This window comes from Onychomys torridus, chromosome 4, assembly GCF_903995425.1.
Source record: "Onychomys torridus chromosome 4, mOncTor1.1, whole genome shotgun sequence".
Taxonomy (NCBI): domain Eukaryota; kingdom Metazoa; phylum Chordata; class Mammalia; order Rodentia; family Cricetidae; genus Onychomys; species Onychomys torridus.
This window is the reverse complement of record NC_050446.1, coordinates 34,111,606-34,183,389: the sequence shown is the minus strand read 5'-3', so window position 1 is coordinate 34,183,389 and position 71,784 is coordinate 34,111,606. Positions and strand designations below refer to the sequence as shown.

Below are 71,784 nucleotides of genomic sequence, written 5' to 3'. Positions count from 1 at the left end.
CCTCCCTCAAGAACTTGTATTTCTCCATGCGTAGGGACATAGGCATCTTGAAAGTGGAGGCAGGAGGATCAGGAGTTCAAAGTCAGACTTGACTACCAGAGACTCTGCCTCAGAAAGGATGTGTGTGTGTGTGTGTGTGTGTGTGTGTGTGTGTGTGTGTGTGTGTGTTGTAGAATACTTTGCCTACCATGCACAAAACCCTGTGTTCAATCTCCAGAACCACTAAAATAAATAGATATTAATTTTATAAACAGTCTACATGCCATACAATTCACCCACTTGAAGTATACACATCAGCAGTTTGAATTTTATTTATGAAGTCATGAAATTATCAGCTTTATATCTGGAACTAAGCAAAAGTTTTATGGAGGCTGAGGATGCTCTGGGGCTGGTATGTAAAGAATTCCCTTCGCCTGCCCCAAGAATGAAGATGGAGGCGACAAATCATTGCATGCCATCACCTCCTCTGCTTTGCTGCACTAGTAGGCTTCTCCTAACCGATGTCCTCTACTTTAGGAAAAGGCTGAGATACTAGAGAAAACACCAATGTCACAGCATGGAATCTTATTCTCCCCGAAAGCTGGACAAGCCTTGGCCCTGACTGTCTAGTCTATGATTAGAAGTTCATGAGGGGAAATGAATCTTGATTTGGCTAGCTGGGATAGTCCTCAGCTCCTCCATAGGCTGTTTCTAATTTAAAGGTCTTTCTCTGTTTTAAGAATGCAGGATCAATGAAGCTTCCTAATATCTTTGGACAGAGCTGATTGACATTTCAGTTTGTCAGCTTCCAGAACTTGACTGTTGACTCAGTTCTACCTCTGTTTAATTAGAGGGGACAGACTGTTAAACAGAAACAGTTAATTGTGCTCATAAAGATAAGTGTGGCAGGACAATGGAAGCTTTGGAGAATCACAATTGTTTAGGCTGGCAGTGTAGATGTTTTGAAAAATCCATTTCTTACTCTATGGGGAGAGAAATGTTCTAGGGAGAGCATTACTGGAGAATCTAGGCAGTGCTCTTTCCAGTTTTTCACTGAGAGGGCATCTGATTTTGTGGGACAGTAAATATTTCTTTTTCTTTATTCTTAAATACCCATTCAGCAAAACAACAGTAGTAGCTTCCTCATTATGGAATGGCCAGTGTGGTAAATTTCCGAAGTATGGTATTCCTTTGTTAGTATATTAGTATGGGTGGGTGTGCCCAATACACACCCCTAGCCTTCCATCTCTCTATTGGAACTGACAGCTGCTCTAGGAGAAGTCATATGAACAACATCTGAGCTTAAACAAACAACGTTGTCTGTTCTCTGTCTCTCGTGTGTGTGTGTGTGTGTGTGTGTGTGTGTGTGTGTGTGTGTGTTTCTCTCTTGTTTCAGGTAATCAAGTCCTTTTTATAATGCTAGCCACTCACACCAAAGAAGCTGGAATGTGGGAGAGATGGAACAATAATCCCCAGAGCAAAGAAAATCCCCTGTATTTATAGACTTCAGAGGTGAGGGGGTCCCTGAGTTTAGCAGATCAGCCAGGGTTCTGGATAGGATATAAGACTCTAATTTAGAAGCCAATCCCATTGCCCCACTCTACCTTGGGGCTGCTACAAATTAGGAACTCAACTTAGGGAAGGTACTACAGAGAATACAAGGATCCTCTTTGCAAAGGCAACCTCTGTGATAGCTATTTAATGAGATTGCTCCCCAGAGGCTCAGGCATTTAAACACTTTGTTCTCAATGGATGGCACTGTTTGGGGGGAAGTTTGGAAGGTGTGGTCTTGCTGAAGGAAGTAGTCACTGGAGGCAGGCTTTGATAGTTTTAAGCCAAAAGCCATGGCCAGTTCACTCTTTGCTTTGTGTGTGTGGTTGAGATGTCATCCCTTACCTTTCTGCTTTTGCTGTCAAACCTTGTTAAAATGATGGACTCTCATTCCTCTGGAGCCATAATGCCAAATAAATTCTCCTTTCTCTGCAGTGTCTTGGTATTTATCTTAAAAACAGAAAACTAATGAATACACAGCCCTTGACTTTCACCATACCCTACAACTTTATGGATCCAGAGTGGGAGGGAGGAGGGGCTCAAGGAGTTTGAGAGCATTGACTTCAATTCTGGAGACTGCCTGCTGAAATGAGGCATTGTAGAGGTTAAGGCCAAACCCTCTCCATGTTCCTCTTGAACTAGTTGGCCAAGTAGTTTCGTTTGAGTCAGGGGCTATTATCTGTATTCGTACAAAAAAGAGTGTTGCCTGTGTGAGTTTATGTGGCACATTGTACCAGGATGTGAATGAATCAATAGACAGATTAGAAAGGGGTCTTCAATCACCCAATATAATGGCACCAACACACTATATATGAAAGGAGAAAAGGCCTGTGTAGTAGAGTGATGGTTTGCTATTAAACAGACATTGTGTTTTTCTTTCTTTCTTTCTTTCTTTCTTTCTTTCTCTCTCTCTCTCTCTCTCTCTCTCTCTCTCTCTCTCTCTCTCTCTCTCTCCCTTCTCTTCGTCCTCTTCTTTTTATTTTATTTTATTTTATTTTTTTATGGAACCCAGGTTAGCTTTGAACTCTCTACTGCTTCTGCTTCCTGAGTGCTGTGAGTGCAGCTCTGTGTTACCATCCTCAGGCCACTTCCCATAAACTCTTAAAGAAGATTTAGACCAATCCTTTCTTTTACAGATGAGAGAGGAAAAAAAGGGGGGGCCAAAGTCTGGTAGAATTTAACTGGAGCTTTTTTCCTTCTCAGTGTAGGTGGTTACACCTTTAGAGGAAGCTCTCTTTAATTAAAGTTTACTGCTAAATTAAATACTGTGTTCAGGGTAAGACTCTAAAGCTGTGATGAAGAAGTCCTTAGCCTCTGTTAACAGCCCAAACATTTTATTTTAAAAGATCATGACGTTAAGTGAAAACAGAGTGCAGACTACGTTTTAAAAGTGGTTATTTTCCATGCTGTTAAAATAAAAGCAGACCACAAGTTATGCTCAAGGTTGGTTATTTTCCTCTGCTGCACACATGGCTGTCATTTTCATATAAAGCTCAGTTCAAACTATCTATGAATGTTTTCCAGACTCCCAAGAGCTCTATCTGGGGACATCACTCAAGGAATTGGTAGCATGTCTCCATAGCCATGGCCTCTTGTTTTAAAGCTCATGACCCCTCCATAGTACCCTCTGGTATGACCTGAAGCCTCCCTGAGTGCCAGGAAATACCTTGTCATCACACTCTTGGCAATTTTGGGTTGCCATCAGCCACGTCACAAATAGCACTCAGCTTTCCCAGTCAGTCTTTCCAAGGACCCAGTTCACCTCTTTCTGTTTGGGTTTCCAGGCTGACATTTAGAAAAGCAACAGTCACTCAACTCCTAGAGCCTTTTCTTTATGCTCTGTACTAATTTTAATATTGACTTTCTCCTAAAAGCTCCAAAACATTTTAAGGATCCCCCCCCCTTTTTTTTTTGCAAGATTAAGCTTCCAAGCCTGTATTTTTAAAGTGCTTCCAAATTTTTTCTTAACATATGTTGCACGAAGTCTGTCCTATTAACAGAACCCAATCCTCTTCCAAATAGTATAAAAATCCAAAGATTTAGCCTTTCAGATAGCATTTCTAGGCTGTACAATTGCTTTGAGCTTTGTGTTTAGTTCAGACCATCTTGATTCGGTTGGGTTCTCCCATGTCTCTTGTCTATAGTCATCAAAGATTCTGAGTACAAATCCATTTCAGAAACACTCACTTTGGTGTCTGTCTGGGTAAGGACACTTTTCACTGTGCTCAGGAGGACAGAAAAAGATTTTTAAGAAATGAACACAGCAATATATCATTTGATTCTAACATTTTTTTTTTTTTTTGAGCAGTTCTCCTTTACCTCCCCCTCCCACTCAGGAAACTCTAAAATCACAGGATTTGATAAATATGTGTAGCAAATTAAGGATTTTCGAGAGGTGTTATGTGAGTGTGATTAAGCACTTTGATGCCGGAAACACAGTGCTTGGGCTTGGAGCTGAGCTCTGCCACTTCCTTCCTCTGCAACCCTGAGAAGGTCATTAGTCTCTCTGTGCCTCAGTTTCTAAAGAGGAATAACAAAATAGAAGTGAAGATAAATATCAAGTATATGCAAATCTATTTGGACATGCCTAGTGCACAGAAGTAATAAGTATAAGTAATTTCTGTGTTACTGCAAATACCAAGGATAAAGCTACTCTAGGACACTGCAAACATGGGTTCCCAGGACATAGGCTATTTTGGGGGAATTTGAGATAAGTTCCATACATTTTTAATCATTGCTTTGAAGTTTTATCTCACTATTTATTTTATTAGAACTGTTATGAATTGTTAGAATTTTTATGTCCTGCCTTGAATTTCAATTTACCTCATAAAGAAATAATCTTACAGTAGGAAGTAATTAAGGTCCTTCTGTGGCTGTTACTTGTGATTACATATGGTTTTGACATCCATTTCACAAGTGGTTTAGGAATCAAATGAGATATTTTTGATTGGTTTTGACTAATCTGAGCCACTGACATGCTGGGATGCTGCTGTGAGAAATGTACTGGAAAATCCTGAGGGCATGTGGGATTAAATGTGGGAGAGGGCAGGAGTGCAGTGCCATCTTCTAGAAAGGCCCTTTATGAACTCTAGCCAGATCTCTTACAGACTCTTGGCAAGGCTTGAAGCTGAAACAAATATCCAAGGTGTGATTTAGGTGCAATGCATACTTGATTTACTTTGTTGTTGGTAGGTTCAGGAGCTCAGTTCAGGCTGGGCCTAGTGGCATATACCTGTAATCCCAACAAACTGGTATCTAATGAAGGAGAATGTTAGTCTGAGATCAGTCTAGACTACTTGGTGAGGCCCTGTTTAAACACCCCCAAAAAGTTCAATTATATTAGGAATGAACCAGATAATATGAAAAATATAATGCTCTAAAAATTTCAATGTCTTACTTTGTACCAAGTCTTCCTTGGGTTGTGTATAGCCCTGAACTCCTTGTGTTCTATGCCAGACATAGTGATTGTTTGCTATCATGTAGTTGTCTAGTCCTTCCATCTTGGCAAATCTCAATGTCCTAAGCAGGTGTCTGAACAGGGGTGCGCAGCAAGGGCTGTGGATTCAACCCTAGTACAGCTTCACAAAGGGATCTCAGTGCTTGCTTCCAGCTCACACCATGTTATCGCTAACACTGTCCAAGACCATTCCTCAGTTCATCTGCATGCATAACATAGCAATAGAGCTCCCCAAGGATAGTATCCTGTGTGTGTTCAATTATAATCCACACCAAAGGTCAACTCTCTGCTCAAGAGTATGGGATTCGAGGAGTTAGGCTATTGTATCTCCTTTCTGAAATGTGGTACCAGTTTAACCCAGTTTGCCACACTCAGCTTAACACACACACACACACACACACACACACACACACACACACACACACACCTGAGAAGACAAACTAAGAGGACTCACAAGGAAAGAGAACAGAGGTTGCTTGGGGCCACACATGCCTTTGAAAAGTGTATTTTCTCTTAGTCTGTTCAAGCAAAGCAAGATAGGTTGCAGCTTTTCAACAGCAAAAATGTATTTCTTACAGGTTTAGAGGCTGTGAAGTCCAATATCAAAGCTCCAGCAAATCCATTGTCTGATGAAGTCTCCTTTCGTGGTATGTAGATGGTAGCTTCTTGTTGTGTCCTCAGATCTTGGAAGAGGTAATTGTTTTCCAGGTCTTACTTTTTATACATGACTAATCCCACTCAAGAAGGTGCTGTGTTTATTATTTAATCAACCCCCCAGTGGTTCTCATCCTTCCTAATGCTGTGACCCTTTAATACAGTTCCTCATGTTGTGATGACCCCAACCATAAAATTACTTTGTTGCTACTTTATAACCGCAATTTTGCTGTTATGAATTGTACTATAAATATCTGATATGCAGGGTACCTGATATGTGACCCCCAAAGGGGTCACGACCCAGAAGTTGAGAACCACTGCCCTAGAGGCTCTACCTCCTTATACCATCATATTGAAAGTTAGGATATCACCACATGAATTGGGTGTTATAGGATATCAACATAAATACTCAGAACATATCATATTCATATTCATATCATCATATAAAACCATGATAAAAATGTAAGCATTGGCTAAACTATTTACGAAGTTGTGAGCCACTTGGAAGAGTTATTATAGCTCCGTCCTTTCCTCTCAAGGAGTTGTGTGCAGTAACAGCATGGTCATTTTTATTGCTTAGAAATGTGAGTTATGAGTTTCCACATCTTTAAAGCTCATATTGATTACCTGAGTCATTTTTTTAATTGGGAAAGACTAATAAAGCATCTAGTGGTAGATATTATCTGTCATCTAAGACAAATTAATGTTTGTGTGTTAATTATGCTTAAAATACAAGTATAAATAACTTTGCCACAAGTATGTAAAGCAAGTATTTGATGCATACTGAAAATTAGAGATGATGTCTCCGTAAGATTTCGTTTTTTTTCTCCCTTGTTCCCTTCCCTCCCCCTGTTTCCTTCCCTTCCTCCTCCCCACTTCCCTTTTCTTTGTCTCTTACATCTGTATTTTGTTGTTGTTTTGTTTTTCAAGACAGGGTTTCTCTGTGTAGCTTTGTGCCTTTCCTGGAACTCGCTTTGTAGACCAGGCTGGCCTTGAACTCACAGAGATCCACCTGGCTCTGCCTCCTGAGTGCTGGGATTAAAGGCATGTGCCGCTGCCACAACCACCCAGCAACATCTGTATTTTTCTAGTCTTAAAACTTGACTAAGCTGGGCGTTGGTGGCACACGCCTTTAATCCCAGCACTCAGGAGGCAGAGGCAGGTGGATCTCTGTGAGTTCAAGGCCAGCCTGGTCTACAAAGCAAGTTCCAGGACAAACACCAAAACTACAGAGAAACCCTGTCTCAAAAAATAAATAAATAAATAAATAAATAAAATAAATAAATAAAACAAAACAAAAACTTGACTAAGTCTGGGTGAGGTGGCGCTTGCCTGTGATCCTACAGACTAAAGCGGGAAGATTTGAGTCCCCCGATGGCCTGAGCTACACAGGAAGCTACACAAACCGTTGTAATAGTAGAAAGAAAGAAATCCTAGGCAAACATTTCTCCTATAAGGCACAGAAACCTTAAGTAGTGCAAAGCTCAACTTAAAAATAGATGATAACCATATATAATTTTATGGATAACATAAACATGTATACAATAGAGTCAATAATACATTAAGTTTCAACATTGATTATTCTCTCTAGCAAGATAATAAGCTTTTAACTCCTCTCTAGCTTTCTATGTACTTCAGGCTTCAACAGAAATATTTTTATGCTTCTAAATATTAAGCAAACATCATTTACAATTCCATTAAAGACAACATTGCCAACATCATGGCAAATGAGGCCATTGATGTTGAGTGGTATCAATGAGCAGTGTGTGTTGATTCTATTTATTTATTTATTGTGTGTGTGTGTGTGTGTGTGTGTGTGTGTGTGTGTGTGTGCTTTTCCCCTGTGTCTTAGTTAGGGTTCTATTTCTATGAATAGACACTGTGACCATGGCAACTTTTTTTTTTTCCCAAGACAGGGATTTTCTCTGTGTAACAGCCCAGGCTGTCCTGGAACTTGCTTTATAGATCAGGCTGGCCTTGAACTCACAGAGATCTACCTGCCTCTGCCTCTGGGGTGCTGGAGTTAAAGGCATGCACCATCACCACCAGGCAACAGCAATTCTTATAAAGGAAAACATTTAATTGGGGTGGCTTACAGTTTCAGCGGTTTAGTCCATTCTCATCATGGAACAACTGGGACTGGGAAGATTGTAGTTCTAGGTGCTGATATCTGCTCATCTTTGTTGGGTGAGTGTTTCATTTTTGTTTCTGTTGCCTTCTCTGGTTCTTAGAAGGATATGGTGGCTGTGTGTTGCCTGTTGGGGAATACTAGGATCCTGCTAAGTGTGGCGACTGAGGGTTCCATGTAAAATGTGTTTCTAGGTATTGGGGGTTGACACTTAGGAATGGGGATGGGCTCTGGGGAGGTTATGGGGGAGGGGCCCAAAGGTGAGAGGAAATGGGGTGTTCTACCAGGATTTGCTTGGTTCCCTAGGGATGCGGGCAGAGAGTGAAGAGAGACCACAGGAGATAGCCTGCCACAGAGGTGGGGATGAGACTGGGCCATGGATGCGGAGGAGAGGAGAGGGGGAGACCTCTGGAGGTGGTCTATCTGCTTTGCTGGCCTACTTGCTTCTCTGGCAGGCTCTGCTGGCAGCTCACAATGACGGCCTGTGGGCTTTGGGGGTTGGGATAACAGGATGATTGTGGAGGAAGGTTGGAGGAGACCTGCGTGATCCACGGGATCACTGGTCACAGCAGGTGGTCTGCTACAGAGTTGGGGTGTTCCTGGGGCACTGGATTTGGAGGAGAGGAGGGAAAGGTGAGAGGCTGCAAGTAGGCTGCCTGCTTTCCTAGCCAGAAGGGCTTTGGGTTTTCAGGGAATGCCTGATGGAGTTGGAGGCTTGGAGAAAGTGTGGGAGCGAAGTCTGGAGCGGGGGAGGGGAGGCTGTATCAGGTGGTCGCTACAAAGCTTGGGATGAGACTAGGGGAAGGTGAAGGTCTCAAGTTGTTCTTTCTGATCCCTGGTTGGAGTGGCAGGTTTCCAGAGAATGCTTGCTGGGGTTAGGGGCCAAGATAACTGCAAAACAAATAAAAATTAAAGCCATATTTTAATCCAGTAAGACATAAATAAATCTGCTTTTCTAAAGCACTCCGGGTAACTCTGATAAGCAGTCACGTTGGAGGCGGTCTGACCTGCAGACACAGGGTTGGCTTCTGTGGCTCTAGTCCCTTTGCATTCTTTCACCAGAAGTTTCTTTACAGCCATCGGATCTGCTTCTCTGTGCCGCAGGCTCCACGCCCACACAGATCTGCACATTGTCTCTTCCGGGTCTATTTTCCTATTTTCTGACACCTATCTCGTGATATTTATCCCTTTTTCTTTCCGTTTAGAAAAATTATTTCTTTTATATTTTGAGAATCTACCATAATTTCATTTCTCTCTTCCCTTTCCTCTCTTTATGACCTCCTTGCTCTTTTTCTATTTCCTGGCCTCTTTTTTCACAAATTGTTGTTTTACACACACACACACACACACACACACACACACACACACACACACACACACGGGGGATGATGGTGTTGGGGAACAGTGGCGTTTCTTTCCGCTGCCCAGTTTTCCAGTTTCGCTCTTGCTTTCTTCTTCAGAATGGCCCAGGGAATCTCATACTTCAGAGACTCTGAAAGCTGGGGTGAACATCATTTTATGACTCAACTTTCATCCATAAATCCGTGAGAATTTACTATCATCTTTGGGAGACGACTACTTTCTAAAAGTAGATTCACTGATTCCTATGAGACTGATCTGAGTGATGATGGTGTAGCCTAGGCTGCTAAAAAACGTTTTTTTGAGAACTGATACTCTCCCTCCTCCCAAGGTTAATACTTGGGGCGTTCATTTCTAGAGTGCCCTGGTTGCTGGCTGTACTTTCATTCTCCCTCTGGCTCCCCTCCCGCCCTTCCTGAGTCCTTTGGCAGTCCGCCACTGATGTTTTTGGCACCTGTTCTTCACCTTCTCAAGGTGAGCAGACCTGATTGTGGTGTTTGGCATTACCAAACAAGGTTCCTTCTTGTTGGGCAGGTGCTGCTGGCTCAGGTGCTGGTGCCTTGGCGCAGATGTTGGTCCCTTGCTTACTCACCAGCCATCAATGTGGCCGGGCTGGTTTCACCACAGGCACTCAGCTCAGGAGAACTGGAGCTGCCAAATCTCATGAGACTCCATAATCCATTGAGTAAGATACAGTTTAGTGAAGAGCTAAAAACAAAAGTCTCTGAACAAGAGATGGAGGGGGGTCTCACAAGCAGTGTCTGCCTACCTCTTCCCATTTTCTAGTAGAGTTGATGGCTTGAAATGCCTAGATTTCCTTTTTTCCTCCTTTCCTTTCTCCTCTCCTCCCTTCTCTTCCTCTCTTTCCTCTTTCTTTCTTCCTGTCTTTCTTCCTGTCTTCCTTCCTGTCTTCCTTCCTTCCTTCCTTCCTACTTGTTTATGCATTGAAAGCCCAAAAAGACAATCATTTGCTTCTTTAATAATAACCTTAGGGAAAATAAAAAGCCAAGAAACAGCAGAATTTGATTCTCCACTTCTATACTACCTATATGGCGTGGCTGCTGTTAACCTCACAGTCTCTTCTCACTTCTCTGCCTGTGAATGATGCAGCGCTGTAACTGTTTACAGTTCTCTGGTTGCTCCATGCACTTGCAGAAACATATCTCTGCCTGTTCACTTTCCAACGTCTACTAATTGGCCACCTTCAAGTTGAATTAAGGCACAATATGAGACCTTACTTCGTGAAAACTCTTGAATGTGTTTGGTAATTTAGGATTTCTGTTGCTGTGACAAAACATCATAACCAAAAGGCAAGTTGGGCAGGAAAGGGTTTATTAGGTTTACACTTCAGCATTTCTGTTCATTGCTGAAGGAAGTCAGGCCAGGAACTCAAGTAGGGCTGGAACCTGGAGGCAGGAGCTGATGCAGAAGCCATGGAGGAGTGTTGATTACTGGCTTGCTCAGCTTGCTTTCTTATAGAACCTAGGACCACCAGCCTAGGGATAGCACCACCCACCATGGGCTGGGCCCTCCCCCATTGATCAGAAAATACCTTACAGCTGGATTTCATGGAGGCATTTCCTCAACTGAGGCTCCTTCCTCTCTGATGACTCTAGCTTGTGTCAAGTTGACACACAAAGCCAGCCAGTACACTAACCCAATGTAGTGTATTCTATTTTTGACTTGTTCAATCTCTCTCTATTTCCCCCTCTTTTACTTCCTCTTTTTAAGACAGGGTTTTACTATCTATCACAGATTGGCCTGAAACTCATTCTGTAGCTCAGGCTGCGATTGAACTATGTATTCCAAGCTGGGTGATCCTCTTCACTTTCCCCCAATGAGTACTGAGATTATGGACATGCCCCACCATACCTGGTTCAGCATTATCTCCCTTTGTAGCCTTCCAAATGGACCTTAAATTTGCTTAGAAATTGGATGAGAAAATCATCTCTGGGTCTTTGGAAAGCCAATTTTAGCAATTGACCTAGGAACTCTCATAGGCAGATTGTAGCCCGTGGGACACAAAGAGAAGTCTGTTGGAGAGTGGCAAGGAAAAATTTTCTTCTCTTAATCAGAGGACATCATACAAAAAGAAACTCCCTAGTTCAGGGCAGGTCCTGGCTCTTGTACTTGGATACTGCCTTTTTGCAAGAACAAGTAATGAAGACCACTACAGTGTTGCAACTATCATTTGACTGAGAGGGAAATTAGTCTGATTGCATATGCCAACAGTGTTGCCATTGATTCTCTGCCTGAATCTCAGAGGTTCATGAAAGCCACTGTTGGCTGCTTTTTTTTCTTGCCTGCAGTGAAAACCATTCCTAGCCATTACCTCTTTTCTGTGAACAAACGCAGCTGCTCCAGAGCCCCTGTCATCTGCTTGGGATTGGCGCTGCCAGTGAGCAAAAACATCTTCACTCTTAAGCACTGCCATATTATTGGTAACAGGCAAGCATCTCTAACTTAGTGTATTTGGACACATACTTGCTATGCCAATAAAAATAAGGCAGCTACACTGGCAGAAAGATCTCATGCTGTCATTGAGTGATAGAGATTAGGAGAAGCCCACACTGACCAGGCAAATTGTCTTTGCAGTAGGCTGGCACACTGAAAAACAGAAAAGAAAACTTCTTTCAGCTCAGAAGAAATAAAAATAAGTTCTGGTCTAATGATCTTCATAGTCTCCCAATAAGACAACCAAACCACACATTCTGAGAGCCAAAAATCATCCATCATCAGCTATATATGTTTCTTGGTCTATATTATTTCTGTCCCAGACACTGGAAGCCTGGACTTATCCCAGAGAAGAGAACTGTCATCCTGTCATGTGACTGCAATTGGCAAGTCTTACCAAGAAAGTTTGGCAGATCCTAAGAACAGGACTAACATATGTTTTATATATGTGTGGGTAGGTGTATATATAGCCATCCATCTACATACATATATGTATACTTATTTATTTATAAGCCTTAGTTAAAGTTAGAAAAATTAATTTTGCATATGGATAAGTCCCACATATTAACACTGCTTTAAAAGGGATTAGTAGAAGCCTAAAAAATATCATTTTGATTCTTTAAAAGTAAAAAATGCCACTGCAAAATTTAAATGTAGATATCATGCTAATAACTTTTATCTTTAGGTTATTGCTCATTTTTAGCAACCATTCATTCATTCATGCAACAAGTGTTTATCAAACACCAGCTATAAAGACATACAATTCACAAAGACCTTTACCCTGGAGAACCCTCTGATCTGTAGCATACAGGAAATGGAAATCCTCCATTCCCCAAATCATTTAAAGAACATTACTGAGGGTCTTCATGTGCTCTGAGAATAAAGACATATGACACTGACTTCCACAGAGGTTTTGTAATATTGATGGGAAAGAAAAGACAGTAAGCAAACATCAGTGACTGTATATGTAGCAGAGTGATAAAGGCGATGTATAAAACTGCAATCAAGTGACATATGAAAATGTCTGGTGGCTGTGTTTACATGGACAGAGAAGACTCTTCTGTGAAGACATTTAAGTTGGGCCCCAAGAGACCATAGGAAGAGTATTATCTGGTGGAATCAATGTTAATGATTGTTGCTATCATTAACAATTATGCTTATGGGTGGTGTGGTGGTGTGTTCCTATTATTCAGCACTCAGGAAACAGAAGGAAGGAAGATTTTGAGTTCAAGGTCAGCCTAAACTATATAAAAACTTTGTCCCCAAATAGAAAATGAAATCAACAACATATTAGTGTTTTAATAATAAGTATATATATGACTCCATGTCTGTCCATGTACCTGCATGCACTTCAGGAAGGAATCACAAGTGGTGTATGATGCTGAGGAAGATTTAGGAGAGAATGCTTCATGAGTGACAGGGCAACACATTAGAAGGTGAACCCTTGAAAAGGACCCTGCAAATGGAACTTGGTGTTCAACTATTGGTAGCAGCAGATGCACTTGCTCTGTAATATAAGGTAGGCAGAGAATGATACAGAGTAAGGAAGGTAGGTGGTTTTAAGTTGAAAGGGGATGGAATTCTTGTTAAGCCCGTTTTCTCAATGTTTTAAAAATAAGGTTATACACTGAGAGTATGAAAGTCAAGGAGCTTCAGAGACTTAAGGAGTGAAGACATGATATGAAATGATCATTTTGGAGACAGGGAATGCCAGAGTGCTGTGGGAGGAGTCACTGCTCTTGATTACTCTTTTGCAAGTTATAGACTAGATTTGAAACAGTATTAGTAAGTGCCATCCTTACATCCCCATCAGAGTCAGGTTGTGTTGGGACCTATTGCTTTAACCAGGTGAAGGGCAGTGGCAGAGGTCAGAGTAAAGGGTGTTATTACAGATAAGCTTAAATATCAAAGACTATTCTTAGAAGAGAAGGAAGGGAGGACCCATAGAAGGCAAACTAATAATGATATAATCATAAAACACACTGGCTCAGAAAGTTCAAAAATTTTGATTGAACTTCATTATTCTTGCTATTTTGTATTGTGTCTCTGATCTGTGTGAGTGCAGGAGCATGCATGCATGCCACAGGGCAAATGTGGAGGGCATAGGACAACTTTCAGGAGTGGTTTCTCTCGTTTGGCCCTTGTCTTTTTCTGTTTGTTTGTTTATTTTTGTTTGTGGAGAAATGGTTTCCCTGTGTAGCCTTGGTTGTCCTAGAACTCACTCTGTAGACCAGGCTGGCATTGAACTCACAGAGATCTGCCTCCCTCTGCCTCTGAGTGCTGGGATTAAAGGCGTGTGCTACCACCGCCCAACCCTTTGCCTTTGTTTTGAGGCAGGGTCTCCCTTACTTCTGTTGCTAGCTGGCCAGAGTTCCTTGAGGAGATTGTGCTGTCTCTGTCTCCCATCTCACTGTAGGAGTGCTGGGATTATAGAAGCTTGTCATCGCATCTGGCTTTTAAAATTTATTTATTTTTTGAAATGTTCATATGTTTCCTTATTGTTCACTCATCTCTGCCAACTTCCCTCAGGATTCTAATCCATCACCCTTCCAAGCTCATGTTCTTCATTTATAACTTTTTAAGTTATTTGTTTATTGTTTCCACCTACTGAGTCCATTTAGTCCATTTGGCTTTTTTGTGTGGGTTCTGGCATCAAACTCAGGATGTCAGGATTGTGTAGCAAATATTTTTACCCACAAAACCATCTCCCAGGCTCCATTTTGAAAAATTTTAATGAAGTCAAGGTGTTAATTGTGTACTGGGGTAGGGGACACTAGGCAGAGAACTGCATGCTTGAATTTGAGATGTGGGGGATGATCACCAGGTCAAGAGTATGACTATAGGAGTCTGGCTGCTTTGTTCTCGTGTAAAGTGAGGAGATCTGGAAGTTGAGAGTGAATGGCATTCAGTGTGTTATCCTTGTGGGCATTGATGTCAGCAAGGAAGCCAGTGAGAGTAACAAAGAGAAAATGATGGGGAGGGGGGAGGAGGGAGCTGGGGTTGTCTAAAATTATCACAGATAATTCTCTAGACACCAAGGAAGCAGCAACCTCTGCTGTCATAAACCTCCACGGAGCTGGTTTAAGAGCATGAAAAGAACAGGCTTTGTCCAGGAACTAGAGAACTTGCTGGGCTTGTAGTTACACAGGCTGCAGAAGCATAATGTCCTCCTTTGCCTCTGGTTGCAGTGGAGGTGATTTCAACAGGCCCCACTAGATTTCACCTAGAGGAAGACAGCAAAGGGGCCATTCCAAGATGGCATTGAGGATGAAAACATCTTTGCTGCTGATTGACTTACCCTATGGACTGCAGAAGTGAAAGTCCAGGTCAGATGCTGGGGAAGCCCAGAATAGAGATGGATGAATAACCAGTAACCAGGTGAAGGGGCAGAAAACTTTCTACAATAGGCCAGAGAGTAGGGATTTTAAGCTTGACAGCCTCTTTTTGAAATATTTAACCCTACCTCTTAGTGTGAAAGCAATATGCAAAGGAATGGGTATGGTTATGCTCCAGGGAAGTTGTATTTACAAAGACAAGCACTGGGCATGCCATGGGTAATAAACTGGGCCTGTAACAGAGTTTGTGCTCCTGATGATTGGTGAGATAAGGAGTAAAAATTTGGGTCAAAATATGAGTGTTTGGGGCCCAGGAAGATGGCTCAGTTGGTAAAATATTGTCTCATGTATGAGGGCCTGAGTTTGTTTATTGAGTAACATCTAAAAGTGGTAAAAGCCAGGCATGGTTTCTCTGTAACTCCAGAACAGTGGACCTCACAGGCCAGCCAGTCTAGTCAACCAGGGAGGCTCTGCGTTCAGTAAGAGACCCAGTGTAAAAACGTAAGTTGAGAAACAACAGAGGAAGCTACCAGATATGAACCTCCGGCTTGTGCACACACATGCACATATGTACACGCACATCCTCCCCTGCTCATTCCCCACAGTGGGAGATTTGACTGTTTCCTTAAGAGGGAAGACAGCTAAGATGGAAGGTGAAAAATTGCCAAGTGTGCTGCCCCGGTGTGGTAACCCAGAATGAGAAGAGTCCTGGCATGAACCTGCTGATAGGGAAGGAGAGCAGCAGCTTGGGGATGGGATGTCAAGTATGATAAGAGTTTAGAAGTTTGGGAACACCTGATGCCAGGTTGCTCAGCATTGTGACAGCGCAGGCCTCACTTGGTGGTGAAGGGCCACATAGAAACAAACATTTTAGATTTTTAAAGAAAGCCGATGCAAGCACGGTTAAATATGGGAACAGGTAAGGCTTTCAACACAGCTTCTGACTATGCCTTACAACTCTATCATGACATGGGTTAATTCATGTTTCCCAGTGTATAATAAAATGTGAATGATTCTATAGCTTCCAGCCCATCAGGCTGTTACATATCAAATTGTGCCACTAGCTGCATGGTATGGGGATTGACCTCACCAGGTGACCGGGAATGCACAAAAGGACAGTGTGTACAGAAAAGTTGGGATCAAGTGGCTGCTGAGCTCTGGTAGAGACTCACTGCACCAGTAGCCCAGAAACTCAGCCTGTCTTTTCGACACAGCTGAATGAGGAGGCAGGTCAGTTAATCTCTGTAAGGGTCTCGATAGGGAAGCAATCTCAGGCTGCAGTTCATCCTGGAGGAGGAAGCTGCACACATTGTCAACATCCATCAAGATCCGTACTTGACCACGCAAAGCCTTGCTGTTTCTATGGGTCTGAGGCATTGGGTCTTTAACATGATTTTTCTCATGCCATGAAAGCTCATTCATACAGGGGTTCACATGCTCCCCACAACATTGTCTCTTTGAGCAACAGGTGTTTTGTTTCAGACACACGTGGAGCCATTCCCAAGTCACTCGCTGACAGCACAGGGAAGTCAGTCTGCAGAATCAACTTCAAAAGAGCTCCGAGTTGAAGCCACTGTGGGTGTTGAATCAATACTATCCTTATACAGAATTTCAGCACCTTACATCCCCCCTGCCCACTTTTTTTTTTTTTTTTTTTTGAGGTAAGGTTTTGCTCTATCGGCCTAGTTAGCCTTAAAGTCACAGCAATCCTCCTGCCTCAGCCTCCTGAGTGCTGGGATTACAGGCATGAATTGTTAGGCCCATCTCATGTTGTTTTCTGCTTTCTGTTCCACACCACTGATTGTAACCCCCCACAGAATTGGAACAAACAGTATCACCGCTGTTGTTATTTTAAAAATTCTCCAAGTACTTCAATTCTTTCCTGATAATAAACCAGGCTGTACTTTACAGGGTGATATTAACTCTTTCAGACCTCTGGAGTATAATTTGGTAGTTTCCTGAGCAACCTGAAGATACTAACATGTTTCTTGATGGTAAATGGGGCCCTGGGATACTAATTTATTGCTCATAACTTATGAGATCCCTGTTGTACTAGTGACAAAAAGGGTAGGCATGTCTTTGAAGAGAACGTTTCATTTGCTCTTGACTAAAAGAAACACAAAAAAGTAGTTTAATCTCACTGAAACATATTAATATATGGTTTGGTTTAATTTCTGTTACTGTGATAAAAATACTCTGACAAAGCCAGGTATGGTGGCACATGCCTTTAACTCCAGTATTGGGGAGGCAGAAGTAGGTAGATCTCTGTGAGTTGAAGGCTAGCCTGGTCTATATAGTCAATTTTAGGCAAGCCAAGGCTGCATGGTGACATGCTGTCAAACAGACAAACAAAACAATAACCACACTGATGAAAAGCAGCTTGGGGGAGAAAAAGTTTATTTCCATTTACAATTCCATGTGACAGTCCCATCAAAGCAGGGAAGCAAGGCAGTGGAATGTAACACAGCTAGGCGTATCACATTCACACAATTCAAAGATGAAGAGCAGAGAGATAGAAACGTATTTATATTTGTGTTTGGTTCATTTTCTTCACTCTTGTGCAGTTCGGCATCCAAACCCAGGGAGATGTACTGCTCACAGTGGGCTGAGTCTTCTCATGTCAATTAATGTACTCAAGAAAATCCCTATGGCCATACCCACAAGCCAAACTGATCTAAGCAGCCCACCATTGAGCCTTCCTTCTCAATGTAGATTTTGTCAAGTTGACAATTAAAACTAACCAGGGCACTGTCCCAGCCTCACCTTTCCTTTTATGCAACCTATTCTTGTCTCACAGGAAATACACACTGTCATGAGAGTCGTTTTACAGTGGATTGACTGAAACTTGACATTCATTTAGCAACTACTATGAACAGATTTTGTGCATTATACTGTTGGACAAAATCAAGTCTTCATGCTGTGGGTTTTGTTGTTGTTGTTGTTGTTTGTTTGTTTGTTTATTTGTTTTTGAGACAGGGTTTCACCGTGTAGCTTTGGAGCCTGTCCTGGACTAGCTCTGTAGTCCAGGCTGGCCTCGAACTCACAGAGATCCGCCTGGCTCTGCCTCCCAAGTACTGGGATTACAGGCATGTGCCACCACCGCCCGGCGCTGTGGTTTTTCTTAGGTGTGTATTTCTCTTGCATAGGATGCAAATATTCATGGATATGTAAATATGTAAGATTTACATTCAAATAAATTTAAAAAATCAACATTTTCAAAAAATGCTCTAATTAAGTAATTACAAATTATATAACTAATAGCACTTTATGATGACTGAACTCTTTGCATCTCTCAGCCTTTCAACAATAATTTTGTAGGCACTGACCAAATTACCTCTCACAACAGCCTGGCAAGGTGGGTAACATTATTCTATCCTAGACAAATAAATCCCACTAACCGCTAGTAAGTGGCAGAGTTGAGTTTTAAAACTAGGACTGCCTGACTGCAAAGCCCTTGATCTTAATCGCTATCTCATTATGCTTCAGAAACACACATTTTAAGCTGGGTAGAATCGATAAGTAAAAGCCGGTTATTGTAGGATATGGATTTTTGCCACTCTTGACAGACAGAAGATGTGACATTTCAACTGCTGGCAATAGGTCTTCAAGAGTTCTTCTTAAAAATGCAAATCTGTACTCCCAGGAGGATAACATATTTAAAAAAAAAATAAACATTCCAGGCTCCTTAACTTGCATGTCCTTGCAAAACCTTAAAGGAATGGTTGAGCGACAGGTACGCTTTGAAATGGGTAAGGAATAGCAGGTGTGGAAGAAGAGATGCAATCCGGAGTAGAAGGAGAAAGATAATTTCCTTGGAGGAAACATGCATCACCAGAGAATGGGACACCCACAGTGGGCACGTGTGTATGGGCACAGGAAAAGAGAACATCTAATGCAAAATGTTGCTACTACTTAATTTTGTATAAGGCCAGTGTTACTGCCCTTACAAAATTCAATCATATATCATTAGCAACTGAGCAAATTAGCAAGTACACATTAACAAGTAAGAATAAAAAAACAAAACAAAACACATTATTTGCCCTAAGCAATGACTGAGATGCCATTTCCGTTGTCTAAAAGTTACAAATCAAAGAAGCACTTTCCTCTTCTTTTATATCTTTCTGCACCGCCATTCTTTCCATAACGTCGTATTTCTATTCTTTCCATGATCACCAGCAACACGATTGTAAATTACCATTATACCCAGAACGGGGATGCTAATATAATCAATCGCTAATTAGTTCTGTTGCTCCTTTTCATCACAATTATGCTCCTATGTTAGCATAGTACTTGTCGATATATGACTCACTTACAAAATTTAACTGTGATGTTAGTTAAATGCTTAGTTTCCACCATCATAATGCTAATAATTATAAGGATGATGATTATAATAATAATTAGCTCAAGTAGTTTAAGGGTTAGAAATGGGAGTCTAAAAATGATATCTTCAAGATCTGCGTTTATCCTACATCAATAATTTCGAAACAAATTCACCCAATTTACAAATCAAAAATAGATTCTTCTGTCAGCAAAGTATCAGTCTTCTATCTGAAAATCAAGCACAGCTTGTTCATCGTCAGAAACCACAGAGGCTCTGAAATCAGAACTTAGCTGCCAATTTTGTTGATGATGCAGAAGATGAAACCGGGTACAGCTGGCTCTTCTCTCCTCTGCGAGCTCTGCAGCACTGACATTCGTGAAAAATCTGTTTGTTTTTTGTTTCAGGAAATTAAATAGCTATGACTAAAATGAAGCAGAGGGAACAGATATATCTGGGTAATAACCAGGTGCCATTTTTATTTTTAAATTTATTTATTTTTCCTGTAGATTCACGTGGTTAACTGAGATACTACTTTAACGTGACCGGTTGGCACGAATGACCTCAAAGAATGCAGGTGAAGCTCCTGCTACAGACAAGCCAGAGGACGCCATGTTTGATAGGTGGAGAACACACAACTTAAGTAACTCGTAGCTTAGCAGCCATCATGAATACATACATACCATGTCCTCAGACTGACTACTCCCTCCAGCAGGGTGTCACATTTCACATTTTTAAAAATAGCTTCATTTGCTGACATGTAAACTGCTTTTTCAGAATGAACACTTCATGTAGTTTGCACCTAAGCTTAAAGCCTCGTTTTACAGAAATACGTCTATTTCTAAATATTACCCTACAAAGAAGAAACAAGAGAATTTGAAAGACTGCAACATTAAGTTAATGGCATAAAGCAACATTTTACATCTTTAAATCTACTGGAAGCTTAGTGAACTAGGAACATCCATTTCTTTTCCCTCTGGCAAACCTTAAACACGTGCTGCCTAGTTCAGTGTTAAGGAGAGGGTTGAATATACTCAATATCCGTCAGCATCCTGAATCTATCTATCTATCTATCTCTCTATCTCTCTCTCTCTCTCTCTCTCTCTCTCTCTCTCTCTCTTTCTTTCTCTCTCTCTCTCTCTCTCTTTCTCTTCCTCCTTCCTTCCTTCCTTCCTTCCTTCCTTCCTTCCTTCCTTCCTTCCTTCCTTCCTTCCTTTGTTGTTGTCTTCCATGTAGCTTTGGAGACTGCTGTCCTGGAACTCGCTCTTGGACCAGGCTGGCCTCAAACTCATGGAGATCCGCCTGCCTCTGCCTCCTGAGTGCTGTGATTAAAGGCGTCTGCCACCATCGCCTGGCTCATCCTGGATCTTTCTAAGGTTATCATGAAGTCTAATTTTTTTCCTTAGGTGTGTGTGTATGTGTGTGTGTGTGTGTGTGTGTGTGTTGTTGTTGTATTCATGTATGTATGGGATGAACTGGCCCATACTTGCCTGTGTGGCGGTCAGAGGACAATGTTGAGTCTTCACACTAGATTTTTAGACCAGATGTCTCAGTAAACCTGGAGCTTGCTGTTTTAGACTCCCTGTCTGGAGAGCTTGTCTGACCAGAAAGCCCTGAGGTTCCTCCTGTCTCTATCTATCCCTAACATTGGGGTTATAGACCATGCCACTATACCCACCTTCATATGTGGGCACTGAGGGTACATCCAAACTTCAGCTCTTCAGGTTTGCAGAGCAAACATTTTCATCTACTGAGCCCTTTCCCTACACCCCTTGCCACCCAAAGGTCTTAAAGATACAAAGAGAGGAAGGACTCATTCTTCATCAAGAAAAGGTTAGTTTGGGTGGTGATCTTGGTGGTAGAATATAGGCTTCACATACAAGAGACCCTAGACAACCCAGGCACAGCAGTGCATACCTTTAATCCCAGTACTCAGGAGGCAGAAGCAGGCAGATCTTTGTGATTTGGGGGCCAGCCTGGTCTATGTAGTGAGCTCCTGACACCAGGACTACAGAGAGACCTTATCTCAAAAAGGCTAAAGTAAATAGATAGATAGATAGATAGATAGATAGATAGATAGATAAGCAAGCAAATGACAAAGAAGTGGCCTTTGGTTCCATCCATAGCATCATCAAAATAAATAAATGAAAATTTTAAAATCAAGCATTGTATGAAATTTGAAGGGCAGTTCTATCATGGAAACAAGATACTTAAAATACTAAACCCAATTTGTAGAAAAGAATATTAGCTAGAAAGAAAGAAATTCAAATATATTAATTAAACACATAATCATACATAAAATATATATGAATAATATATACAAGAAAAATATTAGTCTTGAAAAAAGAAAAAAATAACAAAGTATTACAATGAATGAGGATCTTTTTAAAAATAACTACAATGTAAGTGAAAAAAAGATATGAAACACTAATGTTTCTAGAAACATTAATTACAACTACCAAAATGGAGTAGCAACATGTGTCCGTCAACAGATGAGTAAACGAGCATAGTATATACATAGTGGAATGCTGTTCATTCTAAAAAGGAAGCAAATTCTGGTGAGCTCTATAACATGGATGAAGATTGAAACTATTATACTAACTGAATTAAGCAAGTTACAAAAGCATAAACATTGTAGGACTTCACGGAGTTTTAAAAATTATTAACTATATGTGTATGTGTATGTGTGTAGGTGTGTACACATGCATGCACTGCCTTGGGAGTCTAGAAGCAACAGCTGAAGGGTTGGGGGTGCAGACAGTTGTGAGCTGCCTGATGTAAATGCTAGGAACTGAACTCAAGTCCTTGGAAGAGCAGATGAGCTCCTCTCTGAGGAGCCAGCTCGCCAGCCCTGGCTTTTATTACTTGAGGTAAATTCATACCTTAAATGATTACACTGAATCCCTTCAGCAAGCACCTTGGCATTTGCTTGATGATGGCATTTGCCTTCTCTTTTATATAGACTACAATGCAGAGGAAAATAGAAATATACCTGCATAAATCAAATTCCCCCAGAGTGTGTGTGTGTGTGTGTGTGTGTGTGTGTGTGTGTGTGTGTAAAGATATATGAAAACCAACATATTTGCTCCTGGGGAAAAAGAAGTATAAAGTTGAACAAAGGTATTAGCTGAAAAAGATTTATTTTTCAAAGTTTACCCCTTTGTTTTGTTTGAATTTTAAAATCACCATTCAGATATGTACAAATTGGCCTGGTGAGATGGCTCAGCAGGTAGGGGCATTTGCCACCAAGCCTGATGACCTGTGACTGATATCTGGAACCCACGTGGTAGAAGAGGAGAGAACCAACTCTTGCAAATTGCCCTCAGTCTCCACATATGTACATAAATAAATGAATAAATAAATAAAATAAATATATATAAGTTAAAATTTTTATTTAAAAACCATAATATATAGCTTTAATCAAGGAATTCTGTAGTTGGAGAGCTTCTCTCCAGGTTCCACCAAGCCCCAGCAGTCCCACAACCCACATATAAAATAATCATACAGACACTTATATTATTTAAACTGCTTGGCCATTAGCTCAGGCCTACCATTGTCTAGCTCTTACTCTTATATTTAGCCCATTTGTGTTAGTCTATACTTTGCCACATGGCTTGTGGCTTGCCAGTGTCTTTACATGTTGCTTCTCATGACAGCGGCTGGCAGTGTCCCCTCCCAGCCTTCCTGTTTCCAGCCTTCTCCTCTTCCTTGTCCTACCTACCTTATCCTTCCTGCCTGGCTACTAGCCAATCAGCACTTTATTTATACAGAGTGATATCCACAGCAGAATTCCACTTCTATGTGTTTATTCTAAAGAAATACATACCCAAAAGCAAAATAATGTAGGTGTGGGAAAATCTTGCAAACAAATATCCATCCATTAGGAACATATGAAATAGATTATATTTATATTTGCAATGGAGTAGTATACAACCAGAAAAATTGGGAAGATTTTTCCCCTTCCTTCCTTCCTTCCTTCCTTCTTTCCTTCCTTTCTTCCTTCCTCCCTCCTTCCCTCTCTCCCTCTCTCCCTTCTTCCTTCCCTCCCTCCCTTCTTCCCTCTCTCCCTCCCTTCATTCCCTTCTTTTTTGTTTTTTTTTTGACACAGAGTTTCTCTGTGTGGCCCTGACTGCCCTGGAACTCACTCTGGAGACCAGGCTGGCCTCAAACTCAGAGATCCACCTGCCTCTGCCTCCAAAGTGCTGTGATTAAAGGCGTGCGCCACCGCTGCCTAGCAAGAAGCTTTTCATGCACCAATATAAAACTATTGTGAAAGCAAGTCATTAAGAGAAGATAGACAAGACAGAATAAATGTGCTAACATTTCCTTGAGGGAATGTATATATATATATACATATATAATCTATCTCTATGAGGAAACATAAGGGATAAATAACGTTGATTTAGCCTGGCAAGAAACCAGTGCAGGGGAACATAGGGGCAACAAAATTACCCTCTGTCTATGGTGTTGGACCTTTTGAGTTCTGAGCGTTTGACTATGTCAAACCTGTGGGTTCCAAATGTGGTTTCCACCTGTGGAAACCAAATTAAATTACAATTTTAAAAATGTGGGGCATTTTAAAATACCCTTCATTATTTTCATCTCAAGTCTTACTTTTCTCTCTATTGTAAAACCAGTATGAGACCGTCTATGTATTGCTAGCATTCTGGTTTAATTCTGCAATGCTTAAGAAATCAAATCTGTTATTCCCGCTGGGATGGGAACAGTTGTCAGCATGTGTGGGCAGCAATGGTGAAGGGCTTTTGAATATAAGGATTGTAAACCAAATACTGGAGCCGACTGTATTATAAAGTCATGGTTGATATAGGAGACATTTTATGTCAATCATAATTATGAAGACGTCTTATGATAGAAATAGGGGCAAGTTCCAGACACAGCCTCTTAGACCACTCTGCCATCCTGACTTGGGGTCAAGAATCTGTAATCCAGTTTGTGTTATTTAACAACAAACCAAGGATCTGAACGGACAGAGGAAAGAGACATATGTCTGTCCAAACTATCTCACTGGGATGGATAGAATGAGCATGTTCATGGTCTTTATTTTATTGTGTAGAACTGAAATCTGGGCATGGACTTAGCTTCATGAAAATTTTAAAAGTAGCCTTCAGGGGCTAGGGAAATAGTTTTGTTTAAAAACACTTGCTCGCCATGCAGGCATGTAGCTCTGAGTTCAACCCCCAATACTCAAATTCAAAACAAAAGCCAGGATTGATGGTGCGTGTGTGTTCTCAACACTGCTTCAAAAAAAACCAGGTGGACTGTTCCTGAGGATTGGCACCTGAGGTTGACTTCTGCCTCCTGCCCCCCCCCCCCAATACCTGCACACGCACATGAATATCCACATAGAGAAGGTAACTTTCAGAAAATGGAGTGAGCTGCACACACGGTAAAGACTAGATATAAGTCCACTTCCATCTGAAGGCTCTGTTGTACTCTATCATGCTGTGTTATTATCGTTTCTCTTGACCTAGATTAATCTAGAACCAGAAAGTTGTGATGGTTATAAAATTATCCAAGATGTATGGCTCACAAACCTAAATGATAATTATATGAAAAGTTACTTTCCCTAACAAAACCCACAGCTTTTCAAGAACATCACAACTCCTACTGTGGGGCCTTCTGTCTTCGTTTTGAAAATTTGGGTAATATTTAAGTGGGTAAGTCTTTAAATGGAATCTTCTTAGTGTGACAAATGACTTCAGTGGCCTTTCTTAACTGAGGAAAAACGGCATTTTAAATGGCTCTACAGGAGGCCCAAGCCAGTAGCTCTGCACACCTAAATCTCCAGATACAGGGGCAGCCTCTGCAGCTCCCAAAGAGTATAAGTTACAGAAATGATTCATGCATCATTTGTTTATTTTTTGTATTGTATTGTTTGTTTGTTTCCTTTTTTGTTTCTTCCTTCCTTCCTTCCTTCCTTCCTTCCTTTCTTCCTTCCTTCCTTCCTTCCTTCTTCCCTCCCTTCCTCCCTCCCTCCCTCTCTCTGTTTGTTTCTTTGTTTGTTCATTCGTTCGTTCGTTCCTTCTTTCCTTCCTTTCTTTCTTTTTTGAGTCTCTGTATATAGCTCAGGCTGGCCTTGAACTTCAGTTTTGCTAGTGCTTAGATTCAGTGTCTGCCTTTACTTCATTTTTCTTTACCATCCACTCAATCACATGCATATATACATGCACAGACAGACAAACCGACAGACACACAAACAGACAGACACACATACACAGTATACACACACACACCAAAGGTAAATAACATTTAAAAAATAAGTTCTTGCTCTGTAGCCCAGGCTGCCCTCAAACTCACTATATAATTTGGCTGGCCCTGAATTTTCCATGTACTGTAATCTAGCCTTGAACTCAAAGCAATTCTCCCCTGCTGGGATTAGAGGCATTCACAATTACACTCAGCTTCGAGGGCAACTAGTTACATTTTCAAAGATAATTTACATTAATAAAGAGAAGTTGGGCATAGCAGTGCAGATCTTTAATCCCAGCACGAGAGAGGCAGAGTCTGATGGATCCCTGAGTTTAAGCCCAGCCTGTTCTATATAGTAAGTTTAAGGCTATCTCGGGTTATAGCTGAAAGAGAGAGAGAGAGAGAGAGAGAGAGAGAGAGAGAGAGAGAGAGAGAGAGAGAGAGAGAGAGAGAGAGAGAGATTTCTCCACATATAACACAATCTGCACAAGTCTATACTAAATGGGGATAACTGGATAGATTTCTGTGCAGACATTTGCTGCCTCCCACTCCACTCATCCTTCTGTTTCTAAGCCTTCCCAGATTCATACAGGTCTGTAAGGAACAGCATCCATTACTGTAACCTTTTCAAGTGACAGCACTTTCTTCCTACACAAGATACCGAAACCATGGGATTATTAAGGAGTATGAATGTGAATGTACATGTATGTGCTTGTACAAAGTGGGTAAAGCTTTATTTTTATTTTCCCATATGTACTTAGCCCAATTCTTTAAGGATCTGAATGTATTTACTGTTTGAAGCAGTGTTTTGTTTCAGGTTATTACAAAATATTTTGCAATCACAGATACTGAACCTATCTGGGGGATAATCAGCCTTGCATAGAAAATAAAATACAAGGAACAGAAAGGAGATGATCTGTTTGAAGTAGAGAAGCAAGATAAGCAAGTTTAAATAAGAATTTTTAAACTTTATGGTACACTATTGTGCTTATAAAATATAGAATGCTGCTATATGATAAGTTATGATAAATATATTTTCTCTTAGAATTGTAGTTTTTCTATTTCTCCTAATATGTTATGTATTTTAATTCATAATGATTAGCTAAACTCCAATTTCCCAGCTATAAACAAATGTGCATCTTTCTTGCTTCCTTTTTTTTCCCCTTCGAGACAGGGTCTCACTATGTATCCCTGGCTGGCCTGGATGGCACTATGTAAACCAGGCTGGCCTCTAATTTACAGAGATCTGCCTGCTTCTGCCTCCAAGTTCTGTGATTTAATGTATGCACCACTACACCAGGCTAAATGTGCATCTTTCGGCCTCTACATCTACTAACTTATTTAATTAGTTATGCCTCCTTTGAACGAAAACTGTTGATGAAGGCTCAGTGAACAGATGCTTAAAACTGCAAGATAGGGTTTTCTGGTTTTTGGCGTTCAGTAGTCGCGGTTGGTGGGCAGCAACTGAGCCAAGATGTTGCGGAATCTGCTGGCCCTCCGTCAGATTGCCCAGAGGACCATCAGCACTACTTCACAAAGGCATTTTGAAAACAAAGTTCCAGAGAAACAAAAGCTGTTTCAGGAGGACAATGGGGTCCCAGTGCATCTGAAGGGTGGAGTATCTGACTCCCTCCTCTACAGACTCACGATGGGTCTGACAGGTGGTGGAACAGCGTATGCCATTTATATGTTAGTTATGGCTGTATTTCCCAAGAAGTAGAACTGATGTCATCATCCCAGTCTTCACATGGTTCAGTTTCATTCAGCACTCGATGGACCAGGAATCTGATGAGTAACTGAGCTCTTCTTTGGGGATCAATATTTATTGATGTGTACTAACTGCCACCAATAAAGCAGTCTTTACCATGAAAAAAAAAAAACAAAAAACTGCAAGATAACAGAGAGAACCCCCTTCCTCACAGAACTAAAACTGGCAGTAGCAGAGCAATACAAAGAAACAAACAACCCTAGAGGTCACAACGGAAGTGTGCACAGAAAACAAGAAGAATGTACGGGTGGGAGCCCAAGGAGCAGTGTGGTGCTAGTGGCGGGTGAAGTTCGCAGAGGCTGCTTGCTTGAGCTAGGTCTGAGAGGTAAACAGTGAAGGAAGCTCACTGTAGCCTGAGGAGAGAGTTCCTCGAGATTCCAATGCCCAACATTCGGGCAGTTTCTACTAGTGTTAGCTGGTGACAGCAGGAAGCAGGGGATGATGCCTTGAAGCAACAAAGATGTCAGAGATAGGGAATGGAGTTGTTCTATGTCAAGTGTGTCCAGCTTTGACTGTTCTTTTTTTTTTGGTGTGTGTTGTTAATAGAAGGGTTTAATATCTGTGTGGCAAGAACATTCCTATCTACACTAAAATCTTAACCCAAAATAGGAACTTGCATGGGATTTAGAGCTGGCACATGTGGTCATGTTAAATTTCCCTTCCCTAGGCCAGCAGTGAGCAATGTAAGTAAGCATTAAATGTATGCATCTGTGTTGATCAACATATGCAAACAAATATATGCATTGATATTGGTCAACATAAGTAAACATTAAATGATACATTGACGTTGGTCAACAGGTAAATTTTGTACATATTATATCTGTAATAAGTAGAGGTAGAATTCTTCACATTTAAATAATAGAAAATTCAACTCAAGTTTACTTCAGCTAAAAGACAACAAATTGAATGGGGTGGTGGTAGCCAGCACTCAGGAGGCAGAGGCAGGTGGATCTCCGTGAATTCAAGGCCAGCATTGTCTGCAAAGCAAGTTCCAGGACACTAGGACTACATAGAGAAACCCTGTCTCGAAAAAACCAAACCAACCAACCAACCAACCAGACAGGTTAGAAAAGACAACAAACGAACTCATGTAACTTGTCCAGTGATTCACCTGTAGTTCCAGGAACAGCTTGATCCACCTTTAAATGTCTTTAGTACTCTGTTCTTCTCTCTCTCTCTTGCTTAAGTCAACTGTCCCTGTGTTTGGGATATGATGTCAGTTTACGATTTTCGGTGTTGAAGTGTAGAGGACAGAAAGTAATCGCTTTCTGATGATTCCTTCATGTTCTGACTCATCATTTTGGCCACCCAGGCTGCAGTCTGGCCAGTGGGGAAACAGGGAAGTATCCTCGCCTTTGGTACATATGAATGCAGTCTGTGGAGCACTTTTATGACGATGTCTCTCATGACACACCTGGATGCTAACAACATGAGATCATGGGACTCCTTTGCCATGTCTACTCTGGGACTCTTCTCTCTTGAATTAGTCCTTCGAGTATCAGCTCTGAGTGAATTGTTTGTCCTTTAGGTAACCTGGATCCTTGTCAGCTTCATTCTCTACTTCTGTTTGCCCAGGGTCCTTTTTCTAGGCACAGATAAATCCTTTCCCCCTTGAAGCTCCTTCTAGATGGTGGTAGGTATACATGTATGTGTGTGAATGTGTGTACATGTGATGTGTGTGTGTGTGTGTGTGTGCATGATATGTATGTCTCTATGTGTGTACTATATGATGTCAGAGGGAATGGATGAGTGTGTGTGCCTATGATGCATGTTTATGGTGTGTGTGATATGTGTGTGCATGTGTGTGATGTGTATGTATGGGGTATGTGATGCATGTGTATGACCTGTGTGTTTATGGTGTGCATGATGCGTGTATGTATGTGATGTGATGTGGTGTCAGGGGGATGTGTGCCTATGATGTGTGTGTGTGATATGTGTGTGCATGTGTGTGATGTATGTATGTGTATGGTGTATGCAATATGTGTGTATGATGTGTGTATTTATGGTATGTGTGATGTATGTGTGTATGTGATATGTGTGATGTGGTTTGGTGTTGGGGGATGTATATGTATGGATGTGTGTAACTTGTATTTCATTTTCATTAGCCATAAAAAGAGTGTCGGGTAGGAAGGAGTCTAGGGGCTCAGCTCAGGCTTATGCCATAGCTATTCAGAAGGCTGGCTGAGGCAGGAGTCCACAAGGAGGACTTGCTGAGTTACAGTGTGAGTTCAAAACCAGCTAGGAAACTTAGTGAGCCCCTGTCTCAAAATAGAAAGTTAAAAAAAAAAAAGCACCTTTCCTCTGAGAATTTACAGCTTTATAAAGCAGGGTTAGATGTCCCTACAGACCCTTTCTGTTCTCCTTGATCGCGTCACTTCTGAGACCATGGTCTCCTGCTTTCTTTCAGGAGTTGGGACGGAACAAAGAAGCAATAGCAGAAAATACAGTGAGAAGAAAACACAGATACCGTATAGGTTTAAACTACCTCCCTGGAGAGACATGATATTTCAAATTAGCAGTCCGGAACTTCTGTCTCTTTCTCTGTGTTTTAGGATCCGAGGAGGCAGAGACCATTGACAAATAAGCTGCTGATTGAGTGGGCCTCGTGGAAGATGTGTGATGTAAATTAAGCCCTGACAGGTATTATATGCCACCCTTCTCATTAGCATAAAATTTATGTCTGAGTCTCAGCTAAGAGTTTGCCAGGTTCTGACTAATGTGCAGTAAAGTTACACAATATTTTGTGTTTATAATTTTTAATTACACTCCTGGAAAATTGATTTTTAAAAGGGTGTGAGTTTTCTTTCTGCTTCTCTTAAGATTGAGCCACTTAATTGAAATAGCACATTTAAAAAAGAAATTCCTAGTAAAAGAAAATTCAGGAAACAATTGGCTTTGCAGTATATGCCATCCACAATGCTTCTCCATGGCAAGTGAGGATTTGGGCTCCAACCAGGAAAACACAAACTGCTGCCATATTCAGTGCGGGAACTAAACTCCTAAACTCCAGTAGCCTATAAAACAAGGAACAGAAGAGGGAAGCCAGAAAGGAGCCTTTTGTAATGAGAATCAAGCTGAAGTCCCTAAACTGCTAAGGAAGGGGGGGGGGGTCATTGGTCATTAGCTGGAGCATAACGGAAGGGTGGAGAATAAGGCTTTTCTCTCACTCCAGTTCTAATTTTTAGTTTATGATTCTGATTGGTCACGTGCAGCTGGGAGCCAGTGCCTAAGGAAGCCAGGGAATGCGGCTTTAGCTTTACAAACCAGAGGAAGAGCGAAGAGTGGGTATAGCCTAGGATCCTGGACCCTTATGAGCGATTGTTTGAGGGGGATGGGAGGTAGATGTCCATAATACATTGTTAAATGTACAATGTTGTGCCCCCACGAGTCTATTTAGATAAAAGTGTGTGTGTGTTTAGCAAAGTGAAAGGACAAAAGATGTTTATCAAAATACTAACCGTGGTTATGTAAACACAATGGCATGATTATTGATTTTACTTAACTACGCTCCGCCTTGTTTTGTATGTGTTCATTTTCTACACTAACGATTACTTTTGAAAGGAGTCGGGAGATGAGGAGGTTACTGACCCCAGAACAGCCTGTGTATGTTCCCAAAGCCTCCTTCAGGCAAAACCAGTGTTTCTGGTTCAGCCTCACAAAGGATTTCATAATGTAGTTTACATGGTTTGATGTTGATTATTTACTTATAGCATTAACACAGTTGCTCGAAGTACCTTCCATCAAAGGAAAACTCGGCGGATCAACCATTAAAATCACTTATGAGAAGAGTCAGTTCCGCATCTCTGGCCATAGCTTGCACTGATGCCAGGAGTTTTGCAATTTTTCTGAATTTAGTTCCCTTTATTTTTACAACTATTGCATGTCCATTTGGTGATTGGTCAATTGACTGGTTTGGCTCTTTGAGACAGGTAGCTTAAGCTGACTTCAAATTTTCAGCGTAACCCAGGGTGACTTGGAACAGGAGCCTGACTCCGCTGCTTCCACCTCCTGAGTGCTGGAACCGCGGCAGGGGTATGCAGCCACCCCTGGCTGACTTGTCTTTTTAAAAGAAGAAAGTTTGTAGCTCTGTAACTTGCGTCGGGTCTTTTTCTTTCATTTGGAATACTCCAAGTCTTCGCGGCTTATCCAGCTCACCTTCTATTTATCCATTTTGTGGTTGCTAAGATTTGCTTATACTATAATGTCAGTGATTCTTCATGTCAGTCATAAGAACTGTACTGCAGAGGATAGAGCAAATATCCTATGAAACCTCAAGCTGTCAGGCACCACTCTCTGAATACAGACCAGGATGAACTGAGCAATGAGGCAAGAGCACACAGTAACTGCTCTTATGAACTCTTCACCACTGCTATTGTAGAAGAACCCATGGAAGGATTTAATCTCAAGTAGGCAGAAACTTTGGAAATACTGGGAAATGTCCACCTTCTGAACCACAGTGTTTGGAAAACTCTGACAAGCTTTATGCTGTCAAAAGACATCCAAATATTTATAGAATATGTTTCTATGCTTCTGTTTCAAAGATTTCGGTACCCTTGTTTACATTTTCAGGAAATGATTTGGGTGTTTCTACTGGTTCTAGAATTAAGTGGTTTGTGTCAGTCAGCTTCCATTGCAATAACAAACTACCTAAACTGGACATATTGGAAGAAGAAAATTTTGTCTTAGCTCAGGGTTTCAAAGAGTACAGTCTGAGGTGAGGGACTGCCATTTCTTTGAGAGGAGACAGAGTGTCGTGGCTGGGAAAGTGTGTGGCAGAAGAGGGTGCTTGTCTTATGGCACCTAGAGAGCAAAGAAAGAGTGGAGGGGGGGGTTAGGATTAACTAAGTGACAAAGCAAGTGTGCATAGTGTGTGTGTGTGTGTGTGTGTGTGTGTGTGTGTGTGTGTGCGCGTGCGTGCGCGCGCGCGCGCACACATAACAGTTTCATGTAAGTTATAATTCCCAGGGACAGGCACCCAATGACCTACTACTCCTTTCAACAAGGTCCTACTTCCTGTTTCCTCGAAGTAGCCCATCACATTATGAACCCATCAGTCACATCAGTGCCCTCATGATCCACTCATATCCGAAAGACACCACCTCTGAACACAGGTGCATCAGAGATCAAGCCTTCACCATGAACCATTGTGGGACATTTCAGATGAAAACTACAACACATCCCCAACCACCAGTAAATTTGGGCCCATTTAATATGTAGTCAGGCTGTGCTAGTTTTCATTCAGTTAGAAATGTAAGGGCAGAGCCAGTGAGGTGACTCAGAGGGTAAAGGCACTTGCTGTCCAGCCTGAGGACTAGACCTGGATTCCCAAAATCCACATGGCAGACAGATTCCCTTTAGCCTCCACACTTCACAAGAAGGCAACTCAGTGGCTCCCCTTCCTTGAACACATAAGACAATTCAATCAATAAATGCAAATATTAAAAGAAAAGAAGTAGCCAGGCGGTGGTGGCGCATGCCTTTAATCCCAGCATTTGGGAGGCAGAGGCAGGCAGATCTCTGTGAGTTCGAGGCCAGCCTGGGTTACCAACTGAGTTCCAGGAAAGGCGCAAAGTTACACAGAGAAACCCTGTCATGAAAAACAAAAAACAAAAACAAACAAACAAAAAAGCGTAAGGACAAAGGTAACCCTTAGAAAAGGTCATGCTAAAAGTGATAGGAAGTAAAAATAGTTTACTTAAAACTACAGGGGTAGCTGGATATTTCTGAAAAATGGTGACAAAAAGAAAAATACTTCCTATGAGCAGCAGCAGAACCTGAAAGCAGAGTGAAGGGAGAGAGGAGACGTTTGATAGGAAAGAGAGGCAGATGTGCTTAACTGGAAGAAATATTGGTTAACTTTTAGTTGTGATCACACTTTGGTGGTGTCTATGTGAAGCAAATGTTTTGGCTCCAGACTTGTTTCTTCTCCTTTTATGTTTTCTTAGGTTTTTTTTTCCCCTGCCAACCTGAAGACAGGAGGATAAGATGCATTCTTTCTGACTGTCTATGAAGGTCAATGAGAACACGGCTGGGGTGTTAAGCCACTTGCTGGAGAATTTATTATCTTGCAGGTAGGTGGAAAGAGTTAGAGATAGGGATGAAGCCCACCAGGAGGAAATGGTCCTAGTTGTACTTTGTAATGCAAAATCAGATCATTTCTCTCATGGGAGAGGTGATAGAAAGGACCTAAGACATCATTAGACTGTAAACACATCTATGAGCAAGCAAATGAAACAACAGTGGCCACTGTTGCCTCCTCTTAAATAATATCAACACTCCGTTCCTTTATTCAAGCAGTGCTAATATATTCTTTGTGGAAAAACATACGAGTAAAAACTGGTGCAGAAAAGTACAATGAAGACGTAATACTCAAATTTCCTGATCTTTCAACTTCCAGCAGTGATGGGTCACTGCATCACTTTGCCTTGATTTTGGACTAAGAAAGAGTTCTTTAGCCCTTGCAATGTATTGTCCAGCCTCATCACTTTACTGCCCTGCTTAGATCTGCAAATTTTCTATGTATCAGCACTCCAAAAGCCGAGTTCATATGTCTGAGGCATTTGGTTCAGAAAAAACAATGTCTTAGAGGCCATAAAAATGGCTCAGCCAGCAAAGGCTGATCACAAGGACTGGATGCTTGGCATCACCGTGGTGGAATAGAAGGACACCAGGAAGTTACTTTCCGACCTCCACACCGGGGCCATGGCATATATTTGTGCACACATAGGAGCACACGATATTAATGTAACAATAAAGAATACAGTTTCAATCGACCGATAATTGATAATTCCAACAGAGTAGCTGATCTTCATTTGTATATGGGAACCTTAATGAATAAGACATGCGTCAGGGAGTGTTGTGACAGAGATGCCTGAAGATGAAGATGGCACTGGAAGTCTCTGCAGAAACATTTACCTATAGAGAAAGCCTCTTTAAATGTCAGCCTTGACTGGACTCCCAACTGCCTTAAGACTACAGACTTGTAAGATCACAATAGGCCACACCATCCAGGAAGGCCACAAAGACGCAAAGGACACCTTGGCTGAGATGGTGAGTCCTGGGAAGCAGGCCTGGCTGCTTCTTCCTGGCCCTGGGTACAATCGCTTAACTGCACCTTGGCCTTCCCTTCACAGCCATTTAAGAAGTCAAGTTCTTTATTTTGGTCTTTTATTAACAATGTACTATCCCCAACCCACATGGGACCTGTAGCAGAGGGGGAGTCGGGGCTGAGGAGCGTCGAGATGTTTTTCAAGCAACTTGGGAAGAACTTGGCGCTGAGTTGAGCACCGGGTGTCCAGGTTGGCGCGCGGTCGCCGGCCGGTGGGACGGCCCCCTCGGCCAGGCGGGGAGTGCGGAGGGGGCCGGGCTAGCAGCTCGGAGGCTGGCAGCGGAGGGTCATTGTTTCCCCGGCCGCTCCTCCCCGCCAGTCGGGCGTCACTGGCGGGGCGCCCGGGGCGGGCGGTGGGTTATTTATAGCGCTGGCTGCGCGCGTCACAGAGCCCGGCCAGGCTGACGGGGGCCGCTGACGCGCTTGGCCGCGGGGCCGAGGGCGCGGGGTGCGCGCGGGGCGGCGACAATGGGCGGGAGCGCGCGCCTCCCCTGGCCGCGGGCGGGCCGCTCTCCGGCCCCCGCCCTCGCTCGCCTCCGCGCCCCTCGGCGGGGGTGGCTGGCGGGCCTCTGCCCCGGGACTCCCGCTCGGCGGTCCGCGCTCCTCGCCGCGCGCCCGGACTGCACGACGAGCTGGAAGCCGGCTGCGCGACCACTCTGCGCCCCGGGACGCGGCGACCTGGGGCCGGGAGCGCCGGGCAGGTAATGTTTCCTGGACCGGGCTGGGGGCTCGGGGAGGGCCCGAGGTGGCAGCCCTGCCCGGACTCCTGTCCCCGCGCTGTCCCGCGCCGGTGCAGGGATCCGAGGTGGGTGTGGAGCGTCAGAGCGGGAGAGAAACTTTCGGTGTGACCAGCCCCAACAGGCTCCTCCCGAGAGGAGGACATGGGCACCAAGTCGCCCGCCTCCTTAGCCCCTCCCCGGCCACTCCTTCCCCTCGTCTCCCCCTTACCGATGCCCGGGACCCCCACCAGCTGGTTCCCATCCTGGCCCTCCCAAGCCCACTGTCGCGCTGGCAAGGACTTTTAGGGACTTGTGGGCCGCGGAGGCCAACCCTGAGCCCTGCCCTTCCGGCTGCTCTGCAGCCCCCTCGCACGTGGCAGGCAGGCAGGCTGGCTGAGAACTTGCTGTGCCTTCTAGGAAATTGCAATCGATTTGTAATGCACTTTCGCTAATTGGGAGTTCAAAATTAAACTTTAATAAAGCATTTGTGTCGTCTCATCTAATTGTGAAAGCTTCCATTCGTCCTAGTAGATAGACTCTTAAAGTCTCAAGTTAATGGCGCTAAGCTAGATTTCCCCCCAAGTACAATTCTGTCAGCCTTCCTTGGCGCAGCTGGATTTCTGTAAGGTACAGATGTTGCTAATGGCAGCTTAAGCACGGATGGGCAGATAACATACGGAATGCAACATGTTGCCATATGGTTCCTTTAGCCTTTCACCTCTAGGGATATCAATCATATATATTCTGGGAGGAACCTAATGACTCTCTGAACAGCAAAATGAATTACCTGGTACAATTTATATCCCTTGACCTGATGCGTTATAACAACAGGAAGATAGCATCGCCCAATTGCTGTAGTATAAATTGAGTTACAGAGCTACATTTCAAATTCTATATCAACCATTGGTAGTTTGAGGGGCCCCGGTCACATCATTCTGGCTGTGAAATCTGTTTCTGCATTCCCTCCTCCCTCCACCCTCTTCTACCTCTAGACATGCAAAACTGATAAAGTTTAACCAAACTGGTATTGGAAATTGACACTCTGCCTAATAGGTGAGGTGTGGAGAAGTGGAAAATACAGCTTCCAGAGTTAGTTACAGTTAGCATTCTTCAAGAGCATCACACTTTAAAGCCAGAAAATCAAACGACTCCGAGGAAATACGGTTTCAGGGTAACTCCTAAATCTAGGTACTTATTTGAAATTCTTCAACTAAAACAAACAAAATCCTACTGCAACTCTGAAGAGAAACAGTTCTAAGAAGTAATGAACTGTAAGAAAACCAAGTAGAACTTTTTATGCAAACCAGTTCCTGCACCCCATTCCCTCTCTCTGTGTCTTAATCCAAGTCATGATTGTGGAGCTAATGACTTTTTTCTCCCAAGTTGTCAGCATCTACATACTGAAGTCACCGCCTAGGTCCTACTGGAATGACTTAGTAATATTTCATAGTAGATTTTTAAATCTCCCGGTGACTAATAAAATATTGTACTTGCCTTTAATCTTGGATTATAAACATGATTGTGTTTTTACCAGAGTCCATATTTTTGACTCACAAATGCAGATCACAATGGAAGGTAAGCAATGACCTAAGGCCACAAATTAAAATATCATTCAAATTTTAATTTTATGTTTACTTTTATATGAAAGGATATCTTAAAGCTAGGTACTTAATATCTAGGGTTTTCTTTTTGCATTCAACAATATGTAAAAAAGTAGTTCATGGGAGCTGATAGACTAGTAAATACATAAATGGACATGAGTGGTCTAAAATGTATTTACTTTTGATTTTATACTTTTTCAGAAAATGTAACATTTTGAAAGTTTATACATCATGTCCTCTTAGGGTCATTTGGAAAGGACAAGATGACCCCCACCCCACACACACACCCGCACACACATCTTGTAATGGCTGATGGTTTATTAACTAGTGCTTGAATAAGTTCAGACATTCTGATTATTATACCTAACATCTTTTTGCATAGCTACATAGCGGGGGGGGGGGGGGGGGGGGGGGGGGGGGTAAGGGAGGGGGAAGCTTATGCAGAACAAATTAGGATATGGCTAGCTTATGGCATGTTTCTTTGCTGGGGCTGTTTTGTGTAATCTTTTAATCGCTGAGGTTTTAGTGCGCTCTGCAGCACCAGTACTCTTAGGAGTTTACACTCAGATCAGTAGTGAGCTTGTCAATAATGACTCCATCTTCGTGACCTGTGAGTTGACAGTGACTGTGTCCTTTAATCAGTCACACTGAACCTGCCTTATAAAGTTGTTATTGTCATGGGTAGATACTGCAACCGTTTGTCAAGGCCTGTGATTATTAAAGTGTCCCTCCTTCCAATCCAGGCCAAAAGGCCTGCTGGGCTTCATTTCAGAGTTCAAGCAAGATCTCCAGCAACACTGTTTGCTCTCTCCAGTTGTATCATTACGTGTCCATTTCATGAATAATTGCAGGCACCTTTGCAGATTCGAACTTACATGGTTTTTTTGTATACTTACATGGCAACAGACCTAAGATGTGTACCTTACAGCATCATTTCATTTTAAATGAACATTTGCTAGATGTGCACTGTTCCTCTAAATAATGTGGCTGGCTGCCAAGGAGAACACCAGGACTAGAAAGTACTAGAACTGCTACTGTCCACTAGGAAATCACTTCGTATTTTTTCAGTGTTGCCCTGCCATGTTGTTAATCTGAGAATTTGTTTTAACAGAAAAAAAATTGAAAACATGCTTGTGTTGGCCAAGGTATTTCTGTGTTTCTGTTTCCTGTAGACATAGGCCTTTATCTCGTGCAGGCATGTTTATTCCAGCTGAACAACAACAAAAAAGGACTTACAACTAGGTGTATTCCCCATACTAAGTGACTTTAACTGTGATATGATCCTACCTGCTTTTCTTTTTTCTTTTTACTCACAAACACACTTGTTATCTTTATGTACACTGTTGATGGTTTCCTCAAGGTGGTGTGGAACCAGTTATGAAAAGGCATTAGGCTTCTAGTAAAACTTCCTTCAGCTAAGTGGGGGTGTGAGTCACCAGGAAAGAGTGTGGACCCATTGCACTTGAATTTGCTTTTCAAATTCAAAACTCATGTTGCATTAGAAACTTGTTTCTCTCTTTTATGAGCATTTCACTAAGAAAAAAAAAATAATAATAAAGTATCTGTCTGTACTATTACCCCAGCCAAGCAAGAGCAGTCTCTTATTCCCATCGATATGCAGCTTTGTTTTTATATGGGTTGGCATGAGTGCCAAACAAATAGCACATAAAAAACTGACTTGGGTTGCCCTTACTTTGACTGAAGATTGACAGGAGCTCTTTAATAATTAATCTTGTTCTCTTTCATGTTCTGTATTCAGATATTGAAATACAGTATTTTTATACATTTATAAGATTGTGTTTGCATTTATTTAATTTATGTTTCTTTTTTTAAGGCATGTAGCCTTGAATGTTTGTTCTCCTTTTTTTTCCACATCATTACTCTGGTACTGCTTGATGTAACTTGATTAGCTCCCTCCCCAGTCATGATTGGTAATTAAAATAGGCATTAAAATTAGTCACTTAGCAATTTTGCTGTTCAATTGGCAATTAAATTACTTAATTGCAATTAAAGTCCTAATTTTAATTGGCAAAATGATAGATGTAGATTTAAGATAATATGTATAAATACTTTAATAAGTGTCTATATAAGGATTACTTAATTACTCAACTTCAAGTTTATGCTGTTAACTTTAGAACTTTTAAGTGAGCAATGAAATTTATATTACATCTATTCAAAGGATATGGTAATTAGATTTATTACTTATCAGTATAAGGGTCCTTATGATAAGTTACTTTTGTAGTGTTCAAATTGTAAGCTTGATAATTGAAAATTATGTTAAGGGGAAGGGCATATATGTCTTTGTCTGAATTTATCAATACCTTATTTTCTTTTTCATTAAATTAAGAGGTTCTCTACCAATTAGATTGAGGGAAAAAGTAAAATGTGGTTATTTTATCACTAAATGTAGAACAAAAACTAGAAAATGCCGCCTGTGATTTACATATAACTTTTGCAAAGTGTATATATTTATCTGTTTAAAGAAATATTGTCTAAAACTGTTAGAATAACTAATGTCATTGGCTCTTGTTAGAATTTCAGATGTCTTTTATAGTAATATATAACTTTATTCTCAGGATCTCTAAATGTGTTTAGGACATTGTACATTTTAATGTCTTCCATGCTTACTGAAATAAGCAAATAAATTCTAAAACAAAATAATCCTTTCTAGTAGAAGAGAATTTTTTCATAAGAAAATATTAAGTCATTAATATAAAAGCAAGTATTAGAAGAACACTGCAAGCCAAGTATTAAGAAAAAATAACCAAAGATTTTTATTATGTAAAGTAGTTTTTGAGTGGCATGAGGTTTTACCATATGTTCAGTTTTATGATTTTAATTTATAAGTAGAAGCTTCTAGAAAAAATGCTGTTTACTTCTGTGCATCTTTGCACATTTTCTAGAATTGAGTTCTGAATTAAAGTAAGACATTTTAGAAATCAATGGTCTTCGGTGAAAACCAGGCTGAGTAAAATTGAATACAAGCTGCATCTATCCAGAATGTGACTGTCAAAGAAGCCACTGACTCCTCCTCTAGGTATCCTGCAGGAAAGGTGCAGTTTGGCTGATTCATAGCCCGTTAATGCAAATGAAACAGCAAAAGCAAAACAATAAAACATCGCCAGCACTAATTTTTTTCTTTTGAGCAACAGACGTCTTAAAGTGAAATTTCCTTCTTCTGTCACTGCTCTAAGACTGCCTACCGAAGGGCAGCAAAGACTGTAGCTACAAGTCTGTGCCAACATCATGTAAAATAAATCCCACTGTAATGCCCATAAGTTTCTATACCTACCATATTTTAAAGAAATCTCATGAAGTTGCCTCAACTCTGACAGCCTAACAGGTACTTCTATTTCATTGCATCTGCATTGTGAGGTCTCTGAATTCATTTGGGGAGAACACTGAAATCAGTCCCCAGAGGCCTCTTCCCCATGCATTAAAATAGAAAATCCTATGGGATTACATTTATGTTTGCTCTCTAAATTATACCAAAAGCTCAGTTTTATTAAGTATAATCTGCTTAGCCATGCATAAAATAAAATACTTAGGTTTAGATGTGAGTTTATGGGCATTTACACTGATTTTCAATGAAAACATTTTTCTACACACGGGCAAATACATTCTGCTTAGTATGTGTTAGTATCCTAAAAGCTAATATAACACTTTCATCAGTGCTTTTTGAGGTCACATCATTATATTTATTCATAACAATAACTTATGTAAGGGGGAGCTACTGTGGATAGCACAAACTTTTTGCTTCCATTATTTTAAATTATTAAGAAAATAGACCTTTATTGTTGGGAAACTTTATACATTTAAACATGGCAATAATTTAAAGTTACATCAGACTCTGGATTCAGAAAAAAAAAAACATTGTCATTTTAATTGAGTTATAAAATACTTTATTTGAAATATTTATGTGTAAGAATGCAGAAGGGTTGCAGCCATATAAATGCAGAATTTCAGTTCCTTTTAGCCTAAAGCATCGTTTTAACATTTTCTGAAAGGTTGTTCAATTCTACATTTTGATTCCATTATATGTGTAATTAAACCTCTATGCACAAAAGCATTCTCTTATGTACTAGCAAATATACCCACAGGAATTCTCTCCTAAACTATAATTTATTTAAACATGTAATCATAGGATTTTAAAACATGCTTTCATTTTTCCAAACTATATGCCAATTTGAACTGCTTTGAGATAAAATGGGAGATTTTATTGCCATTTTGGTTTTTTTCCTCTGTGACCTAACAGTGAGTTAAACATGGGCAGGAGGAAATAAAGAAAATCCATTGTGAACCAAATTCCATGTGTTGAACAGTTTCCGTTTGGGGCAAAATAGAAAAAAATAAAAGAGTTGTCATTGTTTATGAATTCCAAACAATATGAACATTTGGGCCTGCAGAAATTTCTCCTGGGGCTTAGTTAGCCTAAGTAGTAAATAGCTAATTGTGTGTGTGTGTGTGTGTGTGCGCGCGCGCGCGCGCGCGCGCGCGCGCGCGCGCTTGTGTGAGAGTGTTTCTGGAACATTGTGGAGTCAGGCCCCCTACTGACAATATCAGTCAATTGCAGACCTTGTCTTTGCTCCTGCAGTTTTATCCCTTCATAATCAAGTGGGAAAAACAGCCGTCTGAGGTTTTGAGCATGGCCCTTGTGTACTTCCCTATCTGTGCACTGGATCCTTACCACTTGGAGCATGTGCGAGCCCTGCCCCAAACTCCAGCTCTAGAATAGTCTCAGCCAAGACTTAGTATAAGCTAGTTTGAGTCTTTCCTAAGTAGTAGTAACATCCCAGGAAGCTGAAGATGAATTTGAAGAGAGGAAAAACTCACACACCGAGGTCTTCACTTTCTCTCATGTACATGTTATCATGGATCTATTCTCACTTATTATTGTATTAAATTGCTATGACCACCACCTTTTGATTTTGGGTATATCACGACTTGAAGCAAAGGCTCTTGTCAGAGAACCATGAACTGCAAGTTGCTAAAGAATAACTCACATTACTGTGCTTGTTCTGTGGTGCTCAATATAAAAACTCCGGGCCCCCTTTACTCTCTCTGGGAGGGCATTTTTCAAAATGTCCCCAGACTCAACTCAACCCAAACTGAGTGGTTTCAATGACTGAGGGAGAGGAGTGTTCAGAAGGTAACACATCTACTTAGCCGCATTTGTGTAGGGAGGGCTGTGGTTACGATCTTAAACTCTTGGTACTCGCTCTCCTGGAACTGTATTAAAAAATAATAACTTCCACCCCAGTGTAGCTAAGCTTGGGTTTCCGACTGTCTGAAAATAGCTGCCGGGAACCTGGCCCACCGCGTGGATCAAGGAAAGCTCCCCCTGACCGCACCCTGCTCCCTCGCGGAAGGGGAAGGGAACCCGGGAGGGCGCCTGTGAGCTGGAGTTGCTGCTATTTTGGGCCCAGCCTGGCCGGTGCGTCAATGCCTGCGCCCCTGCGTCACCGCCACCCCCACCCCCTTCCTTCTCCATTGCTCTCCAAACTCTCACTTTTTCCCTTTCGTTCGCGTGGAATCGCTTCTGCCCACGGGGCGCTGACGCTGCCGAGCTCACACTAATAAGCTGTTCTTCACCCTGCCCCCTCTTACACCCTCCCCCCACTTCCTGGTTTTATTTTATTTTATTTTTTACCCTCGCGCCCACTAGGGCACTGCTGAGCCGTAGCGGCAGCAGCTGGAGAAGCAGCCGCAACATCTGGGGGAAACTTAAGGTGGTCACGTAGGTTTCCCCGAGGCTGATGCACAGTGGAGCCCGCGGCTTGTCTGGGCAGCCGCAGGGCACCCTATGGCAACGCCTCTGCAACCGCAGGATCGCTCCGCACCGAGCCGGCAAAGGCGGAGGTGCAGGCTAGAAATGAGCAACCCCACAACCCTGAGAGTTCCGCGGTGCTCTCCACCGGTGCTAGGATCACCGAGAAGGGGGCCGAGTTGCACAGCGCACAGCCCCCCTCCCCCGGCAGCTTGGGAGCGAGCCAACGCTGCAGAGGAGAGGAGGAGGAGCGCTGTCCTGGGCGGAGAAGGGGACCCTCCAAAGTCGCCCTCCCTCGGCCCCAGCCCCTTCCTGGTCTCAGGAGAAACCCTAGGAAGTCAGCCGCCCCGTTTCGCTGGGGTACTGGGAGAAAGGGCTAGCCCTCCGGAGGAAGGGCGATTCCTTTGCTAGAAAGATCCACGGGCTTGGCGGGCAGATTATCTTGCAGAGCACAGCGGGAGGCGACTCTGAGGACCACGGTGGCAGGACACGCTCGCACAGCCCACGGGGACCCTGGGCTCAGGCGATGGGCACACACTCTCCATTCCCCCCTCCCGCCCCCCCGAGACGCCGCACGGCCCACCACCGCCTCGGGTTCCACTCCCTTTGCCGCTTTTCCCACCATGCTTTCTTCTTGGTTGCCGGTACGACAGCCCTTGCGTTTCTGAAACCTGTGAGAAGGGACAGGACGGGCTTGGTGGGCACAGCGAAATGTCAACGCAGTTAAGAGTTGACCGAAGGGATGGATCAGATCACCTTCCTGCTGGAGGCGCACCTGTTGCCGACTCTTTGATGCATTGTCTGCAAAAGAAAAGCAGGCAACAGTTCACTCCTATTCGTGGGTCCTCGAAGGCCTGCCTCAATGTCTACCTTCTGTTCCTCCACACCCCTTTAAGCATTAATAGCTTTTTAGTTGCAGGGAAGAGGGGGCAAGAAAAAATGGGCCCTATCTCCTTATCTCTAGAAGGAGGGTGGAAGACTGAGATAGAAAAAGGAAGGAGGGGATTCACGGACTAGCGAAATCCCATCTGACGCCCAAGCCCTTGGAGAGCTGCGAGTCACGGGACATCTGTCTGCACTTCCGCTAAGGACTGTGTGGAGGATGACGCTGGGAAGCAACAAGGCACACCTCTGCCCGTGCGGCCCAGGTGCCAGCTACCTGGCCCACGCCAGCGTTCTTTTCCGTTCAAGCTTTTGTTGCATCCTCCCCACGTATGAGGACTCAGGGCCTGGGGGCAGGTGAAGCGTAGCATCACCGCAGGTTTCACGGACCTGGGTTGCAGAAGTCACACTTCTTTCGGAAAAAAAACAAAAAACAAAAAGCAAAAAAACCAAACCACTTAAGTGGGCTACCAAGGTGAACGGAGAACCGTTCCCACCTTAAAATCAGCCTCAGTCGTGACGTCAGGTCGGAAATATACCAAAGCGAGCGCGGGCCAGGAGTCCGGGGAGCGCGGCAGCGCGGCGATTGGACCGCCGGCCGCTGACGCGCGCTGACGCGCGCAGACTTTAGGTGCATGTTGGCAGCGGCAGCCCGAGCCACATAAACAAAGGCACATTGGCGGCCAGGGCCAGTCCGCCCCGTGGCTCTGCACAGCTCCGCGTCCCTCTCGCCTGCCCAGCCGGCTGCCTGCCTCTTCTCCCGCCGGGCTGGCGGCGTGTGGCTCCCCCGCGCCCGGATCCCGCAGCACCCACCCCGGCGGACCCCGGAGCCCCGGCTCCCGAAAGGAACTGCACTTCGGCGGAGTTGAATGAATGAAGAGAGCAGAGAAGTGAGTAGGTGCGGCGGTGCCGCCGGTGGTCTCGCGTCCTCCGGGTCTCCGAGTACCGGGAACAGGTTCTCTGCAAGTGGGCGCCAGAGACGCGGAGCGCGAAGGGGCTGGATGGTGGGGGGGGGAGCGCGGGGAGACTGGCGAGTGGGCGCGCGCGGCTCAGCCGAGCCTTTGCTGGAACTTGGGCTGGAGCGTTTTAAGGGGAGTTGGCTGCCGGCAGAGCCTTCCAGGCTTCTCATTGGTGGATGTGGAAGGGGGACTCCCACAGTTTTAGGAGATGCGGGCTTGCTTGCGGAGATGTGCGCAAAGTTTGCTCTTGGTGTGAAATTGATTGTGGCTTGTTGGAGACTCCAGATCTCATGAACATGTGGGAAACAGTCCGGGAGAGAAAGTTTATGCGTTGCTTGGGAACAGTGTCGCTCAGCTCGCCCGCGTGCGGATGTTTCCCGGGTATCGTCGTGTAAGGGTGGTGTCGTAGAGTGTCCTGTTGCTAAGTTGCCTGAAATTTCTGGTTTTGATAAATGCTGTCCTTGGGTAGTGTGCCAGAGTGTGTGCGTGAGGTAAAGAGTGCAGTTATAAAACCGTGACACTGCTAGGGGTTAATATCCAGCACAGACGTATTTCCAAGGGCGGCGGCGATGGGGGGGAAATCAAGAGTCCTTTTTCTATTTTTTTTCCTGGTTAACCTTCTCCACTCCTTGAAGCAAGATCATGGAAGAAGGGAGAGAGGGAGCAGAAGGAGCGGGTGTTGGGTTTCTTTATCTTTATTAACAAGTCTGTCTATGCTCTAGAATGCCTTGCCAAGTGGGAACGTCTGAAAATTGCTAGGACACAAGAATGCCTTGTCCCAGCAAGTAGGCAGCCTGTGGAAAACATTGTGGAGAAGGTGTTTAGCTTGCTGTGCTTCTAACTTTGGTGCCAATATTATATACGTAATATCTCCTTCCCTCTGCAGTTGACCCAAGATACTTCTGGTAAAGTAGAGTTCTCTCTCATCACCTCTGGGCCACTAAAGGTGTTGAAAATCCAGTTCTCTGGAGGAACAGCAGTTCACTTGTACCCTAACCCCCAGTGCTGGGTCAAAAGCAATTACAAAAGCTGTACACTTGCGTCCAAATTGGCTTCTTGGTTGTCCAGGCCTTGCTAACATTTTCTAAGGGTGGGATTGCTTTTTTTTTTTTTTTTCACTGTATATTCTTGAGGTCTACTAACTTTCTTTTCCTTTCTAAGAGGAGAGTCCGTTTGGCTACAAGAAAAATACCTAAGAGAAGGCTTCCACCTGTGCTTTCTCTCTAGCTCAGTCTTCTCAGTCGGGGTTGAAATAAAGTAGAATGGAAATGACCCTTCCAATCTGTAGCAAAAGGGCCAATTCATTATATTGTTAAGTATCATGTAGGCTCATGGGATCACTTCCCTCCAGGATGCTTTCTCTACGGGGATTTACATTGGGAGATGAGTGGTGTTATCTGTTGTTTAGCCACGTCTTTGCACGTCCTTAATTTAAGCTACAGTTTGCTAAAATCTTCACACTCATTCCCAAGGAGGCACGGAAGGGGGCCTGCCTGTGAGACTGCCTCTGCCCAGCCAAATCTCGGTGGGAAAACATCCTCAAACTTCCTGTGTCTGCATTTCAGGGAGATCTGACGGGCTGGATTCCCAATTGCTTTTTTAAAAAATCTTGGAAACTTTGTCCTTCGTTGAATTACGACACTGTCCACCTTTAATTTCCTCGAAAACTCCAATAACTCGGCTGAAGGTTAGTGAACTTTTTCTTTCATTACCTTTTTCCCGAGTTCCCCCATATCCAGAAACACAGGGCAACAGGATTTTCTTAGGCCCGCCCTGTGCCTCATGGTCAGGGAGAACAAGTTTCTCATTGTGCAATTCAACTTCATGTCTAGACCACGGGTTCTAGAAATCCTGTCGACCCTGAGCTTCAACGGAGAGGCTCATCCTTCTGGCCGTGGGAAGGGGGTGGAGCGGGGGAGCATTTGGAAATATCCGGGAGTGTAGACCCTCAACCGCTTTCCAGCTCTGGGTCGTTTGGGGATCATCAGCCCTTTCCTTTCTTCACTGCTGCTCCGACCTCTTTGGCCCTTCCCCTCACACCCCTACCCTCTCTCTGACGCCGCGGGCTGCCGGTGTAGCTCCAGGTGTACCTGAGCCCGGAAGAAAGTGTTCAGTTGACCAGGCTGAGTGTATATCACCCTGTTTCATTTCCAGCCATGCCTTGTGTTCAGGCGCAGTATGGGTCCTCGCCTCAAGGAGCCAGCCCCGCTTCTCAGAGCTACAGTTACCACTCTTCGGGAGAATACAGCTCCGATTTCTTAACTCCAGAGTTTGTCAAGTTTAGCATGGACCTCACCAACACTGAAATCACTGCCACCACTTCTCTCCCCAGCTTCAGTACCTTTATGGACAACTACAGCACAGGCTACGACGTCAAGCCACCTTGCTTGTACCAAATGCCCCTGTCCGGACAGCAGTCCTCCATTAAGGTAGAAGACATTCAGATGCACAACTACCAGCAGCACAGCCACCTGCCCCCTCAGTCCGAGGAGATGATGCCACACTCCGGGTCGGTTTATTACAAGCCCTCCTCACCCCCGACACCCAGCACCCCGGGCTTCCAGGTGCAGCACAGCCCTATGTGGGACGACCCGGGGTCTCTTCACAACTTCCACCAGAACTACGTGGCCACTACGCACATGATCGAGCAGAGGAAGACACCTGTCTCCCGCCTTTCGCTCTTCTCCTTTAAACAGTCGCCCCCGGGCACTCCTGTGTCTAGCTGCCAGATGCGCTTCGACGGGCCTCTGCACGTCCCCATGAACGCGGAGCCCGCGGGCAGCCACCACGTAGTGGATGGGCAGACCTTCGCCGTGCCCAACCCCATTCGCAAGCCGGCATCCATGGGCTTCCCGGGCTTGCAGATCGGCCACGCGTCTCAGTTGCTTGACTCGCAGGTGCCCTCTCCGCCGTCCCGGGGCTCTCCCTCCAACGAGGGTCTGTGCGCTGTGTGCGGCGACAACGCGGCCTGTCAGCACTACGGTGTTCGCACTTGTGAGGGCTGCAAAGGTTTCTTTAAGGTGAGCAAGACTGGGCGGAGGTGGCAGGTAGCGACGACCTTGTACCTGAGACCCAGGAGTGTCCCCTAGCCTTCTGGTAGGCAGCCCAGCCCTAGGTCCCTGAAACTACCCACGGGCTGCGGAAGGGGCTTCGGGGTGTCTAAGGAAAGAAATGAGCAAGGGCGGGAGAGTAAGGGTTTCAGCGCCCCCCTCTTCGCCCTACAGCAACCTGCGGCCCCGGCGGGCTCCCGCCCGAAATTGCTGGAGCTAGAGTTGGAAGAGGGTTATTTGCATGTGTTAGGCTCTGTCTTCCTTGTTCAGATTGAAATTGGTTAGGACAGAGAACCGTGTCTGAGCTAAACCAAGTGGAACAGAATTCCCTATGGTCAAATTAAGTGATCTCTTTATTTCGCCATCCTGATTGAATAATCTTATCATTTTAAATAGAGAAGGTCTCCAAGGAATGTAAATAATATGAATGCCCACGGATTTGTATTTACTGAGCGTCTCCTGCTCCTTCTCCTGGCATATAAAACACAGCAAGGAGCGGCAAGGTTAGCTCAAATGTTAACGCTATCAATTTTCTTCTGGTAAATGCCCTGGGGGAGGAAAAGGAAAGGAAATAGGAAGAAAAGAACAAGAAGAAAAATTTTTTTAAAGGAGTAGTGTTTGTGTTTGTAGGGAAGGGACCCAGACCCAAGCCATTAAAAAAAAAGTCTCCGGTTTACTGGTCTTTGAATTAAAAAAATAATAATTTTTGGCCTACATTCTTTCCCTCTGCAGCGCACGGTGCAAAAAAACGCGAAATACGTGTGTTTAGCAAATAAAAACTGCCCAGTGGACAAGCGCCGCCGAAATCGTTGTCAGTACTGTCGATTTCAGAAGTGCCTGGCTGTTGGGATGGTTAAAGAAGGTAGGTTGGGGCAAACCCTTGAAAGACCACCCCACCAGCTGCTTGTGGACCCTGGTCCCTGCCTCCTCCTCCCCACACACTCCAGGATCCCACTGCCTAACAGCCCAGCCTTCTCTAAAGAAAGGCACCGGGCCCTCTTGATCTTCGACCCAATTGGAGGAAGGTATAAAATACCTTCCCTCCTTTTTTTCTTTAATGCTTCTCATTAGTAAAGTCTTTATGAAGAAGAGGAACCCTGGGCCACCAGGTCTGGGGCCCACTGCCGCTTCCGGGGAGAGCCCTGAGAGGCAGCTGAGTCTGGGCTCAAGGGAACAATGTTAACCCGGCTGCTCCTTTACAGTGGTTCGCACCGACAGTTTAAAAGGCCGGAGAGGTCGTTTACCCTCGAAGCCGAAGAGCCCACAGGATCCCTCTCCCCCCTCACCTCCGGTGAGTCTGATCAGTGCCCTCGTCAGAGCCCATGTCGACTCCAACCCGGCTATGACCAGCCTGGACTATTCCAGGGTAAGAAGCTAGTGGGGGTTATCATGTGAACAAATGAACAAATGGCAGGACCCTCTCCCTACAATCAGCTTAAGGCCCCAGACTCCAGGGTAAAGGAGGCAAACCAGGATATAAGCTTCATAGCTCGGGGCAGGGCTCCAGGACACAGAGAGGTGATAGTGTAGACCTGAGCACAGGCAGAGTGGATGAATCTTTGTGAACCTCTGTTGCCTACCATTCCCTCTACCTGAGGTCTGAAAGGCAAAACCCAGATTGAGACTATGCCTAACCTTCCTTCCCAGATCTACTTTATGCGAAGTTCTAGGATGCCGCCCCCTTCCCCCCAATGAAGAATCGGACTTGCTTGGGGCCAGGGAATGAGAAGAGGATGGAAGGAATAATAACTGGCGGAGGGGGTTGTCTCGGGGTCAGGGTGCAATTCCTTTTACTCCAGTGGTGAAAATGTGCAGACTTTGGTCGGTCGGAGGGAGTGTGGGCAAACCTAGTAACGACTGCAATATTATTAAGCTTTGCAAAGGGCGCCTCCGCTCAAGACCCACTCTGGGATTAGCATGAATACTACCGTGTCAATTGTTTTGTGGAGATAAGACTGAACGTTTCCCAGGGCTGGATGGCACTGTATTTAGTCTGTATGGAAATGGTAATTTACATATTTAAAGCAGCGACCTCATAGCACCGTCCCTAATTGAATTAATTGCCCCGGAACATCTAATTTCCTTACTGGTCAGAGAGAGGTTTAATTGTTATAAAAACCTGGCTCCCCTACTAGAAACGGGGTTAGCAATTTCACGGGTTATATATTTTAGAGAACCTCATTAAGTGCTTTTTAAAATGAAATTCCAGTTCCAGGCAAACCCTGACTATCAGATGAGTGGAGATGACACCCAACATATACAGCAATTCTACGATCTCCTGACTGGCTCCATGGAGATCATCAGAGGTTGGGCAGAGAAGATCCCGGGCTTTGCTGACCTGCCCAAAGCTGATCAAGATCTGCTTTTTGAATCAGCTTTCTTAGAATTATTTGTTCTGCGATTAGCTTACAGGTAATGAGGGAGGCCTGGAGAGGAATGAAGAAGTAAAGGAAAGGGAGAGGGGAAAAAAAAGGCTTGGGGGGAGGGGCAAGATTTTATAAAAGGTGGGGAAGGGAAGGAGTGAGCCCAGAAGCCTTGGATGAATGGAGTGGAGGTGGGATAGAGGAGTTCTTGATTGTTATGAAATTAAACCCTTGCAAGGTCCACTGGTCTACATTTTATTAACTCTTCAGTAATTAGGGGCCTCTTAAATCCCTCATTTATTGCTCTTCAAGTAATTAGTTGTTTAGCTTCTCTCTCTCTCTTTTTTCCCCTCTCTCTTTGGTATTAATTGCAGGTCCAACCCAGTGGAGGGTAAACTCATCTTTTGCAATGGGGTGGTCTTGCACAGGTTGCAATGCGTGCGTGGCTTTGGGGAATGGATTGATTCCATTGTTGAATTCTCCTCCAACTTGCAGAATATGAACATCGACATTTCTGCCTTCTCCTGCATTGCTGCCCTGGCTATGGTCACAGGTCAGTACTGCTGGTGCAGGGCACTTCCCCTTCCGAACTTCCTCTGGTGGGACCGGTCATGGCTTTGCCTAGTCACAGATTCTCCCTCATTCTGCCAGCTGACTAACTCCCTTTGCATTCTTCTTTTGTTCCAATTGCATTTTCTGCAGAGAGACACGGGCTCAAGGAACCTAAGAGAGTGGAAGAACTGCAAAACAAAATTGTAAATTGTCTTAAAGACCACGTGACTTTCAATAATGGGGGCTTGAACCGACCCAACTATCTGTCCAAACTGTTGGGGAAGCTCCCAGAACTCCGTACCCTTTGCACACAGGGGCTCCAGCGCATTTTCTACCTGAAATTGGAAGACTTGGTACCGCCACCAGCAATAATTGACAAACTTTTCCTGGATACCTTACCTTTCTAAGATCTTCTCCCATGCACTTCTAAAGACCTGGAAAGAAAAACTATCCAGAGGGGGCTGGTCATGGGCAGAGAGCTGGCTAAAGTGTTCAGTTCATGTCCTCTCCCTTCTGTAGACCCCTAACCCCATCCCTAAAGTCAACAAACAAACAAACAAACAAACAAACAAACAATTTTCTAACCTACAGGCAGAATCTGAAAGGGCATTTTGGCTCCGGGGCATCCTGGATTTAGAAAACAGACAACACAGTACAGTGGTATAAACTTTTTATTATCAGTTCAAAAATCAGTTTATTGTTCAGAAGAAAGATTGCTAATGTACCGTGGGAAATGTTTGGTCATGCTTGCTTGATACAGTTAAGACAAACATAACACACACACACACACACACACACACACACACACACACACACACCCCTTAAGGGGACCCACATATTTTGCCCTTTAACAAGACTTCAGAGTTTTCTGCTGTAAAGAAAGCTGTAATATATAGTAAAACTCAATGTTGCGTGGATGGCATGAGCTGAGGAAGGCAGAGGCTTGTAAATTTATCCAATGCAGTTTGGCTTTTTAAATTATTTTGTGCCTATTTATGAATAAATATTACAAATTCTAAAAAGTAAGTGTGTTTGCAAAAAAAAAAAAAAGAAAATAACTACATAAAAAGGGACAAGCATGTGATTCTAGGTTGAAGATGTTATAGGCACTTGCTATTTCAGTAATGTCTATATTATATAAATAGTATTTCAGACACTATGTAGTCTGTTAGATTTTATAAAGATTGGTAGTTATCTGAGCTTAAACATTTTCTCAATTGTATAATAGGTGGGCACAAGTATCAATACATTGGAAAATCCTGACAAAGGGGACACATAGTGTTTGTAACACCGTCCAACATTCCTTGTTTGTAAGTGTTGTATGTACCGTTGATGTTGATAAAAGAAAGTTTATATCTTGATTATTTTGTTGTCTAAAGCTAAACAGAACTTGCATGCAGCAGCTTTTGACTGTTTCCAGAGTGCTTATAATATACATAACTCCCTGGAAATTACTGAGCACTTTGAATTTTTTTGTTTTTGTTTTTTTTACGTCTAAAATTGTCAGTTAATATATTATTTTATGTTTGAGTAAGAATTTTAATATTGCCATATTCTGTAGTATTTTTCTTTGTATATTTCTAGTACGGCACATGAGATGAGTCACTGCCTTTTTTCTATGGTGTATGACAGTTAGAGACGCTGATTTTTTTTCCTGATAAGTTCTTTCTTTGAGAAAGACAATTTTAATGTTTACAACAATAAACCACGTAAATGAACAGAACTTTGTCTTATTTCTGGGTCAGGAAAAAAAATGATGACCGAACAACACATGTAGGAAAGAGGCGAAAGCGGAGATTGATTTGGGGTAGGTCACTTACATGACATCTGACTTCCAGAGTGACAGCCTGAATCCATTGTGGCAAAAGGAAGGGTGTAAGTGAACTAATTATCTAGAGAATTCAGTGCAACATTTTTCCTTAGGTGGACTTTTGCAGTCTGGTGACCTACATTTATCAGACTGAATTTAGATGATCTTACTCTTGTAAGTTTTGAGTGAGTACAGATTTCAAAAGGCAAGCTTAGGAGATCCAAAAGCTTCTAAACTTTTCTAAGGTTCGGGATCTTTCAAAGTTCTTGTGGACAGCCTTTAGGAAGTTGGTGCTTGAGACTCAGAAGGGCCACACCGATTTGAAAAGTCTTATACTTTATCTTTGCCTTTTCAGTTCCTGCACATGCTGGTCTGAGTGTAGGAGGTAGAGCTCAGGGTCTCTGGCCCTCCCAGTCCTGAGTCAGCTTTCCTGGTTGAAAACATTTCTTACTTGATCCCCCTGCCTTGGTGGGTGGTGATGAGGTGTAATCTGCATTTTTAGATTGAAGATTCCACCCTTTAAGTATTTCAGATTAAAAAAAAAAATCCTTGTTGGCCCTCTGATTTGATTTAAGTAAGATGAGGCTCAAACGTTTCACCCTACACCAACTTTCCATGGAAGGAAGGGAACTGTGTTGGGTTGAGCTGGCTCTCAGCCACCTATCCTTGGGCAGATGGTAGCCTAGTTGTGCCCTAGAAAAAGAGCCACAAGATGGGCTGATCACGGTAGCTGACCCTGGCTAATTACAGATGGCCTCTAGGTCACCAACATTTACAAAAGTTATTGTTTTAAAAATGGATTGTCATAAAAGTGCACCGCTGCCAGAGCCGTCAGCCTCCTGCCTCTCCCCCCCCCAAAAAAAAACAAAACAAAACCAAAAAACAATTGTTTTGTGGCTGACATTTTGAGACAAGGAAAGTCCCCTGTGGTAGTTTAAAATTATTTTTACTTGGTGGATTTCTCTCCAAGCAACCAAGGGAGTAAAGGGGGACCGTGACATAGGATATCAAACAATAAGGAAACGTCCAATTTCCCAGTAATATATATCAGACCAGATATTTCATTTTATCTTCACATCTTATTTTGAGTCAAAGCCACAAACTCTTAAGCAGATAGAATGAGCTCGCCTCAGAGCTCTTCTCCCAGGTGTGGGGACCCTGAGATAATTACATTCCACCACAGAATCCCAGAGAGTTGATCCCAAGAAACAACCCTAAGGCTGATTTTCCCTTAAGGAAGCCTCCGGGCATCATCGGAGGCCAATTGGGGGCATCTGGGATAGTGAGCTTCTGAATTAAGAGCGAAAGGGGAACCATGTTCTCCCGCTGTCCAGATTGCACCTTCTGTACTAGGTTATGATTCCTAATTCGCCTCTAGTAAGATTTCTGCGTCACAGTAGTATTCCAACTCTGAGCTCACATTGGCCTATAATCTCTTCCTCTTCCAAGTCTTCAAAGGTTCTTGTTGCCTAGAACTCTTTCCATCTTAGGTTTTCTTTCTAGGAATAAAGTCGAGGAAGACCCACAGACTCTCTACATTGTCAAAACAAAGTGTAGGGAACTTCTTCAGGAGGAGGTCTAACTTTATAAGGAGGACTTCCTATTATTCATCTCTGCTCCTCAATGACCCTTGAGTTTCATTTATGGAGTGCCATTTCAGCAATGGAAAATACATGGTCATTGTTCCACTGTAATGGCCAGTGTCTCAAGTCTGAGAAAAGGTCTGTTTTAAAATCTTCGCGGTCTAAGTCCCACGTTGAGAGGCTGCCCAGAACGCTCTGGCTTTTTTGGAGAGATGGCCTTAATTAAGCAAGAACAGTGTTCTCTGGCTTCCGTCTTTTTGGGTGTCCTGCCCTTTCTTGCTCAGACTTTTGGCTTTCTGAAATGAGTCAGAGGGCGCTTAGGAGGCGCGCGCAGGTGTGTGTGTGTGTGTGTGTGTGTGTGTGTGTGTGTGTGTGTGTGTGTGTGTGGTGTATGTATTGAATTGCTGGTCATGATTCTAAACATGGTCCAGAGTCATAGTATCAAGCCACACCCACGGCAAAGATCTGGCCTTCAGTACTTCTTTCTTGTACCAGGCTGGACTTTATCCCTAGAGGGCTTGGGGATCCTCTCTCCTAGAAGTACCAGCTGTAAGTCTATGGGCCGCTAATCTGTGTACAGGGGGTCCAAGGAAGACACAGATTTTCCTGACAATTTAAGAAAGTCACTTGAAGGTTTAATTTCACGTTCTGTGAACAATCTATTGGCTTTTCGGGTGTCATTTCTCACATATTCATTTATCTAATGATCTTTTAAGCCAGAACGTCCCCAGTGAAGAAATACTTTAAGATACAAAGAGGGGTGCACAGGTGCCCTCCAATTCCGTAGTAATATTTTGACCACAAAGTTTTCCTGTATGGGATGTATTTCCATCTCCCCAGACCCTATAATGGGTAGTAATACCAGAGCACTCCCAAGGAAGCATGCCGTGCACCTTCCAGCCGTCAGCTCCCGCCGTGGCTTAGCTGTACACACGCGCCCGTTTCCTTTTTTATCCACCGAGCGGCAGCGCCCGGGCGGGTCTCACCTCCCTTGGTGGGATAGGTGTCTGTTTATTTGCTTCTGAGCCCAAGGCAAGAAAGGAGACAGGTTCCCCTAAGGTGAAGGGCATAGTGGGGCATCCTAGCCGGTAGGTTCAAAACTTTCTGCCAGTGTCGTTTTAACGGTTGAACGCAGGTCTGGGGATGAGTGTCTTTTAATGTCGCTTCTTCCGAAGGGGGCTTCAAGGTCTGACTGCTCCCTCCTCCCCTTGTCCCGGGTATGGGAGAATTTGAACTCTTGCTTTCTAGGTGCTCCAGGGAGTTTCTCAGCAACCCAAACTTTTCCGGCACCCGCGGACCGGGAGACGACTCAGTTTTGTAACCTCACTTCGAAGCTTCTCTGGTGGGGGCTTCCAGCAGTCGGTTGATTAGTCCCCGCTCCTCTCAGATCTCAGCCATGACTCAAATATGAGCATCTGGCTGCTAGACACTGAAAGAGTCTGCTTTTGACCGAACTGCGGCGGGAGCAATCACGTTTTGCAGAGGTGAATGGAGTCGATGCGGGCTGACTATATTGGTAAAGCAGACTAAGAATTCCAAAGAGGTTATCATTTAAAAAATTAATTCGTTTTTTAATACTAAAGATACACACGTAAATCCGTTTTTAATTTTTTTTTTATTAGAATTCAAAGTTGAATGGTGGTGATGTAAAGTAATTTTCCGGTGAAATGTTCCCCAAGCTGGGGCCACGAGTTCTTTCCTGTGAGACCGAGCCTTTCCTTAGGAAAAGTCCGACTTTTTTTGGAGGGGCTTCCAGGAAGCGGTGGGCACTCAGGAGAGCGGTGCCTCACCCCATGGCTGCCCTAGGAGCAGAGGTGCGCCTGGGTCCCCAGTTGGCAAGTGCGCTTTGGGCCCTGCGCGCAAGGCTACTAGGGGAAACCCGGCTTTGTCCGCTCACTCCCTTTTAGTACGCCGCGCTGTTTAGTAGGTCCCCTTCTTGGCTAGTGACGTCCAGGCCCTAGTACGACTGGACAGGACCTGTGTCTGAGTTACCCCCTGCCCTCCCAACCCTCCCGAAGAAGGTAGATTCGCAAACATTCCTGCTTTGCCCCGTTTTGGCGACTGGTTTGTTTCGGAACGTTGCATCAGGAGACTACTGCTGAGAATCATGGACAATCTGGGGCAGTTTCTCTGTTTCCTCCAGGTCCCTCCCCGCTTTCCCAGATGTTCCTAGGTCTTTCTCAGCTGTGCTACTCCCACACAAGGCCGAGGTCGCCAGAGGCTCTGGAATCACCTCATGGCTAGGTCGGATGCGTTAGGACATGAGGCCCGGGGTCGTACACACTAGGCGCTTTCTCCATGTGCCCAGATCTGACAGGGTCAGTTTCTGGTGTCCCGCAGCTTCCCGGCGTCCCCTCAAAACTCCCTAGAGAGGACGTTTTGCAAGTGATCCGGACTCATACAGGGGCGTGGTTGGGAAAGTTGCCGGCATCCCCACGATGCAGGGCATGTTGTACACCTATGCGCACACCCCGAGGCAACAACGCAACAACGCGCGCGCGTCCGCGACCCCCTTTCGGGTCCCCTTACATCAGGCGATAGGAGTCTAAAGCCATCGTGCCAGAGTGAGGGACTAGTCTGGTGGCAGGGTCGGGGCAGTGCCTGGAGGTGCTTCCGGGCCGCCCCGGGGAAGGCCTTCTGTGTACCGGACATCTTCAGGGAAGGAGGTCGTCAGGGGCGATCCAGCCCTGTTCTTGTCTAGCTTGGCTAGGACCTGCCTTTGCTGGAACCCGACAGCTTTCTGCAAGTGCTGGCACCCATGGGAGGTCCTCGTACCTTCCCTCCGCTGGTCTTTCACCGTTCTTCCTTATTTCCATTTAAACGTGTGTTTAGGGAGAGTAGGATTTCCACGCCACGTTCAACTTGTTTTGGCAGACGTAGTGCAAATATAGGCTTCTGCCTGAGACTTCCGGCGGCAGAGGGTGGGTGGTGGGTGAGAACTTTGCAACAAAGGGAGGAACTTCCAGAGGGACTGAGCCTGTTGAGACTTCCTGGCTCTGGAAGCTTAAAGGAGAGGATTGTATTGACAACCTCAAGTTAAATTGGAATTTTGGTTAGAGTATGAAATTAGGAGAAAAAGGACTCTTTATCACTAAGCAGTAGGTAAGACAGAGTTTTTGCAACAAGACCCTTGAATGACTGGGGTTTGCAAAGTTATAACTTGCTATCAGGAATTTCTCCCCAGAGAAATGAACGAGTAAAGATTAAGAGTGCTTTCACAAGATAAGAACTATAGGAAGTCTATGTACTGATTGCTGTAACTTTTCTTGGGACATAATATCAAATAATTTATAAGAGTAGGTCTTAGTTAAAAGGTTTTTGGCTATTGTTAATGAACTAGACTGGGTGGTGTGATGGTGCTGTGTGTGAAGCAACCAGTTCCTCATTCAACAGACCCCAGCATCTCCTTATCCTCTCACCCACTACATGCTTGAAGCCATTTAACTGGGCATTATCCAGGACGAAAGGCAGGGAACACAGGTAGACAGCTACCCTCTTGGCTTTTCAATAGCTTTTCCCTACAAAGAGAATGACCAGCAGAGAGGGCTCAGCCCAGTCAAACTAGAGTCTTGCAGAAGGAAGGAAGCAGAAGCCTTCCTTTGTGGGAAATGAGTAGCAATATGGATGGATGATGACAAACCGCACTGCAATGGGGACTGAGGAGCTGGAAGAGGAAATTTACAGGATATGTTTAATCAGAGTGTAGAGTTAGTTGAAGGCAAGCAGAGATGAGAAGTCTGCCATGTCCTAGATGCACAGGATGCTGGGCACCAACAGTAATGGCAATGAGTTCAGAGAAAAAGAGAGAGAAAAGAGAGTGGATGACCAAGACCGTGTAAGAAAGGTATTGGGATGAGATGGGGGTGGGTGGCTAGGATGGCTTTAGTAGTAATAGTGGGAGACTGTGTGGTGCTGAGGATAGGATGCCTTGGGATAATGGAAATCACTCAGGTGCTTCAAGTTTTGTGACAAGAGACTTAAAAAGAACAAGACCATTGTCATGGAAAGTTACATCCTATGTCATCACATTGTAGCTTAAGGTTGTTTCCTCAGAGGGACTGATATCTCCAGCAGGGGTGATGTGGACTCCTTCAATACTGGGGCCATTGGCAAATCAGAATGAGATAGCAGACAGAGGTCTTACTCCACAGTTTAAAGTTCATCCATTATAGTAACATCTACCACATGTGAAAATCAGATCCCATTTGATATAATCCTCTGAACCCTAAACCATGAGGGTAGCATTATTTTAATCTTACAGACGATGAGAAGAATATTGCACAATAACTCATTGCACAAAGACCTGGAATTATCACACGTTTAATTCAGAGTGAAAATGTACATTTTTAGTGGCCTGATTTAGCACAGTCTGAGAAGGATTAAGACCTTCCCATTGCTTCTGCAGACACTGGGTAAGAATTTCTCATGTGTGAACTTGAGAGACTATTGTTTCAAGTGTATTTAGAACACTGCCATGAAGTCCAAGTGGGGTAGCCACAGCAACACAACGCTTTTGTTTCTGAAATTTCTTTCATTTTGAGGTTAGCTCTTACCATGTAGCTCAGGCTGACCTTGAACTCATGATCCTCCCACCTCAGCCTGCTGGGATCACAGCATGTGCCATCATGCCCAGCTTCTTGCTGACATTTTAAATAGGGCATGATTTTCATTGCTTTTCACAATAAAGGAGTTTATAGTTGTCTACTTTGGTACCCAAGAAGATAGTGAAATGATGGCTGCACACTTTTATGTCACCGAGAAAGTCACTACACTTAGGAAAGATAAAAAGTGTTTTCCTTCCTTAAGATGTCTGGATTCTGCTGTATTTACCATTTGATTTCCACCCAACTTCTGAGCTTTCTGTCAGGAAGACCACAGAGCATGGTGGAAAGTTCGTTTGTGGTAGTTCCAGTTCTGAGCAGGCCATTTAGCAACACCCAAAACCTGGCTCTGCATGCATTCTCTACTCTTTCCTCTACTTCTGTGTCTTCAATCTACAGTGCTCAAGTGTTACATTTTTTTTAAAGCTGCTCTCGCAGTCTACCGAATGGTATAAATAGATGTTGTTTAGAGAGTTGAGCAGAAAGTAATATTTCTTCAGGAGACTCTCTGCATCTAGCTTGGTGTGGTCAAAGGGTAGCGAAAATAGCCTTATTATATTTCAAAATTTATTAGAATATATACACTGGCAAACAAAATATGGTGGATTTAGGTCAGCTGTTTGCTTATACAATAGATTTTGTTCAGCTTTGACATTTAATTTAAGCTTCAGTTATCTGAGGGCTGGGAATAGGATAAGCATGTTCTGCATGTGTTCCGCTTCTTGTTTCATAAAACTCACTTGTCTGCAGTTATTCAGAAATAATTCATGATCAGAGGCTTAGGGACAAGGAAGCCTTGTGACATGCTCTGAAATAATTCTGAAAAGTTGAATTATGGAGACCCTAAGAGACATTTTTATTTTTGAGAAATAAAGATAGCTAGCTACATTTGCTTTCTTTTGCTTTGTTATCATCTCTGCACACTGAATTGATTCGGCTAAATACACGCTTCCAGAGATCCATAATGAGTACATCCAATACCAGGGCTTTGTGCAGTGGCCCTGCTCTGAGCAGTGCTGGGCAGTAGTTGCAACATGGGCTACATGTGTGGAAACAATATCACAAACATTTGACACATCCATGACTTATTTTTAATATATCTGAGAAAAATAAAGTCTGCTGCTATAAAATCTACACTTGCAGATGTGTTAGCCCTAAATAACCTTTAAAATTGGCCATGGTGTGGTGGGAGATGTTGGTATTCATGAATGTTTTGACATGTTTGACATTTTATATATGGTGTACCGCTCTGTCTGTCTTACATTTTTTCCTCTCAATAATGCATATTTCCTTACTAAAATGCAGCTTCCGGTGTTTGTACTTGGTGTCTACCAGTCTGCTCACTGGATGACTGATTTGTTTGTTATTTATGCAAATAATTCTTTAATGAATTAGGTTATTGCTGCCTTTCATGATCTGAGTGAGGAAGGAGGGCTTTATAAAGAGAAGCTAGATTCTGAGTTCCTAGAGAAGCGATGGGTGAGAAGATGTATTTGTGCATGCTTCTGTAGCTGAAGCTTGCTGCTGCTCTGGATTCGAAAAGAAGGAAAGAAGAAACTGTATGGAATGATTATATTCATGGAAGCCAAGGAATTTGTGCACCAAAATCTAGTGTAATGAATAGAGGTTTTGAAATCAGTCTGAGCAGTGTTTAAGATTGTCCTTTATTCATTTACTTATTTATTTATTTTTGGAAAGGGCAAAAAGCTCCTTGGTGGGGGGCTTTCCTCTTGAACTGAGACACCCAGGTGGCCTTCAGATAAGCATGCCACAGGAAAATATACTTATGTCTGTGTAGAATCAGGGATTTCAGCAGCTCCTCTGAATAAGGTAGGCTTGATACTGTGGTGGCTTTTGCTTTGCTTCATTTCCAAGTTCTTCTTCAAACTGAACTCAGTCCATAAGTTCCAAACTCATCTTTGGTGAAGTGTTTTTTAAATTTATGAGTAACATGCTACTAAGAGAGCTAGTATTTGTCTTATTTCTTTCCTTGACTATTAAAAAGACAAGGACTTTGAAAGCTATTGCTATCAAATTTGATCCTGTGCAGAATTTAAATATTTCTGCACCACATTCAGTTTGCTCTTCTGTCTGTTCAGACTATCTTACGATGGATATGGCTGGAAGCTGTGTGATTTGGAAGTAGTACATTGATATTTTTATTTTTTCTCCTTTAAATCCGATATTGTTAACAGTGTAACTTCCATTCAGACACTCTTCTCTTTAAGACTGTAACCGACTTTAAGGCTTTGACATTTTTCTGTCCCAGATATTTCTCTTGTTTTTAATCTTCACTTGTTGGCCCATGCCAGGACAGCACAGGGCCCCCAGGTAGAGGGCAGAGGGCAGCTTTCTCTGTCTGGGGTGTCAGCATAGTCTTTCCTCTGGAGTGGAAGTCTCATGTGCTTTTTCCTTTCACCCTGTCCCTGGAGATGAACTCATCCCCTCCATGACATGCAGAACAGCTACAGTTCAGGTTTGACCAGAATAATGTAAGTTTACTTTTAATACACACTAGTATTTAATGTCGCTTCTTGCAATTCAAATGATAACAAGAGACCAGCTTACATACACTCCCTACGGAGTATCCTCCTGGGCTCTCTTCTCACTCATCAAGTCTCCTCCCTTCCTTAAGGCTCTTCTTGAACAAAATTTTAGTCATAAAGCACAAACAACAAAAAGCTTTAATGTCATGGGTGCAGTGTGTTTCTTTCAAAAATACTATTTTGATTTGTAGAGCAGCATGAATGATCATGGTTTGACACTAACAAGATTGTGAATCTCATTTTTAGTGTTATGAGCTGGGAAAATGCAAGGCTCTTCTCGAGTGTGCAGTGTTTTGTATGCTTAACATTGCTTTCATCAAAATATGTACTGTTGATTCATTCATTATGTTTCTTGTCTGTACTTAGCTGAAAAAAAGCAAGAAAATGAAAATCAAATGCTCATCTTTTCTGAGTTAATTTCCCTTAACATGTATTCAAAATAAACATTCCAATGTAGCATGATGGAAAATAGTTATGGAATTTCATGATTGTAGGGAAGTTGGTGTGGATGAGACGTGTATCACTCAATAGATTACAGGTAGCAGAGGATGATGGAAAAAGGCAAGATACTACAAACAAGAAGCAGTAAGTAAGCACTTTTTCCTGTTCTGTAACTTGAATACAAATACTTGCATTATGTAGACGTATTTATAAATTTTGATGATAATAGTGAAAGAAGACTGTAAATATGGGAACTAGGCATATTCCTGAATCTATGTGATTTTTACAATGAGTCCGTATTGTTTTTAAAAGTCTGGATACTATAGCTTCCACTTAGAGGAGTCAATCTTGCAGTGCTCTGAATAGCCTAGTCAGACTTCCAGAACTGAAGACTCAACCCTAGCAGTCAAACTTAACAACCTTTTGACCAAATCACAAAACTGGTGAGTGAAAGGAACATGAAGCCTGTGATACAGTTTCACAAAATCCTAATTGAATCGTATTCAGCTTAACACATCACAGTCACATGTGGTACAAATGGATTGAAAGACCATAAATAAAGTGAACTGTTATCTAACAATAGGCTGACTATATGGCATGATTCAGTGGGGGTCCTGTTATAAGGGTTTTTATTTAACCTTATCATTAACAACCCTTCCAATGTGTAAAGATCATATTAATTACATTACATATGGCACTAGATGGAGAAATTGGCCAGACTGGAGAAATACAACAGCACAAAGAAAGGTCAGGCACACATGGAGGAGAGAAAGCTTTTCTTCGTGGAGGAGGATGAAAGCAAATCCGTCTAATACATGCCTTAGCATAACAAATTTGAAATACAGAATATGTCTGCAAAAGAAATACTGTAAAGTGCTCATGCTTGGAGTGAAAGTTAGAAAAAAATAGTTAGGTAGAAATAGCCTCGGTAAAACGATACCAAAAACCTCACATTTTTTTGAAGCATCATAGCTCAGGACTTCTCACCATCGGAAGAAGCAGGATGATAATTGCTTTCTGAAGAAAGTGTTACTGAAGCAATACCAGGATCCTTCAGGTCATCTCCAAGTTCCCAGCACATAAGGGATGCTGAATGAACTGGACGGATTTCAGAGAAGCAAGAAAAGTGGTTATGGGATTAAGTAACTGATTTATTAAGATATATTTTAAAAAGTTTGCTTACTCAAACAAGACTAGCAGGGAGGAGAGACAGGAGCTGTGAGTACTTGAAGAAGACACACACAAAGAGGACAGATGGATTATTAGGTTGGTCCAACGCTGCAAAAAACCTGAGGTAAGAGTGAAAACAGTGGGTAAAGTTTGGTAGAGTCTAAAAAATAATTCGTGTGTTGTTATTTATAAAATAATGGAAGCAGCTTTTAAGAATGAAATAATGGAAGAAGCTTTTAAGAATGAAATAATGGAAGCAGCTTTTAAGAATGAGGGGTGGGGGCGGGAGGGGGGAAGGACAGGGGAACCCATGGCTAATGTATAAAATTAAAACACATAATAATAAAGAAAAAAAAAGAATGAGTAAAACTTATTTTCTTAATTTATTTTTTTTGCTTTTTCAAACACAGAAAGGAACTACATATTCACCATTAGGAAACTTTTAAATGAGAAGAAGGAGGAGGTAGTGGAGGAGGCGGTGGAGGAAGAGGAGGAAAGACTCAGGAGTTCAGTTTAGAATGTGAAGAGTTTTAAATGCAGTTGAGATTAAATAAGACACACTGGAAGGAAGTCAGAGCAGTTCTTTTTTTTTTTTTTTTTTTTGAGACAAGGTTTCTCTGTGTATCCTTTACTGTCCTGGAACTCACTCAGTAAACCAGACTCATCCCAAACTCAGAGATCCACCTGCCTCTGCCTCCCAAGTGCTAGGATTAAAGGCTTGTGCCCCCATGGACCATCAGAGTGGATTTAAATGAAGGACCACCCCACTTTCATAGGTCCTAGCAGCAGAATATCCTTGGCCTGCCCTGTAGAGTAACCTCAGCAATAGGATTATAATTTCCTATTCTCAAAACGATATTGATAGGACAAAATTCATTATCAAACTAATAGGAGAAGTAAGATGTGTTCTCATTTTTTTCTCTGGTTTTCTTTCAAACACCTCTGAAACATCGTGGCTTATCTTGGAGGGAAAAAGAAGGAATAAAATGAAGTGTTGACGCTAAAGTACAGTAAGCTTTTAAGGAGCGGTTATCTCAAACTCTAGGGATAGTAAACCAGGGAAATCATGAGTTGCAGGCTAGTCTGTGCTACACAGTAAGACCTAGTCTTAAAAAACTGAGGGAGAGGGGCAGAAGCATGGGAGTGAGGGAAACGACGTTACAAAGCAATCTGTTGTAGAGCCAAGCAAAGTGTCAATGAGGAATATAAACTGATCTTAAGACATTAGTGGAGGATAGAGAAAAATACAAGTGAATGAAAAGCCTGCTTTCTCTCCAGCTTCTTTTGCTTTAGAGTGAGAGTGGAAGATGCAGTGAGGTAGAGAGATGCAGGAGAATCTCATTAACATGAACTCGCCCTTCTCTATGCATTTGGAAACTGCTTGCTGTCAGGCTGCTGAGACGCCAGCATATGCAGGCTTCCAGGGCTGTTCTGCAGAAGGCTGTGTGTAATTATTTCTGGATAGGTTCCTATGTATGATTCCATGATAACACTTGATGATATTTCCTGTGTGTGTGTGTGAGTCAGCTGGGCTTCTAGCAGTGAGATATCATATTGCGGATATACAGATATTTTCTCTTAAGCCGTGCAGTGCACACAGATGTCTGAAATCCAGTAGATTTATGGTTCTAACTGGAAGAAGCAAGAAAGAAAAATCATCCTTAACCATTTGCCTTTACTATCCTGAGGTTTTGTCATTTTTAAATATTCCACATAGCTTGTGTCAATTATAACCAATCGGCACTATCCATCCCATCTTTATATTTCTGACAGATAAATTTCAGAGTAAAGATTCCCACATAATTTTAGTCCCACAGTGATACCATATTCACACAGTTGCCTCTTCATCTGCTGCAGGAGATTCCAAGGGCCTTTATTATTATTTATTAAAAATAATAAAAATGCATTTCCTAACTCAATTTTAATTAACTAGTTTATTAAACAGGTAGAATTTTGCAGGTTTTCATTAGTTTTATTTTATTTTGTTTTATTTATTTTTTAATCTTCCTTTTGTAAATGGTTATAATTTGTTTGGAACATGGCAAACCTCTCAGCCTGGAGTCTTAATTTAGTCACACTCACCTTCACAAGTGGTAGAGGAGAGATGTTTAGGGTAGACTAGGCTTTAAGCCAGCCTTTGGAATTGTTAAGCTGTTTTGCTTTTGTTACTGTCTCAATGATTTGGTGGAAAATGACTTTACTTTTCCTTTTTGAATCAGCTACAGTGGACAAAGCTGCTATCATTGACTTTATTGTAAGACTAAAAGTAAATTAGTCTCACAGAAACATTCCTGTGGTAGTCACTTGTGAGTTGGACGTGATCAGTGTGAACAGAGGAGGCATTGCTGTTTGTGTTAGCTGGTAGCAAACATTTAGATAGAAGATTATTTATTATTATTATTGTTATTGTTATTATTTGTGCACATGTGTGTGAGTGTGCATGATTGCACATGCCAGGATGCACATGTAGAGGTCAGAAGACAACTTTGTGGAGTCAGTTCCACTTTTATGTGGGGTCTTGGGATTGGATACTTTATTCAGTTTAATCTCTAAATTATCCTGAGCATAGGCTTTAGAGAACAACTTTTCTTTGAATAATTGAACAATGGTTTCTCTTCCTTTGCTGTTTGTGGTTCCGATTCTCCTGCCTTTTGAAGGCAGGTTCTGTGGGGGCTGAGGAGCTGTATTAAGGAAGCTAAGGTTGTGTGAAGGAGCTGTCTAGATCCTTTCAAATGCACACTGTTATTGTGCAATACTGTTTTGTTTTTTGTATCGCAAGAACAGAAGCTATAGTATAACTTGCTTATACTCATCATGTCGATTTTGTGAACTAGAATCAGTTAATACTTGTTATTTTCCTAGAGAGGTGCATATTGCTCACTTGTTGAACTGTGAACTGATAATGATTGAAGTGGTCTCAGGAGGCTGACTAAAGCCACCTCCGTTTCTCTGGGCCAAGTAGGTTCTGCTTATCTTGCATGTCCAAAGACAACATCTCAGTTAAAGGAAGGGCAATGCATCATGGCATGGGGATTTGCAAAATTTTGGCAGAACTCTTTAATATTTAGATGCTAACTACTTTGAATAGGCCACTACAATGAATAAGAGAGTTGTCGTTTGATAAATGTCTGCAGCTGAGTGAAATCCTTAGGCACTCAAGTGCTTTTACCCTGTAGTGCATTAACACATTTATATTCCAGATAAACGTCTCAGAAATGACTGTTTTTAGGCCCACTTTAGGAAGGGCATATTTTGCATATAAAATATTATGATACAGTGACAGAATATTATAGCATTTAGGGAATGATTTAGTGACTACTCTCCCAGTGTTTTTAGGATGCCAAGCATAGCTAAATTACATTATGTACATTTGGCTTATTATACAAGATATATTTATTTATAGAAAAAGTAGTGTTTTTTTAGATGAATCTTTAACATATGTGAATAACTTCCATTTATTTTTCCAAAAAATAAGTCCTTAAGTTGGTATGAACATGGGAGTTTTTGACAAGGATGAGCTTTGTTGCTTAACACCTTCTTTGTGGATTTATAAATAATGGCTTATGTTTAAAAATGTGTTTAAAAGGTTTATTTCATAGCACTGGGAAGCACAATGTACACTAAAGGCTAGGAAAGGTACAGAGGACGGGAGACACAGGCAAGTCACCTGTAGCAGTGAGACACATGGGACAGAGCCATCGCTGGTGCTTCACAACACAAAAGGATGACTGGAACCCCCAAGAATCCACATGCTAAAAAGAAAAGGAACCAAACCAAACTCTCCAATACACTTACAAGAAAGGATATTGAAGGCTCCCATCCCAGCTCACAGAAATGACACATGTTCAAGAAAAGGGATGCACTGTGCTCCTTATTGAATCAGTGTACATGGACAAAGGTCAAATTGCCACACTGCTGCACCTTAAACATATACAACAACTATGCCAACTAAAAGTTTCAAATAGGGGCTGGAAAACTGGCTCAGTGGTTAAAAGCACTTACTGCTTTTGCAGACCAGGGTTTCCTTCCAAGCCTTTAGTGCAGGGCCTCTGATTTCTTCCTCTGACCTACTCAGGCTCCTGCACATGTGGTGCACATAAATTTATGCAGGTGAGCACACATACTTATAAAAGAAGCGAATGAATAAATCTTACAAAGAATAAAGCTAGTTTATTAATAAAGAAAAATTAGATCTATGCAACATAGAAAAAAATGCTGGAGGCAACCTGTACATACTGTTACCTATACAGACATTAAATTGCCCCTACACTAATTAAGGTAAAATATTGGCACTTAAACAAAGACAAGCAAAAGACTTGTTTAGTGATTAAAGGGTAACTTATCTCTTTGTGGGTTCGAAGTTCATCTATTTGAAGCCCGCTGGTTCTGACAGACTGTAGAGGAGGACACTGCCTGCTTCTGTGTTGACTGCATTTTCCTGAACTCTTTTTGAGAGTCTTGTGGTTGGAAGCACATGGGAGGAATGTCTTGAATGACCCTAGGAATACCCTTGTGGAAGAGTTCCATGGGCTTTTTTGTAGGTATTTGCCTGACTACAATTCTATATCTTGTCTCCTTTGGTCAATACAGACTTTTTTTTTTTTTTTAACTTTTATTGATTCTTTGTGGTTTTTCACATCATGCATTATGTTCCCACTTATCTCCCTGTCCCCTCTCATCCGCCCTCTGCCCTTGCAATATCTCCCCAAATCTAAACCAAAACCAAAACAAAACAAAGGGACCACCCCACAGCTTACTCCCTATACCCCAGGTCAGCACAGATTTTTTTTTTTTTTTTTTCTTTTCTCAAAGCTGAAGGCCTGGGGCCTTGTGCTTGCTAGGCAAGTGATCTACCACTGAACTAAATCCCCAAGCCCAATATAGAATTCTAGAGTTTTTAAGGGAAAGATCAACCCAACTTTTGTAGGATCAGTAGTGTGTCAGGAATTAATCACTTTTTAAAAAGTTATATGTATTGTTGCCTATTATTATTTTTGGTTTATTTCATTTTATTTTATTTTTTTTTGTGTCACAGGTCTCATGTAGCCCAGGCTAGCCTCAAACTCACTAAGTAGCCAAGGGTTGCCTTGTCTTTACCTTCTAAGTGATGAGATTACAACTGTACACTGCCATGTTGTGTACAGTAGGCAAACATTATCATGGGTACAGTTGATTGAATCCAGGGCTTCATGCATGTGAAATATGTGATTTGTTCTTGAGCAATACTCCCAGCCCCAGAAAATACATGTTTTAGGAAAACATGAGGAAGAACCAGACTCTAGTAGGATAGCAGCTTTAGAAAAATTTAAGCACACTCTAGGAAACAGTTCCAAGGATTTTGATAAGGAGCTGAGTGAAGGCAATAGAACATCTATTTTATGATGCAAACATTCAAAGCATCATGGGACTTACAGAAGACTTGGATTCTTGCTCCTTCATCTGGACATGAAATAAAGAACTTGTCACTGGTAGCTGAGTGTGAATCTGCATTTACTTATCAATGTCATCTGCTTTGTGGATCACCACAGACAACTTAACCACCCCATCTATATGTCAGTCTCTCTTCTGGAACTGAGATAAAGCAGTGTCTTCTTTAAGTATTTGTCATGAGCCTACGTGCTTAGACAGTGTCATCTACTTGGTGATTAATTTCCGGTCTGCATTGATTATCAGTGCTAACTCGCTGGGTTTTGGAATGGCTTTTATTTTAGTTAGACTTTCTCTTCTTACTGATTTCATGCTTTAATGGTAGTTCATTGTGGCTTCACTTATGTTTGACCAACAGGCGTCAATTATCTACATGCTAAGTGAAAAGTCTTTGTCTCTCAAATCTCCTCTAAAGTAAAGGGGGAACCCACCTATGAAAAACAAACTCTTTAAGCATTCCAAGTTAAGAGGTCAAATGGGACCCACAACACATGTTGTGAGATAAAGTATTAATGAGTGTTTAGAGGAATGTCTTTGTAGAGAAAGTTGTTTGCTCCCAAAACAAGAAAGAAATATAAAATCAAAAGCTTAGAGAGACTCTTTTACTGACTTTTGGATTCTTACTCCTCATAGTGGGTCGCCTTACCCAGCCTTAATACATGGGGAGGTCTCACTGCAACTTGATATGCTGTGTTTTGTTGACACTCATGGGAGACCTTCCTTTTCCTAAACAGAAACAGAGGAGGAGTGTACTGGGGGGTGGGAACAGAAGAGGGTGTTTGGGAGGAGGGACTGGAAAGAGAGGAGAAAGGGGAAACTTTGGCCAGGATATAAAACAAACAAACAAACAAACAAACAAACAAACAAACAGCTTAGAGATGTGAGATAGCCTGGGGTTTCTAGAAAACATTGATACATAAGGCTCAAAGGAAGGGTATTATTAAATGAGGTTGGATTGATATCTGATTGAATTCCCCCAGCCATACATAAACATTTGTTGTGTTTTGACCAGTGGGCAGTGATTAGTGTAACTTGGGAATGAAAGTATTTAATTATACATTTATCAATGTCATTATGGTTTCACCTAGAGGATGGCTGAAGGGTGATGATGTACAAGAAAGAAATATGGGCTTGAGAGATGGTTTTTGAGACAGAGTTTTGTTGTGATCTCAGGCTGGCCTTGAACTTGAACTTGAAGCCCAAGCTGGCTTCAAACTCGGTAATTCTCCTGCCTCAGCTCTAGGTGCTGACATTACAGTAGTGTATTAGTTTTTTGGTTCCCAAGAGGTTTTGAGAAAGCACAAACATGGCTCAAATATTGTCTGTTTGTGAAGGACAGAGGGATGTAATTTGAGTTTTTGGCTATAGGAGTGAGCATTAGCTGCAATGGCAATGAACATGGAAACTATATATACACCACATTTTCATTATTCATTCATAAGTTGAGGGATCCATTCATAGGCTGTTTCCATTTTCTAGCTACTGCATGTAACCTTTTCTTGTCCAATTATTTGTTTATGGACATCTAGGCTGACTCCATTTACTGGATTGTGAATAGTGCAGCAGTGAACATGGATGTACAAGCAGCTCTATACTATGTTGACTTAAGAGTCCTTCAGGCTTATTCCCAAGAATGATATAGCTTCATCATAGAGTAGCTTTATTCTTTTTTGTTTTTTGAGACAGGGTTTCTCTGTATAGTTTCGGTGCCTTTCCTGGATCTTGCTCTGTAGACCAGGCTGGCCTCGAACTCACAGAGATCCACCTGGCTCTGCCCCCTCACCCAAGTGCTGGCTTTAAAGGCGTGCGCCACTGCTGCCTGGTGCTTTTTCTTGTTTTTGAAAAACCTCTATACTGATTCCCACCATGCTGCTTGTTGGTTGCATTTTGTTTTTGAAGATGTCTTCATGTTGCCTCTTCCCTTTCTCCCTTCCTTTCTCTCTCAATATCTCCATTCACAGTTCTCTGTATAACCTCTCTACATCAATTTTCTAAATTGAGAATCAAGTTTGTCATATATCTTGCTTATGCAAAAGGTAATTTAGAACCACAAAATGCGGACATCTTGTATTTGTTAAGGCAGCTTTTGTCTGTGTAGGTGACATTTCAAAGCAGATTGCATGGTCCAGTTGAAGACATAGATTCTTCTATGGACAACTCTTTATGGACTGTGATTTCTTTTGAAGTTTGACATGTTGTGATTGTTTCTTTGAAATTTCTATAAAGGCAAACAAAGTCCAAGTCTGGTAGCTGTTGGAGCAGAAAAATCACTGTTACTCTCTAGTCAATCAATATATTTAAGAAATGTGCACACTACCATTATTTTTCAAGTACTGTAATATAATGCTCAGTTGGGGTTTGTGAGATGGTTCAGAAGTTAAGAGTACTTGTTCTTTCAGAGGACTAAGTATGATACCCAGAACCCACATGGTGGGATAGTGAGAACCATATCAAAACTCCAGTTCCAGGAGCTCCAATCTCCTCTTCTGATCTCCATGAGCACTAGACACACATGTGGTGCACATACATACATGCAGGCAAGACATTCACACATAAAATAAATAAATCTAAAAAGGGGCTCAATCATTTTAAAAGAAAAGCAAACCATACTTTTTTTTTTTTTCCTGAGACAGGGTTTCTCTGGAGCTTTGGAGGCTGTCCTGGAACTTGCTTTGTAGACCAGGCATATATGTTGTAAGAAAAGAAATATCCATATATAAGCCCACGATCTCTTATGTAAGAGGAGTGTAAATGTTGACACATGAAAATGTAGTTCATATTAAGTAGTAAGCCTTTGTTTTCCAGAGAATAAGACCACACAGTAGATTCAGCAGAATCAAGAATTCATCTTTTAAGACAATGGTGCTGCATACATCACTTGCATGGAACTGTGTAAATATGCATATGTTTCCATGAAAAATTCATTCAATTTGTGTTTTATTGAACATTTATGGTAAAAATAAGCATAATGCCCATTGTCAAAAATTCATGTGTTTGTATGAGTCCAGTTATCAAAGCCAAGGTTATAAATATTTACTAAGGAAAGAATCAGTCTCTAATCAAAATAAATTACAATTCAAGGACAAGATAATATCATGCTTGGAATTTAACAATCAAAAATCAGAGAAAGGCACCAGCACTGAAGCCCTAATAGGGTAATCTGCTTTCTCTTTCACTAATTTCCAACAGATAATAGTTTATCACCTGGACTTGCTCTTTCAAATAACAGGTTAGGTAGAAATTTGACATTCCGGTTTTTGATCCTCCCAAGGAATTTCTGGTTAACTAGCTGTCCTCATTTGCTTTCGATTGCTATGATAAAGACACTATGACCAAAAGTAACTTGGGGGGAGGAAAGAGTTTATTTCATTTTATAACTTAAAGTCTACCATGAAGGAAGTCAGGGCAGGAACTCAAGGCAGGAACCTGGAGGCAGGAACTGAAGCAGAGGCTATGGAAGAACATTGCTTGCTTGCTCACTCTCCAGGGCTTGCCCAGCTTGCTTTCTTACACAATCCAGGACTCCTTGTCCAGGGGGTAACACTACTCACAGTAGGTTGGGCCCTCCCACACAAATCATTAGTCAAGAAAAATGTCCCCTGGATGTGCCTATAGGCCAGTCTAGTAGAGGAAATTTCCCAGTTGAGGTTTCCTGTTTCTGGATGATCAAAGCATGTGCTTGGTTGACAAACTATTAACCAGCACATCAGTTCATAAGTAGCTCCAGAGACATTGAGAACCAGGGAACGGAAAGATGTAGATATGAAGGCAGAAGTAGGAGCAGGCTCTCATAGGCCCCTGGAGATTGTTAACTTTCCTCCAAGGGCAATTGGAAGCCAACTGTGCAGCCTCCCCAAGGCCGCTGAATTCTTATTGGAGGATAAAGATTTAGATAAAGATGTCTTTCTTCATGCCCAAATATGCCTAAAGAGGGAATTCATACAGAAAAATGATATTAATGAATGAACTGAATAAAATTTATGAGATGTCTT

At 42.6% G+C, this 71,784-nt stretch overlaps 2 protein-coding genes across 6 annotated transcripts; both read left to right on the top strand.

Annotated features, from left to right (window-relative positions):
* Positions 1 to 26,871: 26,871 nt before the first annotated feature.
* On the top strand, positions 26,872 to 27,317 carry LOC118582892 (cytochrome c oxidase subunit 7A2, mitochondrial-like). The gene has a single exon (XM_036186031.1). It carries the CDS (start codon positions 26,920 to 26,922, stop codon positions 27,163 to 27,165), a length of 246 nt encoding a protein of 81 aa, XP_036041924.1. The 5' UTR covers positions 26,872 to 26,919; the 3' UTR covers positions 27,166 to 27,317.
* Positions 27,318 to 34,778: 7,461 nt separating this feature from the next.
* Positions 34,779 to 51,932, top strand: Nr4a2 (nuclear receptor subfamily 4 group A member 2). 5 transcript variants are annotated; one of them, XM_036186414.1, is made up of 8 exons: positions 34,779 to 35,022; positions 45,815 to 45,936; positions 46,404 to 47,269; positions 48,032 to 48,161; positions 48,502 to 48,665; positions 49,509 to 49,711; positions 50,037 to 50,215; positions 50,365 to 51,932. In XM_036186414.1, the coding sequence occupies exons 3-8, from the start codon at positions 46,406 to 46,408 to the stop codon at positions 50,619 to 50,621; spliced, it is 1,797 nt and encodes a 598-aa protein (XP_036042307.1). In that variant the 5' UTR covers positions 34,779 to 35,022; positions 45,815 to 45,936; positions 46,404 to 46,405; the 3' UTR covers positions 50,622 to 51,932. The 5 variants fall into 5 exon arrangements, with proteins under 5 accessions (XP_036042307.1, XP_036042311.1, XP_036042312.1 ...); XM_036186418.1 differs by having other exon boundaries at positions 48,502 to 48,590; positions 50,365 to 51,720; XM_036186416.1 differs by lacking the exon at positions 34,779 to 35,022 and adding an exon at positions 43,737 to 44,180.
* The last annotated feature ends 19,852 nt before the right edge of the window (positions 51,933 to 71,784 follow it).

Coding starts and splice junctions, on each gene's coding strand:
- LOC118582892 (XM_036186031.1), top strand. CDS start 26,920: ATGTTGCGGAATCTGCTGGCCCTCCGTCAGATTGCCCAGAGGACCATC.
- Nr4a2 (XM_036186414.1), top strand. CDS start 46,406: ATGCCTTGTGTTCAGGCGCAGTATGGGTCCTCGCCTCAAGGAGCCAGC. Junction 48,162..48,501: donor TGTTGGGATGGTTAAAGAAG/GTAGGTTGGGGC, acceptor GCTCCTTTACAG/TGGTTCGCACCGACAGTTTA. Junction 48,666..49,508: donor CCAGCCTGGACTATTCCAGG/GTAAGAAGCTAG, acceptor ATGAAATTCCAG/TTCCAGGCAAACCCTGACTA.